This window comes from Tasmannia lanceolata, unplaced genomic scaffold (assembly GCF_043159265.1).
Source record: "Tasmannia lanceolata isolate RefF3 unplaced genomic scaffold, GAP_Taslan_0.1 ptg000023l, whole genome shotgun sequence".
NCBI lineage: Eukaryota > Viridiplantae > Streptophyta > Magnoliopsida > Canellales > Winteraceae > Tasmannia > Tasmannia lanceolata.
Genome location: NW_027518700.1, coordinates 32,924,949 through 32,997,037, shown reverse-complemented (window position 1 = coordinate 32,997,037; position 72,089 = coordinate 32,924,949). Strand labels below are relative to the sequence as shown.

The following is a 72,089-nucleotide window of genomic DNA, read 5'->3' as shown; positions in this document are numbered from 1 at the left end:
TCCATATATAGAATGTTGAATTTAGAAAGATTTTATTGATTTTTTACGGAAAAACCCAAAACCCGTGTGAAATGGCCCATTGGGCTAAAGCCCGCAAAGATGGAGCTCATGTGGGTTCACCCACATGGGTCAACCACCATGGTGGGCACCCCACATGGCTGACCCACATGAATTGAGCACCCAACCTTGATGACGTCACAATGGTGACATCATATTTGTTAAAAGAAATATAAAAAGATTAAAAAAAAAGAGAAAAGAAGGAAAAATAAAAAGATGAATGATTCCTTAAAAAGATTTTCTTCCAAAGAAGCAATGTGGAATGAGAATAGCATGTCTTGATTGACAAGAGATTAAGATTGGAATCAAATCAAATTTGGAAACAAGAAAGAAAGAAAGCAAGAGGGGAAATTGGAAACAAGCCAAAAAGGGAGCTCTCACATTGGAAACTACTATTTCTCTCTTAACCCTAGCTTTTTCGTATAAAAATCAAAGCAAACAATTCAAAAAAAAATCCAAATTCGTCATTTTTCTGTCTCCTCCCAAGAAAAAGAAAAGAGGAAAAAAAACCTCTTCTCTCTTGAACTATGTTGACCTCTCTCAAAGGTTCTTCACAAAATGGATTCTTCAATTCCCTTTTCTTCTTCAACAAATCACACATCAAGGATCTTTGAGGTGTTCTTTGGGTCTTCTTCATCATATAAAAGGGTGCGACAAAGCGTATACCTCAGATCTACGCACCCTAGAGACAAGGAGCGCGATCAACGGTAGGATCTTTATCTTTGTAATATCAAAAGTAGAAAAACATGCTAGGGTTTTACTTTTGATAGATCAAATCAATGAATTTTTCCTTAAAATTTCAGTATGTTATAATATAGATTATAAGTTTTCAAAATCCAAAATTTCACCTAAAAATTAATTTTCCTCCATTTAATAATGATTTTCTTTCGTTTTTTATTAAATATGGATTTAAATCGGATTATCAAAGTAAGTATTTGAAAACGTAGGTTTCTTTAAAAACTGGTATTTTTTAGGATTTCTATAAAATAAAATACTATTGGAAACTTAATTTCCAATCGCGGTTTGGCCGTTTTAATTTTCATTCCATTTTTCAAAAAATAACCCCGAAAGGGGTTATTTCTTGATTAACGAAGCCAAAAGTATATCACACAATATCCAAAATTTGTGAATCTTGTTTCCAAACCACATTTTTGATTTCCAGACCACCCAAAAAGTTTTAGATTTTATTGAATTTTTTTAATCCGGTTTTAAATTATTTTAAATTTCGGCTATTTTTAATAAATATCAAAAGATTTTAAAAATTGATGAAACTCTCCAGAATTAATTTTCAATAATAAATTGAATTTCTCATGAAATTCATTTTTCAAAAAAAGCTGTTTTTATTTATTTTCTAATCGCTTCTTCGTTTTACGTGTCGTAATTCTTTTTTATATTAAATTAATGAAATTTCGAATATTTTTCCTACAAACCAGTAGTTTAGACCATTAGAAGGTTAGTGAAAATTTTTTATAAGATTTTACAAAGGTTTAATATGTTTTCACAATTTTCTTTAAAAAAAACAGGTTTTAATTCCTAGGAAACGAAATTCCCTTTTTGTTCAAAAATCAATTTTATGGAGGAGCATTAATTATTAAGTCTTGAAATATTGACAGTAAATCATATAGCATATTTTATATCTACTAGAATTTGTACATGATTTTAGGATACCATTTAATCTACGTTTTAATTGATTCATTGATTTTATCCAAATTTTGTGTGAATTTTAATTGGCATCAAATCTTGATAAACACCTTTGAAATTTTTACAGTAGCCTAATACCATGATTCTATCTATACTGTAATAGGTTTACTTGATTTGAGATTCTTATGGTATGAGTTGATTTGTTAATTTGTAATCTAACCCAAATTTTGGAAATTCAGAAATTGATAGAAAACCTTATTCCAAATTCATGAAACTCTTCCACTAGTCTAACCTCATTCATATCTTGTTACTGCAAAAGTTACAATGAATTTAGAGTTCGATTGCTTAGGGTTAGTGTGTAATCTTAGCAATCTGGTCTTAATGTTAATAAATCACAACTTAATAGCAAATCAACACAAAAGTCAGTAAAAACTTCCAGAAAATCCTAATTTTCATCATATATTTAACCTTAAAATTTTTTGAAACAGAAACCATAGAGGTTATAGATTCCCTTTGTAAATTGACTATGCTGCGATAGTTTAATTGCGGAGATCGCATTCATAATCGTATACTAATTGTGATCGTTCCTGCATAATTTGAGCATGTAAATTATAGTATGTTGTTGGCTCCGAGGTCCACTGTCCACAAAAATCCTGAGAATCATGCCAGGCAATAATATACTATAATTTATGTGTTAAATTATGCAAGGATTGAAAGCACGATGCCCTTCCATGAATGCAACTAAAGGCTGAAATTTGCCAACCATAGAGCCTCTGGTATTCCTTAGATTTTAGGATTCGGAAACCTTTAAGGAACTGAAAATCATTAACTTCAACAAATTGAATCAATTTACCCCATGTCTTTCGGAACCGTTGGATTGCAGTCTCCATCGTAAGAACCTTTACAGCCCGCTTAGGAACACTTATGTCATGATGTGTTCTAGGTTTTAGGGTGTCCTAAAGTTAGAAGTCCAGCCTCATCACGGCCGTTTGCTATGGATAGCAACCGCACCATAGATCTAGTTACACCAGTAACCCAATCTTCCCATAAGACAGGCCTAGTTACCTAGGATATAGGTTAACCTGCATTAGTCTAAGGGACGTCTTGCACTTAGCTAGGACCATATAGTATCTTAGATGAAGTCCCAGGATAATAAAATCTTCAACTTGAACTAAATAACTTCTCTTAAAACTGTTGAAACAATCAATCTAGTCTAGATCGGTGTTCTAGATGAGTTAGGCATAAATAGCTTAGTTTAGGTGCACCGAACTACGATCGACTTTGATTCCAGTGAGGCTGGGATACGTAGGCAACTTGGATACTTGAGTGGCATACCAAGCCCGAGTCGGCTCCACACATAAATGGTGGGATTTTGTATATTAGTTTTTCTAAATTTCTAACTAAATTAATTAAAATATATAGGATTTTTCCCAAATTAGAATTTTAGGAGAACATTCACTTAGATCGAATCCAAATAAATCAAGATACACATTTAGGAATTACATTGAAATTAGATCTTAGGATGCATGTCACGTAGTTCGCACATTAATATAGAGTTAAATGAGCCATTTTAAAGAAATTCAAAAGAGTTAACTTTTGGAATTGAAGACTGATTATCGGGCAGGAATGGTGCATGTGGTGGTAACTCCCCATACCTTCCATTCTCGTAACCAGATAACGAGTCTAAATTTCTGGTCAATTATGGGTCCTAGATCCCTCATCTAGGTGGCGACTCTGTCACTCTCTTTTGCGTGGAATTCGGATTGCCTTAGTGATCCCAAGTTCACGGAAAAGATGAATTAAATCAGACCTTGCTAGGCTAAGCGGCTTACCCCGCCCATATGGGTACTAGGTTGCACGTTTGTTTGCACCCTATGGCTTGGTTGCTGCCTGCTTGGTTGGGTAATTAAAATCAATAATAAAAAGCACACGTCATTCGTGTGGGTACGAGAGACCCAGAGAGAGTGTAGCACCTCGCGCGCTCGCGACCCTCTCGCGAGATTGGGTCCCACAGTGTCCTGATAACAACATCACACAAAGTGAATCCACATACACCAATGTATCCACATACAAAGTAATTCCACACACAGCAATGTATCAAAGAACATTATACAGACTAATAGAAAGTGATTGCATTATACAAAGTGATTGCATTATGTGGACCCCGATCTTGAGGAGAGCGGTGAGGGATGGGCCCCCGTCGGTCCTTTGGATCTCCACATGAAGGAGAGCTCTCCCATTGAACTCTCGATACAGGTACCAACCTCATAGCATAGCACAAGTGGCGATATAAATGAGATACCTCTTGATCCGGAGCCAGGGCTCGAAACCAAGACGTACCTAAAAAATAACTCAGAGTTGCCATCCATGGATAGGCCATGGAACCCCAAAAATAAATCCTCTGTGCAATGGATAACCAGAAATATATATGGGTCCGTGCCTCATTACGAATGAGGAAGGTCCGAAGAGCACCCATCGGCCCAAGTGCAAGCACTCAGTCTCTTATGCCATTTATTTATTAACTTTGAAGAGTTTTGGGCGAAAATCATGTGAAATGGTAACAAATATCTCCGAGAAAAATGTTTACCTAAACATGCATGATCAGGGGATAATAAGCACATACAAAATAAATAAAAGAAGTGTCACCTAAGCAGAGCTAAGTTATGAGTGTCATGCCTAATGAGTGTCTAAGTTCTGGTGGGCAAACACATGCATGCTACAGCTAAAGGTATAAGGTATGTACAGGAAAGTAAGAAAACACAACAAAACATACAACACAACTCGATACCACACACAATACAACACAACAAACCCTACACTCTAAATGTTGTCGCCCGATTCTTTGGATGGTCTGATATTCATCCGAAGCTGCCTACGTATCCCCGCCTCCACGAGAATCAAGGCAACGTAGTTCTTCACACATATTCTAAACTATGATGTCTAAGACATCTAGACTACTAAACTAGACTCAATCCTAAAAGACCGGACTGTAGACTCAATCCCAAAAGACCGGACTAGTTTTTAAAGCTTCTTGATCTATATTCAAATTTAAGTGAATTGTGAATTTTAAGACCCCCTATATGCCCTACCTAAATGTAAGTTTTTTTTTTACCCTAAGCTAATGCAAGTAGTTCCTATATCCTATGTGTAACTAGGCTGTATGTCCTAAGAAAAATAATGGGCACACTAACGTATCCTGTTCTAGTTATCAATCGACGGCGTAGATCGCCAACTGACCGGACTGAGGCGTAACAAACTCCTAACTCTAACACAAACACAAAACACTCAAAACAATCAAACAACATATCAAGGACAAACTCCTGACTCTAAAACTCTCTATCTAGGACAAACTCTTAACTCTAGAGGAACCCAACAACTAATGAAACCCTTTGCTCTTTTGGAAAATTTCAGCCTTAAACTAGGAGTACCATGATTTAACTCCTGAAAGGGAGTCACGTAACAAGATTGAGCTAATACTTGATTTCCCACCTTGTCCATATCACATATGCATATCACACAGGTTACTTAAAAAAAAAACCTATGGTGACTAGAACATGATCAGTTGATAATGACATGAAACTGAAACCTTGTCATGTATTGGGGTTTAACAATTGAAAATTACACCATATTCTACAACTCCTGAACTAATGTGACTGCTCCCCTTTTTTTTTACGAACAAAGCTTAACACACACACACACACTCACAGACACATAGACTCACAAATACACATTTTCACACAACACATACACACCTTCCTGTAGACAACACACACACATGCACACAATACATATACAGACATACTCACTCATATTCACACATACACGCAAATTCTCACAGACACACATACATACAAACGCGCATGTACACACATACACAGTCAACTCACACTCATACACACACATATACTCTCTCTCTCTCTCTCTCCCTCTCTCTCTCTCTCTCTCTCACACACACACACACACAAACATACACTCCTTCACATACCTATATGTACTTAGACACACCCTCATCTATACACTTACAGCCACCTATAAGCTCACACACATATACATATCCTTACTCATATACATACATACACACACTCACACGCACCCATAAACACACACATATAGATGCACATATACTCACAGCTACACATACACAAACACATATATACATTTACCTACACATAGACACGTATACACAGACATAAACTCACTTATGCACACACGTGTAGAATGCACACACACACACACATACACATTCACACTCATACACATACACAATCACAAACACACACAGATATATATATATATATATATATATTCTCATACACATACAAACACACTCATAAACACACCCACACACTCTCACAGACACATACACTCACAGCCACTATAGTAATGATTTTAAGAAGACAAAACTATAAAATGAACAGATCAAGATATGATTCAAGTGTCAGTACGCGAACAAAAACAAACAAGGTCAGATAAGCAACCAAGCACATTTTCAACCTGAGCTTTATTCTAACATGTATATGACACCAGACTTATCTCAACTTATCATCACAAGACCAATTTTCGTTTCAAATCCTAGTTCAAAACTTTTTTTTTTACTTTTTTTTAACTTAAAGAAATAAAAGAAAAAAATCTTTAACAACTTTTTTTTCTTTTTTTTTAAATGAACATTAACAAAGGAACATGAAACTTAGAAGAATCATGAAGCAGAGACACATGAAAACATGTTTTTCAGTTCACAAATGAGTAAATCTCATGACTTTTTAAAGAAATCAATGAATAAAACTAAAAAAAAGAGAGATCATACAATGCAGAACCACAACACACTTATCAACTGATAAAACTAATGGTCTAAAAGAGTGCTCAAATGAAAATCCGTGAAAAATAGACAATTGACTTTACAAATGGATGAATCTTACAATTCTTAGAGATAATTGATGAGTAAAATAAACACTTACCTCTTATCAACTTCTATTCCCTCTCTAAGCCCTTGATTTTGCCAAAACACTGAGTGGACTGATTTTCTCCTCTTCTACAAACTCTTGTTATCTTTGATTTTATAACATATACCAATGATCACAGATCCGGTGCAAATTACAGATAGAAAATGTAGGTTATTTTGGATCTAAGATTAGAGTTAGGGTTTCAATGGGAATTGCTAGAGAAGACATAAATCTAGTGTATTCTCAATTAAATCCAAGATAAAAAGGTACAAATCTAAGGTTTTATGATCGAAGCTAGGGTTTAAAGGTTAGAGCTAAGGTTTAATGAAGAAGATGATCAACAAAGAAGAAAAGACAAGGTCAATGAGGCTAGCCTAACATGAGAGAAAGAATAAAACTAACCACTGGTGGGGATTGGTCGGAATCCGGCATGGATTTGATCAAAGAAAAAGAGGTAAAAAATGAAGAAACCCTAATCTCTCTCTATTCTCTCTCTCTTAATCTCTCTTTTCTCTCGCTCTGTTTTTTTGCAAAAAATGAGAATCCCCCTTCTTCTTTTTTCCTTCACTGGGTTTTTATATCAAATGAAGGCTATTGATATTGGCACCACCCATTGATGCACGCACCACCAAAATGATGGGCGCAGGAATTAGGATGGGACCTAGACGGGATAACTCACCCCCCCTTTCATGCCCTTTGATTCAATGGTACAAATGATATTTTTGACCCCCCATCTCTTTTACCTCGGGACACCCCCCTTTATGGTTTAAAACTACTAAATTTTTATATAGGCAACCCCAAGTTAGATGGCCCACTCCCCTTTTCAAAATGTTTTCCATTCTTTAATGGTTTAAATTAAAATTGATACAGGCACACCCCTGCTAGGATAATTCACTCCCCTTATTCCTACACTACACTATATTACGAACCTCACTTGATTAACTAAGCATCTTTTGTCTGATTCTTCTGAAATTTTAAAGGGACCTACCTGGGACCCTAAATGACCTTAGAGTGAAATTTTGGACTCTAAATCACTAATTTGATAGTGTTTCTATCATAACGATGCTATTAGGGTTCGGTCAAAATGAGGTGTCTACAGATGCCCCTCTTTGGCAGAGTGTGCTTGTCACACGAATGACAAAGCTGATAAGACAACACATTTTGATCGACCCGAAAATAAAGCATAGTAAATTTTTGGGTTTTGGGTTCTAAAAATAGTATTCACAAAGGCAAAACAACAAAGGACTTGACATAAGACTCAAAATTTAAAAGCAAATATGGAGATGGCCTCTCACTGACTCTTGACATGGCAACTATAACATCTCAAAGAGATAGCCTTTCTCTAATACTCATGATGCAACTATCCACATCAGTTAACAAGGATTTACAAGCAATCATAAAACACAAACACAATTTTTTTTAACCACACTCTTGTGGGACCCAATCCCAAGAGAGGGTCGTGAGCGCGCGAGGCGCTACACTCTCTTTTGGTCTCTCGTACCCACGCGAATGGCGTGTGTTTTTTATTATTGATTTTAATTATCCAACCAAGGAGGCAGCAACCAAGCCATAGGGTGCAAACAAACATGCAACCAAGTACCCATAAGGGCAGGGGTAAGCTGCCGAGCCTAGCAAGGTGTGATTTAATTCATCTTTTACGTGAACTTGGGATCACTAAGGCAATCCGAATTCCACGCAAAAGAGAGTGACAGAGTCGCCACCTAGATGAGGGATCTAGGACCCATAATTGACCAGAAATCTAGACTCGTTACCTGGTGACGAGAATGGAAGGTATGGGGAGTTACCACCACATGCACCATTCCTGCCCGATAATCGGTCTTCAATTCCAAAAATTAACTCTTTTGAATTTCTTTTAAATGGCTCATTTAAGTCTATATTAATGTGCGAACTAAGTGACATACATCCTAAGATCTAATTTTAATGTATTCCCTAATGTGTATCTTGGTTTTCTTAATTTGTTTGAATTCAATCTAAGTGAATATTCTCCTAAAATGCTAATTTGAGGGAAATCCTACATATTTTAATTAAGAATTTATAAAAAAACTAATATACAAAACCCCACCATTTGTGTGTGGGGCCGACTCGTGATTGGTATGCCATCAAGCATCCAAGCTGCCTATGTACCCAAGCCTCACTGGAATCAGAGTCGACGTAGTTCGGTGCACCTGAACTAAGCTACTTATGCCTAACTCATCTAGTCCTAGACTGGATTGACTGTTTTAACAGTTTAAGAGAAATTATTTAATTCAAGTAGAAGATTTTATTATCCTATGACTTCATCTAAGATGCTATATGGTCCTATCTAAGTGCAAGACGTCCCTTAGACTAATGCAGATTAACCTACACCTTAGGTAACTAGGTTTGTCCTATGGGAAAATTGGGTGACTAGTGTAACTAGATCTATAGCACGGTTGCTATCCATAGCAATCAGTTGTGATGAGGGTGAACTCTCTAACTCTAGGACACCTTAAAACCTAGGACACAACGAGAGGTAAGTGTTTCTAATTGGTTCTAAAGGTCCTTACGAAGAGATACCGTTATCCAACTGTTCCAAAAGCATTGATCAAATGATCTTAATTTATTAAGTAAATAATTTTTAATTTTTCAAAGATTTTCGATTCCTAACATCTAAGGAATTCCAAAGGCTCTATGGTTGGCAAATTTTAGCCTTTAGTTGCATCCATGGAAGGGCATCGTGCTCTCAATCCTTGTATAATTTAACACATAAATTATAGTATATTATTGCCTGGCATGATTCTCAGGATTTTCGTGGACAGTGGACCTCGGAGCCAACAACATACTATAATTTACATGTTGAAATTATGCAAGAACGATCACAATTAGTATAAGATTATGAATGCGATCTCGGCAAATAAACTATCGCAGCATAATCAATTTACAAAGGAAATATATAACCTCTAGGGTTTCTGTTTCAAACAATTTTACGGTTAAATATATGATGAAAATTAGGGTTTTCTAAAAGTTTTCACTAAATTTTGTGTTGATTTGCTATTAAGTTGTGATTTATTAACATTAAGACCAGATTGCTAGGATTATACAGTAACCCTAGGCAATCAAACTCCAAATTCAATGCAAAATTTTTAGTAACAAGATATGAATGAGTTTAGGCTACTGGAAGAGTTTTATGAATTTGGAATAAGTTTTGCTATCAATTCCTGAATTTCTAAAATTTAGGTCAGATTGCAAATTAACAAATCAACTCATAACATACGAATCTAAAATAAAGTAAAACGGTTACAGTATAGATAGAATCATAGTATTAGACTACTGTAAAAATTTCAAAGGTGTTTATCAAGATTTGATGCCAATTAAAATTCACACAAAATTCGGATAAAATCAATGAATCATTTAAAAGGTAGATTAAATGGTATCCTAAAATCATGTACAAATCCCAGTAGATATAAAATTGGTTATATGATTTACTGTCAATATTTTAAGACCTAATAATTAATGCTCCTTCACAAAATTAATTTTTGAATAAAAAGGGAATTTCTTAGGAATTAAAACCCGTTTTTTTAAAAGAAAATTGTGAAATCATATTAAACATTTGTAAAATCTTTTGAAAATTTTTCACTAACCTTCTAATGGCCTAAACTACTGGTTTGTAGAAAAAAGATTCGAAATTTCATTAATTTAATATAAAAAAGAATTACGACACGTAAAACGAAGAAGCGATTAGAAAACAAAATAAAAAAACCTTTTTTCGAAAAAACAATTTCATGAGAAATTCAATTTATTATTGGCCATTAATTCTTGAGATTTTCATCAATTTTTAAAACCTTTTGATATTTATTAAAAAATTTCAAAATTTAAAATAATTTAAAACTGGATTAACAAAATTCAAAAAAATACAAAAATTTTTGGGTGGTCTGGAAATCAAAACATTGGTTTGGAAACTAAATTTCATAAATTGTGGACTTGGTTTGATATACTTTTGGCTTTGTTCATCAAGAAATAACCCCTTTCGGGGTTATTTTTTGAAAAATAGAATGAAAATTAAAACGGCCAAACCGCGGTTGGAAATTAAGTTTCCAGTAGTATTTCATTTTATAGAAATCCCAAACAATATCATTTTTTAAAGAAACCAACATTTTCAAACACTTACTATGATAATTCGATTTAAATCCATATTGAATAAAAAACGAAAGAAAATCATTATTAAATGGAGAAAAAATATTTTTGTGGTGAAATTTTGGATTTTGAAAATTTATAATCTATATTATAACATATTGGAATTTTAAGGAAAATTCATTTATTTGATCTATCAAAAGTAAAACCCTAGCATAATTTTCTACTTTTGATATTACAAAGATAAATATCCTAACCATTGATCGTTCTCCTTGTCTCTTGGGTTGGTAATCCGAGATATTCACTTTGTCCAACCCTTTGGTATGATGAAGAAAACCCAAAGAACACCCCAAAGATACTTGATATGTGATTTGTTGAAGAAGAAAATGGAATTCAAGAATCCCTTTTGGGAAGAACCTTTGAGAGAGATGAACACAGTTCGAGAGAAGAGGTTCTTTTTTTCTTTTCTTTGGGGAGTTCAATGTAATATTGTCAACCAAATCAAGAATGGCATCTCAAACCCAAACAAAATCTTGATGGCTACTGATGGGGTGTAAAAACTCTGGCCTCTCACAGGCCGCCACCTGTCCTGGAGTAGGTGAACTCCAGCCTCTCACAGGCCGCCACCTGTCCTGGGGTAGGTGAACTCCAGCCTCTCACAGGCCGCCACCTATCCTGGAGTAGGTGAACTCCAGCCTCTCACAGGCCGCCACCTGTCCTGGAGTAGGTGAAATCCAGCCTCTCACAGGCCGCCACCTGTCCTGGACACCTCACCAGGTTTTCCCCTATAAATAGGGGTTCAAAGCTTAAACCAAGGGGTAATACGAAAAACCCTCTCCACCCAAAAACTCTTAAGACTAGCTCTGCACTCCTGCTCATACTGACTTGAGTGTCGAAGGGCTTGTCCGGAGTAAAACCCGGGTTGGTCTTCTGACCTCTCTTGCCTTGTGCAGGACTCAGCCACTTCGCTCCCCTTCACTTCGGTCCCTCAGGACTCAGCTCCTCTGGTCATCCAGCTCAGCTCTTACGTCACTGTCGTACCTGTTACCGATTTTCGGTCTAACAGATTGGCGCCATCCGTGGGACCCCAGAACTAAAAGCTGTTCAGATCTCTCACAAAAATGGCAGGGCGGAAGAATGCGCGGGTACCAGCTGCACGGATTGAAGCTGTGCTGCCTCGCAGGACCCGAAGTGAACGAATCGCCTCGCTGGTGGTGGCGGCCTCTGCTACAGCTGAGCGGAGCCCTGCTAGTTCAGAGCACCTGAATCCCCTGCCCACTCCGGAGCAAGTTCAAGCTCTATTTCAACAGATGACAGCTCTCGTTGGGCAGTAGCAGCAACTGCTCCAGATGCCTTCACAACCTCCTCCAGAGGCTCCGCGATCTGTCCAAGAAAGGCCAGACATCCACAGGGGAGAGTCATCGCGCCATGGTGAGGATCGAACTCACCGCTCCACCAGACAAGTCCATCACCCAATAGCGAGACATTCCCAAACAGAGCCTCACCGCCGCCAAAGGTCGCAGTCCCGCTCCGCACAAAGGCCCCGAGCTCATGAAGACCATGCACCACCAGTGAAGTCCCGGCCTCGTCGTAGGAGTCCGGAGAGTCAGTCCGGCTCCGCGGCGAGCCAATCTGTGGGTGGAATCAGGCCCTTGGAACATAGAACGGATCCGCTCCTACAAAGAATGAAGGAAATGGACCACCGAATAGAGGAACTGGCGAAGGATCAGAGCCGGCCCGCCTCCAAGGCGTTCTCAAGCCGAACGTCGTTCACTGATGATGTCCTAGGTGCCCCAGCGCCCAGAGGGTTTAAAATGCCTGCCGTCCCGCAGTACGACGGGACTACTGACCCCGTGGACCATTTGGAGACATTCAGAACAATGATGCTCCTCCACGGCGCTTCCGACGGCTTCATTTGCAGAGAGTTTCCAACGACGCTAACTGGTGCGACAAGAGACTGGTACTCCAGGATCAAACTGAGCTCTATCAGTAACTTCGATGAGTTCGGGGAGGATCTGGTCCGCCACTTCATGAGCAGCCGCAAGCCAAGTAAAACAACAGCATCCTTGATGGCCTTGCGGCAGGAGGATAATGAACCTCTGAAAGCCTTCGTCCGCCGCTTCAACAGGGAGGCACTTCAGGTGCCAAATCTAGATCCCTCAGCAGCTATGAATGCGCTCCTCGCGGGTGCCAGGTCTAATGATTTCCGTCGGGCTGTCGCTCGACAAAATCCGCTGTCACTGGCAGACCTCATGGTCGGGGCAGAGGAGTATATAACGGTGGAAGAAACTCTGGCAGCTCTTAATTCAAATTGGAGGATAACCTCTGAAGAGAAAAATCCCCCCAAGCAGCGTAGGGAGGATAAACCTCCGAGAAGAGAGAAGTCCCCACTGCCGCAAAGAAGAGGAGAGAACTTCACACCCCTCAACACCTCCAGAAAACATATATTGGCTGCGATTAGCGAAGAGGAATTCGTGAAGTGGCCTGCTAGAATGATCTCCAAAGGAAACAGGAGAGATCCGTCAAAATACTTTCGGTTCCATAAGGACCACGGTCACGACACTGATGAGTGTTGGCAGCTCAAAGAGGAAATTGAACAGCTGATAGGCCGGGGTTACTTGAAAAAGTATATCCGAACTGACGGCCGCAAGCAAGAGCGCAGGGAAAAGAGCCCCCGAGGCCGTAGCCCTCGAAGATCACAGCCGCCCCCTGCTCGGAACAAAACTCCTCATCCGCCCAGTACGCAGCCAGAGGCACCTCGATCTCAGCCAAGGGGGGTCATTGGCACAATCATGGGTGGACCTGCCGCTGGGGGCACGTCCTCCGCTGCCCGTAAAGCGTATGCACGACGGATCAACGCTGTGCACACCACCAGTAAGAAGACAAGAAAAGAGAATGAGATCTCCTTCTCAGATGCAGATTTGGACAACCTCATACTGCCTCACAACGATGCACTGGTGGTAACCATGCTCGTCGCCAACTGGGAAGTAAAGAAAATCCTCGTTGACAACAGGAGTTCGGCGGATATCTTGTACTATCACGCCTTTCAGAAGATGATGATAGGAGACGACCGCCTGAAGCCGGCAAGCTCAGACCTGTTTGGCTTCTCCGGAGAGGTTGTGAAAGTAGAGGGACAGATTGAGCTCCCAGTTCTTGTCGGAGAGCCACCTTGCCAAGCGTTCGCCATGGTGAACTTCCTGGTAGTAAGGGCCACTTCGGTCTATAATGCTATCCTGGGACGGCCTGGCCAGAACCTGATCCGTGCAGTGGCTTCAGCCTACCACCAAAAGATGAAGTTCATAACGCCCAATGGCGTGGGAGAAGTTCGAGGAGATCAACCTCAATCCAGGGAGTGCTATGCGATGGCACTGAAGGGCAAAAATGCAGTGGAATCACTACCAATCGAACTATTCGATGTAAGGGATGAACTCAGAGGGACTCAACCCACTGAAGACCTCACCTCCATTCCGCTGTGCCTAGAAGACAAGGAGAAAGTTGCTCTGATCGGCTCCTCTCTCAGTAGCAGCATTCAGCACCAGCTCACTGAGTTTCTCCAAGACAATGCAGATGTCTTTGCATGAGTTCCCGCTGATATGCCCGTCATTGATCCAGAGATCAGTATGCACAGGCTTTGTGTTGATTCAACCTGTAGACCGGTTAAGCAGAAGAAGAGGCATTTCGCTTTTGAAAGGCGACAGGCGATAAAAGAAGAAGTGGAGAGGCTTCTGAAGGCTGACTTCATTCGCGAGATTCGATATCCGGACTGGCTGGCAAATGTAGTCCTAGTCAAGAAGACAAACGGAAAATGGAGGACCTGCGTCGACTTCACCGATCTAAATAAGGCCTGTCCTAAGGACAGCTATCCGCTCCCAAAGATCGATCAACTTATCGACGCCACCGCGGGTCATGAATTATTGAGCTTCATGGATGCCTTCTCCGGATACAACCAGATCAGGATGTACGAATCAGATATACCAAAGACCTCCTTCGTCACAGATCAAGGGACTTATTGCTACCGTGTTATGCCCTTCGGCCTCAAAAACGCCAGAGCTACTTACCAAAGGCTGGTGAACCGACTCTTTCAGCACCAGATCGGCCGTAACATGGAAGTCTATGTGGACGATATGCTGGTCAAGAGTCGCAGTGCGCAGGATCATGTATCTGATCTCAGAGAAACATTTCAGGTCCTGAAAAAGCACAGCATGAAGCTTAACCCCACCAAGTGCACTTTCGGAGTCAGCTCGGGAAAATTTTTGGGGTTCATGGTAAGCCAACGAGGGATAGAAGCAAATCCAGAGAAGATTAAAGCTGTGATGGAGCTCACTGCTCCAAAAACTATCAGAGAAGTTCAGCGGCTCACGGTAATGATAGCTGCGCTGGGGCGCTTTATCTCCAAGTCCGCGGAAAGGTGCCTGCCTTTCTTCAGCGCAGTCAGGGGACTCAAGACTGCGCCCTGGACGGAGGAATGCCAGACCGCATTCGAGGAGTTGAAGAAATACCTGTCCTCCCCACCACTATTAACAAAGCCGGACCCGGGCGAGGAGCTATTTTTGTATCTCTCCATTAGCTCCACGGCTCTGGCAGCTGTCCTCGTCCGCGAAGAGCACCGCCAGCAAAAACCTATCTATTATGTCAGCAAGGTTCTTCACGACAGAGAAACAAGGTACCAGCGGGTCGAGAAATTGGCTTACACGCTGGTAATGGCAGCCAGGAAGTTAAGGCCTTACTTTCAAGCCCACACCATAAAAGTCTTGACTGGTCAGCCACTCCGGCAAGTACTCCATCGACCAGATATCTCCGGGCGACTCGTGAAATGGGCCGTGGAGCTAAGCGAGTTCGATATTCAGTACGCGCCTAGGCCAGCCATCAAGGCACAAGTACTAGCAGACTTCGTAGCTGAATGCACCATCCCCCAGCAGTTCGTCGATTCTGAAGCTGTGCAGCTCCCAGTCGCGGAGAAAACAACCCCTAAAGAATGTATAGCAGAGGGAACAGAAACATAAATCATTCATCCGCCAGCCGAGCAGGGCTCCACGACCAGCACACTAAACTGGGAAGTACATATCGACGGGTCTTCAAACAAAAGTAGTTGTGGAGCTAGCCTCGTCCTCACCGGACTTGATGACTTCACTGCGGATTATGCCTTAAGATTCGGATTCCGCGCATCCAATAGCGAGGCAGAGTATGAAGCTCTCCTTGCCGGAATGAGCCTCGCAATCCAAACCGGTGCCCGGAACTTAAAAGCATATTGTGACTCCCAGCTGGTTGCAAACCAGATTCAGGGGGTCTACGAAGCTCAGGACAGGCGTATGATCAAGTACCTCGCCAAGGTCCACCAACTCGCCAGCAAGTTCGAAAGTTTTGAGGTCATCAGAGTCCCCAGAACAGAAAACGCCAAGGCAGATGTGCTGTCAAAACTTGCTGCCTCCGGATATACCACCCTTGGGAGCATACACATGGAGTTCCTGCCAAGATCCAGCATCGAAAGTAAAGCCGCAGAAACAATGCAGGTAGAGAATGAGTCGTGCTGGATGGACGAGATCATCACTTATTTGCGCGACGGTAAACTCCCTGAGGATAAAAAGGAAGCCCGCAAGGTAATACAGAGAGCTGCCCGATTCTCCCTCAGCAGTGACGTCTTGTATAAGAGATCCTATACTCTCCCATACTTGAAGTGCCTTAGGCTGGGCGACGCCGCATATACACTCCAGGAGACGCATGAAGGAATTTCTGGAGAACATCTGGGGGGCAAAGCACTGGCAATAAAAGTATTGCTTAGAGGTCTGTATTGGCCCACCATAAGGCAGGATGCGCTGAGTCTGGTTAAAAGGTGTGAGAGGTGTCAGAAATTCTCTCCAACCATCCACCAGCCCGCCGTGGCAATGGCTCCAATTATTAGTCCACTCCCCTTCGCAGTATGGGGGATGGACATCCTGGGCCCCTTCCCACCGGCCTCCGGAAAGCGCATGTTCGTGGTAGTAGCGATCGACTATTTTACTAAGTGGGTGGAGGCGGAACCTCTAGCGCAGATCACAGAGCAAAATGTGCAGAACTTCTTCTGGAAATCAGTAGTTTGCAGATTTGGGATTCCTCGTGCGTTGATAACGGACAACGGCAAACAGTTCGATTGCCGGAACTTCCGTAAGTTCTGCTCCGATCTAAAGATTGAACAGAGGTTCACTTCAGTAGCTCACCCCCAGACCAATGGGCAAACGGAAGTGACTAATAGGATCCTGCTTCAGGGAATAAAGAAAAGACTGGATGAAAAAGCTGGCCGCTGGGCAGACGAGCTTTATCACGTCCTATGGGCGTACCGCACTACTCCCCGCACGCCAACCGGTGAATCGCCATTCAACCTCTCCTTTGGAACAGAGGCTGTGATACCAGTCGATATAGGCACTCCGTCTCCCAGGGTCACCAGCTTCAACGAGCAGCTTAACAGTGACGGGCTCCGCGCCAATCTTGACTTACTAGAGGAGATCCGGGAAGAATCTCAAATCCGAGTCGCCGCCTACAAGCAGAGGGTATCTAACTATCATGACTCCAAGATACGTCCCAGAGAATTCCGAACAGGAGATTTAGTCCTGAGGAGAGCAGCCGTCTCCCAACCATTGAAAGTCGGGAAACTCTCCCCGACCTGGGAGGGGCCATATCGAGTGAAAGAAGTTATCCGTCCAGGTAGCTAAAAACTAGAAACACTGGAGGAGCGTCTACTACCCCACGCATGGAACTCCAAAAATCTCAGGAAATATTATCAGTAGGCACATCGTATGGTGTAAGAGGTGATTTTGTAAATTATGTTTATGATAATATGAATAAATAATTCTTTTTGCAGATTCAAATTTTCCTCTTATAACTAGAAACCCGGTTCGCTAAAACTGGGTACTCGTTGCTGAGAAACCCTGGTTCATTAAAACTAGGGTACTTGCCGCTTGGTTCTCTGCGGCTTGTCTCCACAAAAACCAGGAGCCCACTCCTGGTTAGGAGCAAGCCGGACAGCAAAAACCAAAGCCGCCTGGAAATCCAGTTCATAAAACTTGGGTACTTTTTGGAAACCCAGTTCATAAAACTTGGGTACTTTCTGGAAACCCGGTTCGCTAAAACTGTGTACTCGTTGCTGAGAAACCCTGGTTCATTAAAACTAGGGTACTTGCCGCTTGGTTTGCTGCGGCTTGTCTCCACAAAAACCGGGAGCCCACTCCTGGTTGGGAGCAAGCCGGACAGCAAAAACCAAAGCCGCCTAGAAATCCAGTTCATAAAACTTGGGTACTTTCTGGAAACCCGGTTCGCTAAAACTGGGTACTCATTGCTGAGAAACCCTGGTTCATTAAAACTAGGGTACTTGCCGCTTGGTTCGCTGCGGCTTGTCTCCACAAAAACCAGGAGCCCACTCCTGGTTAGGAGCAAGCCGGACAGCAAAAACCAAAGCCGCCTGGAAACCCAGTTCATAAAACTTGGATACTCTCTGGAAACCCAGTTCATAAAACTTGGGTACTCTCTGGAAACCCAGCTTAGAAAACATGGGTGCTCTCAAACGCCTAAAATCCCAGGTTATTGAAACTAGGAGGCAAGTCGGATAAGTTACTCAGCTAAAGCTTATCAGAAAGAGGAGAATAGATACGGACAAGTATGATTTCATTAATCAAAATGTGAGGCCTCGAGGGCCATTACAGAATCAGCCTCAAAAGGCTGTCAAAAAGTGTAGGGTCTCAAGAACCATTACAAAAAGAAGCAGAAATAAATACTAAGAGGCATCTGGGACGGTGGCAGTATCAACGGCGGTATCAGCAGCAGTATCGGCAGGGGCCTCTGGCTCCTCGTCGACAATCGTCGGCCTGGAAGGAAGAGTCTAATTAGCCATCACCAAGTTCGGTTTGCACGCCTGGAGTTCCTGGAGGCAGTCATAGTACCCAAGACTATAAGCCTCACTTGACAGGTTGAAGAGTTCGGCCTCTTTCGCCTCTGCGGCCGCCTTTACTGCCACCTCCTGCCTCTCTTTGGCTCTCCTCCTCTGGGCGTCTATGGCCTCGGCAGCCTTGTCCAACTTCTGTCTCTTTAGGGCCAAATCCTCCGTCAGTAGCTGCTTCTCAGCTTGCACCCGTCCGATGCTCGTTTGGAGCTCCTGGACCTCGTGGGCCAGCTTTCCGTTCACCTCTTCAGATTTGGTGATGGCCTCGGAGAATTTCTTGCTCTTCTGGTTGAGATCGTTGTAGTATATCCCAATCTACAGACAGAAACAAGCATCAGTATAGGAAGAAAGCAAGAGACGGACAGAAAGTAAACAAATTCATTACCTGATAGAGTGAAGAGAACACCGCCTCTTCACCAGTAGCCGGCGGCTCGTGGACGACCTGTTGCTTGTCCTTCAAAAGGAGACACTTGCTCACGATCTCAGCCGCTACTTGGCTCTCGCCCAGGCCAGTGTCGTCCTTCTGAACGGCCCAATTGGGCCGAAAAATATTGTCACTCATCCTCACGGGAGGATGGGCCCCAGCTCCAGTTCCAGTGGATGTACCACCAGATTTAGAAGAACCACCTCCCTAAGCAAAGGGGCCCACTAGCCTCACTGTGGTCTTTGCCTTCTGAGCCAGGGGTGGCGCAGTGTCTCGTGACGGGGCCGGCCGGACTCGCCAGCTCGGTCGCCTTTCTCTTTTGGCGCTCTTGGAGTGCCTGTTGAGCCCCTTCCTGCGCCCTTGGCTGGGCTCCTTGCCTTATCTTCTCGACTGTTGATTGTTTCTTCATTTCTGCAAGTAAGGAAGCAGTCAGAAGCAGATAAAAGGAAAAATCAGCAGTTTTTAGAGTCTAGCTACATACGTGCCGGAGTCGCGGTACTTATACCAAGTCCGACCAGAATATCTTTTCCTGAAAATTCCGAACAGTGAATGAGACCTATTCGCTCCACTTCCTCCCGCATCAGGATTAATGTCCTCTTATCGTCGCCCTCAAGAAGAGGTTTGCAGCTCAGTCCGCTGGTATTCGGAGTATCCCACACCAGAGGAACCGGCCATGCTTCCCTGGACTCCGAGTCCTTGATGTAGAAGAACCTATTCTTCCACGAGTGTATCGACGAAGGGATACCAGTAATGATTTTCATATCAGGGCGCTGGCTGATATAAATCCAGCCCCCTTCTTTGTGCCTCTTCAGATGAGCACAAGCACGGAATAGAAGCACGGAATAGAGGCACGGACACGCCCCTCTCCAGCCGACCATGAACAAGATACAAAAACCCAGTCAGTAACCTCCATGAGTTCGGAGCCACCTGGGCAGGAGCCAGTCCATAATATTGGAGCACCGCGACATAGAAGGGATGCAAAGGTAAGCGAAACCCTGCTCTCAACGACTCTTCGTAAATGCAAAGATCAGAGCTTTCGTTGCACGCCCTATCTCCCTCTATTGCCGCTCTCAGCTCGAATGATGGGGGCACACAATATTTATCTCTAATATTCCTCAGCATGGACTCGGTGAGGTGATTTTCCTCAACTAGAGCTCGCATGTTGTACTTAGGGTTGGCCTCCATCCGTGCTCTAGCAATGACCTCCACGGCCCAGCCAGGAAGGAACGTTGTCGACGCTTCAGCAACATCACTACCCCCACTCCCCCTACTCGGTGGAGACTATTAGTCTGGAGTGAGGTGGCGTTCAGGTCTAATATCACTTCGACCTTGTCCCTGCCGTCATCGCTGTCTATAATATCTACTCTAGTGGCCGGACTAGCCATTACAGGCTTCAGAAGCGGCCTAAGTTCTGAGCTACTACTGGTGGAAGACTCAGAATCGGACTCGACACTCGAACTACTATCAGACATGTAGTAAAAAGAAAGGCTGAGAAAAATACCAGGGAGAGTAGAGAGCTCCTAAAGATCCACGCGCAAACTCCAAACACGAACTGCGAAGCCGAACTCACAGAGGAGGAGAAGGAGAGAAGATAAAAAGTGAAAAGTGAATAATGAGAGGTAAAAACCTCCTTTTATAACTTTTCAAAGGCGATGGGGCATTAAATGCGAAGCACGCATCTCGAGGGCACTCAAATGACGCCACGTGGCCCTTATTAATGACGGACACATTCTCCCAGACAAAGATGTGATTGAGCACGCGCGTATGAATACGCGCCTATACGCACCTATCCCCAAAGGACAGCCAGACTGGATTCCCGTACTCCGGACTGGACTTCTGTACTCCGGACTGGATATGACGCGTTTCTACAAAACGACAAAAACCACTCCGGCCCAAGCCGGACTGGACGCAAGACGACAAAAACCAGTCCGGCCCAAGCCGGACTGGATATGACGCGTTTCTACAAAACGACAAAAACCAGTCCGGCCCAAGCCGGACTGGACGCAAGACGACAAAAACCAGTCCGGTCCAAGCCGGACTGGATATGACGTGTTTCTACAAAATGACAGAAACCAGTCCGGCCCAAGCCGGACTGGACGCCAAGACGACAAAAAGCAGTTCGGCCCAAGCCGGACTGGATATGACGCGTTTCTACAAAACGACAAAAACCAGTCCGGCCCAAACCGGACTGGATGTGACGCGTTCGCTACACGACAAAAGCCAGTCCGGCCAAAGCCGCACTGACGAACTCCGGACTGGCTCAACTCCAGACTGACGAACTCCGAACTAACGAACTCCGAACTCAAATTCCAGCCGGACTCCGAACTGGATTTCCGAACTCAATTCCAGCCGGACTCCGGACTGGACCTCCGAACTCAATTCCAGCCGGACTCCGGACTGGATTTAGTCACGACTGGACCTCCGGACTCTCAATTCCAGCCGGACTCCGGACTAGACCTCCGGACTCCGGACTGGATTTAGTCCGGACTGGACCTCCGGACTCCCAATTCCAGCCGGACTCCGGACTGGACCTCCGGACTCCCAACTCCAGCTGGACTCCGGACTGGATTTCCGGACTCAATTCCCCCGCGTGCCCATCGAGATAATCGATCAACCACACTTTCCCAAGTCACTCAATGACTTGGAAAACTAGGGGGCAACTGATGGGGTGTAAAAACTCTTGCCTCTCACAGGCCGCCACCTCTCCTGGAGTAGGTGAACTCCAGCCTCTCACAGGCCGCCACCTGTCCTGGGGTAGGTGAACTCCAGCCTCTCACAGGCCGCCACCTGTCCTGGAGTAGGTGAACTCCAGCCTCTCACAGGCCGCCACCTGTCCTGGACACCTCACCAGGTTTTCCCCTATAAATAGGGGTTCAAAGCTTAAACCAAGGGGTAATACGAAAAACCCTCTCTACCCAAAAACTCTTAAGACTAGCTCTGCACTCCTGCTCATACTGACTTGAGTGTCGAAGGGCCTGTCCGGAGTAAAACCCGGGTTGGTCTTCTGACCTCTCTTGCCTTGTGCAGGACTCAGCCCTCATAGCAGGACTCAGCCACTTCACTCTCCTTCACTCCGGTTCCTCAGGACTCAGCTCCTCTGGTCATCCAGCTCAGCTCTTACGTCACTGTCGTACCTGTTACCGATTTTCGGTCTAACAGCTACCATTATTTTGTGCAACCAAACACAACATGTGATTACCGTTTCCATTCCGCTTTAATGATTTTGAGAATGGTTACTGAACACAATCTCAAATTCCATGGAAATTCTTTACGAATAAAAGAAAATCCCGAGACATTTTAAACACTACTTGCGCCTTTGACTTTTATCAATGAAAAAAAACCCTCTATATTTTTTACCTAGATTACAATGACCACTGATTTCCTCTCCTATACAATAAAATCAAGTGTTGTTTGAATGTATTTTAAAATGACCTTGCACAGCATGAATGAACCCACCACCAGGTCTCCCGATCTTGTCTCCTAGTCCCGCCCAGTCAGATGATGCGGTATTCCCAAGGAAGGAACAAAAAAGGAAGTAATTCTCTGGGACCAAATCACCCCTATTGAACAAAGCTTCCAATCCATGGCATTCCACAAAAAAATCAATGCCCTTGAGAGAAGCCAAATAAGAAAAATTAAGAAGTGTAGCCATTACTGTTCCTATAAGAAGCGGCGAGGGCTGAACATCTGATCTAGCACAATCACCAGTGACATGGCAACCGTGGTGCCTAATTCCGGTTGAGCCACCAACCGGAATATATCGGACCCAAAGACGGCCCCATGGACGGCCTCTTTCCTCTTGATCTCCGCCACTTGGCGCCTCTTATCATCGTATGTTGTAAATGACCTGCTTTTTAGAATTGGAGCCTGAGTTGCAAGGGGTCACGTGAGCCAGGGAGTTGGAATTCATGAAGTTCACGTGCCTCTTCATCGAAAAACGGGGGTTAACTGTTGTTTCTCGCTTCGAATACCATCCAGTGGTCACCAAAGCTCAGTTTCTGCCCCAACAAAATCCCAACGTCGGCCAACGGAAAATGACAAATATACATTTTTTAATTAAAACATTATTGAAAAAATCCCCAATTTTGTAAGCTACATTCTAAAAAGAAAAAATTGGGGCAATCAAAGAATTCTCTCAACGTTCTGAATTAAAGGTGAAACTCTGCAAATAAACACAAATTTAACGAATATTCTAACAATTTCTCATATTGAAAATCTTATAAGAAATCCAACATTAATGAAAAACTTGAGTAAAATACAGCTTAGTTTTCTAACTCGTTACTCAGTTAATGACATGGTCGAGTCAACACGAACGAGTCTCTAGTCAACCGGCGAGGATTTTAGAATATAATAGCGGCCTATCCAAAAAGAGTTCATTTCCGGTTGATTTAAAGATGGAGAAATTATCTTTCCGTGTTTGTACGCCCTTTCATAGCATAATTTTATAAATTGTAGGGCAGTGATAAATGGACCCTCTAATATCTTAAAGTCGACCCCATATCTCTCTCTCTCTCTCTAAGCACTGACCTAGATGGGGTCAATTTATCACTGCCTTAAATTGTATTGTAAATTGGTAGAATCTGTGATTATACTGAGGGCATATGGGTCATTCTGCATAAAATCAAGGTGTGATTATCGAAGCAGGACCGGGAAAAAAAATTAGGAAAAATTTCAAATGACGTCGGAAAAATAGGAAAATGTCCAATTGAAGTCACCGAATTTGCACATGTCCATTTGGTGTTGACACCCATTTCCTGCCTGAAAAATAGACCAAAATGCCCCTTGTCAAATCAAAAAGCTTTTTACTTACTTCCATTGCAAGTAAACCATGTTTTCATCTTCTTCTTCACTCCAAGCTATTTTTACTAGAAGAAAGAAGAAAACCTCAATTGTATAATCACCATGTTTTCATCTTCTTCTTCACTCCAAGCCATTTTTACAAGAAGAAAGAAGAAAACCTCAATTGTATAATCACCATGTTTTGATCTTCTTCACTCCAAGCCATTTTTACAAGAAGAAAGAGAAAACCTAAATAGGTAAGTGGAAGTTTTTTTTTCCAGTTTTTTCTTATGTCACTGGTCTTTCCGGCTTACTTTCGGGGGAAGATGGTGTGTTACATTGATAATCCGTCGTTTAGTTCTGATACCCCCTGTCAATATTGGATAACCCCATTTATATTTGGAAACGTTGTTTTTCTTATGATCTGAAACCTATTTTAAAACTAATAACTGATATTTGGATGTTTTAGTTTCATTTTCATTTTGTTGGTATGTTCTGAAGAAGTTGGATAAACTCAGTATAAATTGAAAACCTTTGTATAATGGGATAACCCTTGTTTATACTTAATAACCAGTTTATAGGCCCTACTTAAAGTTAATAAGCAGATGATAGGCTCTCTTTGAACTTGACATCCCATATGTATAACTTGGCATCCCATATGTTTAACTTGGCATCCCTTATGTATATTTGGATAAGCCTTGTCTATAATAGAATAACCCTTCTGTATGATAGGATAATCCTTGTTTATACTTAATACAAGATGATAGGCTCTCTTTGAACTTGCCATACCATATGTATAACTTAGCATCTCAGGTAAGCTGTATTTGTCCCTTATAACCCCTCCTTATAATTGACAACCTTCTTGAATTTTTGATCTTTACACATGATTGAAATTATGTTCATTTCGTGTCGTTGCAGGTATTCGTAAATGCCTGAGTTTCTTTTACACTATGATGGTTATTTGAATGATGAAGTTTCTTGAGAATATGTCGGAGGGAGGAAGTCATTGATTTCGGTGAGCCGTCGGATTAGCTTGCTAGATTTTAAAGATCTTATCCGCTAAACAATGGGGAGTATATGTAAGGAGGTGTTACTATCGATAAATTGTCGATACATTGTTGATCCGTACATAACCACTTTAGTTGATGTTGGTAATGACGATATGCTCCAGTCTCTGATGAAGATCTTTGATAAAGATGCGGTCAATTCTGTGATGCTGTACATAACCCAAAGCAGAAGCCCCGAGGGTATTAATTCAATGAATACGTCTATGTTTCCACCGAACAATGTTTGTATGCTCCCGTCTATGCTTTCCCCAAACAATGTGTGTATTTCTGAACCTTCTCATCATCCACCTATACCTTCTGTTTCGATTCCACCTCAAAGGGATAGAGAACACCGAAATGTGAAACGACCATACTTGGAAGTGGATTTGGAAAAAGACTTCGAAGATGAATTTGTTAGTGTTACAGGAGGTGATTCAGCCCAACCTAATGACAGTCAATGGTATTGTACTTCTTCAGGAATGTTTCAAGACCTCTTCAACAAAGGAGTCGTGAGTATGCAATCCGACAAAGATTCGTGAGTATGCAATTCGGCAAAGATTTACATTTGTGGCAGTAAATTCCACCCCCAGAAAGTATGGAGTTCGATGTAAAGTAAGCGATTGCATATGGCGTATAATGGGCAGTAATCATTTTAGTTATGTGGTGGTTAAGACTTTTGTACCCGACCATACGTGTACATCCACGATAAGTGGCAATGATCACCCTCATGCTACATCTTCTTGGGTCGCAGGGGAATGCCTACGCTTATTCGCTTGTCCGGAAGACACGGCGACAACGGTCATAATAGAATATATCAAGATGCAGTGGGGTGTGACTATAACCTATCGGAAAGCGTACCACGCAATGAACATCATCAATGAAATTAAGTGTGGGAATGCAGAAGACTCTTACCGCATATTGCCTGCACTCTCAGTTGAGCTGGAGAGAACAAATCCAGGCAGCTTTGTTCGTGTGTTTCGAGCGAGAGATTTTGTAGACACCTTCATTTTGCTACACTTTAACCAACAATAACCTAATATATTGATCCGTGGAATTTCATTGGTAAAGTATGCATCCTCAAATTTTCTGAAAACCGAAATGATAAAGAGATGTACCTGGTGAGATGATTAGATCCGAAAAATTGAAAAATACCCTGATTGGTGAATTTAGTGTGTTAAATCCATGTGAGAGCCCCTCTATCATGAATTTACATGTTTTAGGTCATTAATATCTCGATCTGACATTACGGATCATCAATCGGGACAAAATAAGCTATGGTCACTTCACAGCCCGGGACCTGATTCCATTCCGAGACCCGATTTCCGTAAATCGTTAGATCAATGGCAGATCTTAACCCGGGTGTCTTTCCTTACTAAGAATTTGTGATCATTTAGTCAAAATAGGATCGATCAAGGTTAATCTCAAATTCAGATTAAACATTGTGTCACTTAATTGAGCAAAAACCCAGTGAAAAATCACGGATCAATGTGGGTGAACGAGAGCCGTCGAAATAATTTAACCAAATTATCAACAACAGTGCTTTCAGTACTTTAATTGTTGTCAAAATTCATATTTCAAAGGTTAGGATCATTCATCAAAAATTGATTAAGTTGGTTGGATCAATCGAATCTTCAATTTGATCAACGGTTGGAAAAACGATTCGCTGTTAAAAACCGACGGCTCGCATTGGTCAAAAATTCTGAAAATAATATTTCTATGGCAACATTGGGCTTAAATGAAAGAGGAAAAATCAACGATTTTAATGGCGAAAGAATTATCGAAATCGGACTTCAAAATCTCCTGAAAACCGCATTTTTCGATTTTTACATTCAAAATATTTGAAAAATCTTTTACAAGATTCTAGGAGATTTGGAGGCATCATCTCGTCAATTCTTTCGATCGAAATTGATCTCAACCACCCAATCTTATTCCATATCATTGCAAAGATTTCAGGATATTTGGAGACCCGATCTCGCCCGTTCTTTCGATCACATGGAGATTGCAGTTAATCGCAACCACCCAAATCGTTGCCATTCTCTACAAAGGCAACCAAATTGGACATTTCCCTTACCTTGAAATTTGCTTTCAAAATCTACAAAGATTCCAAGGACAAATGGCATCATCTTGGACCTTGAATTGTTCCTAAATCTTTAGTACTTGATCTTGGCCGCATAAGTGCCTGTCATTTTTAACATAGCCATGGCTTAAATGGAAGATGCCAAAGAAGAGGGAGAATATTCTAGAAAAATCCGATCTTGGCCATTCTTTCCCCTTCCTTTTTTCATCACTCAATCTCCACCCTACACCTCTAGGCCCTAAAGATGGCAACCTGGCTCATCCCTCACCTATAAATAACCATGCTCTCTTCTTTCAAAAGGGGGAGAAAAAAGAGAGGAAGAAGACTCAAAGAAAACTACTAGAGAAATCCTCTATATCCCCGCCTTGAAATCTTGTCCTATTCAAAGGATACCCAAAATCTCCATCACAGGTAGGTGCACTATTCTCAGATTTTTCCAGGATTATTTGATATTTTTTTATGTATTTTTGCACGATTTTTAGCATTTAATTGAATTTAATTCAATATTATATGTGTGTGCTCAAAATCACGATCTACATGAGTATTTCAATTCCGATTCGTCCCAAAATTTAATACAATGATCTATCTAAATAGAGTAAAATAACTATCGGATCGGATCGGACATTGGATCAAAGGTTTTTTAGAATTTGAGTGAAGAGTAGAATTTTATTTAAAATAATGGTTGAGAAATTACGAAATTCGAAAAAATAGCCATCTCAGGATGATCTATTTTTTGGAATTTTAAATTTTTCTTGTGTTCATCACATCAGAATAAGGTTGGAGGACATTTTCCGGAGTCGTAATTTTCTCGAAAATCGTGTTTTAAAAATAGAAAACTCTTTAAAAATATCTTTTCGACGAAGAAAAATAAAAGATATACTAAACAGATTCCAAAAATAATGAAATTTCGTGGAAGAATAATATGATATTCTTACATTCTACCATGAATTTGTAAGCACTGTTGGAGTTTTTTTGGTATATTATTTTATGCTTTCTTTGAAAATTATCAGATTTTGGGAGAATTTTTACTGACATCAAATCGCAGATAAAATTCTCAAAATTTTTACAATAGTCTTATATTTCATATTTCTTGCTGCTGTAAAAGTTTAAAGTGATTTAGATCTTGTTTCGTATGGGGTGTAGTGTTAATTCATAATCTGGTCTGAAAATTGAAAAATCCGAAATTGATAGTAAATTATTTCGAAAATTCATGAAAATCTCACAGCATGCTACTTTTACTTATATCTTACTACTGTAGAAATTGCATTGAATTTAGATTACTATTTCTAGTAGTTTCTGTGTTAGTTTTACAATCTGGTCAATTAGTTGTTAAATCAAAATTAAATATAAGCTTAATGTAAAAATCTGTAAAACTCTTCCAGTAAGGTACATCTCATCCTATCTTGTTGCTGTAGAAGTTTCAACTCATTTCGAATTCGTTTACAATAATTTCACTTGTAAAATCACTCATATGGTTTAAAATTGATAAAATTCATTGAAAATCCGAAATTAATTAAAAATCATCACAAAAGTTTCTAAAGAACCTTAAAATTCTGTCACGTATTAATTCCTTAATCCATTGAAGCAGAAATTTTAGGATTTTTAGATTTTCCTGAAAAAATGGCCAGTGCATCCATAATCGTATCCTAATTTCAACCAATCTTTGACAATTTGAATATTTAAGCTATAGCATGTTGTTGGCTCCGAGGTTACTGTCCACGAAAATTCTGAGATATGCCAGGCAATAAGATGCTATAACCTAAATATTAAATTGCACAAGGAAAGAGCGCACGATTCCCTTCCTTGGATGTCATTCGATGCCGAAATTGGTGAACCCTAAGCCATTGGTAATCCTTAAATTCCCAGAAACTGAAAATCCTTGAAATCTGAAATTCATTAACTTCAAGAACTTGAATCGATTTGTCTCGAGTCTCTCGGAACCATTGAATTATTTTGTCTTATTTTATTTTCTCATCACATCATACTCAAAGTTAATCTAACAAAACCTGAAGGCATCATAGATTGCGCAAACTTATTGCACACACTTACATCACTTGCATCTAAACCCTTGCATCTCACGTGCACACACGTCCTATTTTAGGAACCCAGAGTGTTATTTAGCATGGTTGACTGGGATTTCATCACCTGGTGCCTCTGTCCTAGAGAAGCATTCCACCCTTAGCCTAGCACCTTATGGTGCGTAAACGGATCTCTTGTTCACGTACTGATACGCCGGACACTGGTACAGTATATCGAACACGGATTCGCGCTAAGGGAACTCTTGGCCTTACCCCTAGATTAACCCACACATGCATGTAGTATACGAACACATGTGCATCACGTGTGTGAGCCTAGCTTAGGACATCCTACCCATTTGTGTCTAGATTAGGCCATGGTCCATCTTCCAATGGCCACGATCGGTCCTTAGGTACACAAACAAAGTCATGAGTCGAGATCCTCTCTCCACTCCGCTAGATTAGGATTAGGGTTGATGCCTTCAGGTAACACTGTTAAAATATGCGAAGCTTAAAAACTTTCCCTTTGGGGTTAGGATATAAATCCCATCATTTCCAAAGATCTCATAGGATTAGTCATTCATGATCTATCCGTTGAAAGCAATCCTATGCTATCTCATCCCATCTCTTGATCGTACGTCTTTCAATCCTCTATCATGTGATTCGATCATGTATTCATACTTTCTTTGTACTGGCAGGAACTTATCCCAATCTCGTGTTCATGTAATCTTGATCATTCTTATATCTCTTCTCTTGGCTTACAGGCACCATGTCTACTCGTACAATTCTTGATTGGATCCGTGGTACATTAAGAGAATCCCATATCTATGCCATAAGTGAGCAAGAGAAAAATCTCTTCGGCTATGTGGCAACCATTAAGCTCGATTGGGGATTACTTTATGCCGCATCAGAGTGTTGGGATCCCGATCATGTCTTCCGTTTTGGCAACCAAGAAATGTGTCCCACCTTTGAAGAATGGTGTGCCTTATTGGAATATCCTATGGATGGCCCTCTGGTGAAGCCATCCTGTGTTCCAGATTACCGTCCTTTGTTCCTTCGCGTAATGAATAATCCAGATGAATCCATGAACTCTTTCATGAAAGGCCAAGAAGTGTCCATGCAACATCTGATTGACATTTACCCTCCTATTGGACACATTGGTGCTGTTGATATTAAAAAAGCCCGACGACGCGCTTTGAGATTCTGCTCCTTTGCTAGGTTCCTCACTGTCCAGCCTTCTCGCTTTGCGTCAGCTGTTCTTCTGGACCTCGTTGATCAAATGGATCGTGACGCCAATCCAATTCCTACTATGCTTGCAGAAACCTTCAATGGATTGGATGATATGGCTCGTCTTCGTGCCAGCTTAGGTCCAGGCTCTTATGTTCGCTCTTTCGTTGGTTCTTTCTCAGGATGTCCTGCATTACTCCAGGTGTGGTTGTGCCACAAGCTAAAAATTGCAGCTCCTGTCCATTTTGATCATACGTTGTACACCTTCAGCGAATGGTGTCATGATGTTTCTTTCGATCATAAAAGCGATTGGGTTGAATGGTTAAATTCTCACCGACAAGATCAGATTTATTGGCAAATTCCTGGAATCCAAGAAGCTGTCTTCAACACCGGAGAAGCTAACTACGTTCGCTTTCTTGGTCTAAAAAAGACTTCATTTCATGTTCCTGCCAGGATCCTGCGTCAGTATGGAAGGGAGCAATCTATTGTGCCTCCCCTTCGTCATTTTTATCCGCCTGAAGATCTCAAGCCCAAGATTGTCAAAGCCGTTTCATCTGCTTGGGATGTCAGAATCATCAAACCCTTAAAAGAGTCAGCTGAGGAAGATTGTCGTCCGAAGAAGAAGTCTAAAAAGAATGCTTAGTTCCATGTTTAATTTTATCCGTTTATCTTTGAAAGAATGAATCATGTACTCAAGCTTTAATAATTGATCAATAAAGTTCATCTTTCTCTCTCATTATCTTGGTCTATGCGTGCATCATTGTCTACTTCTTTCTGAGTTTAAAATATGTCTTTCAAATATTTCAGGGCAGTAAACACCATAGCTAACCCCACTACTCCTTGGGTTCGGATATCTTCACGATTGGAGAGAAATTATGTATCCCCGCCACCTTCTCTGAGAACCCCAGCATCTCCTTCTTTCTCATCCTCATCCTCGTCAATGGCAGACAACCAAGTTGGTCTTCCACCCGCTGCTATTACCGATACCCTCACCTTGATTCTCCAGCAACTTCAAGAGCTCAAAGAAGAGAACCGAGTTATCAAGGCTCAGCTTTCTGAGAAGTTGGGGCCGTCGTTGTCCAAAGATAAATGGCCTATGCACCATGCAGCTACTTCAGCCGCACCTGCCCAGCCAGCATTCATCACTATTCCCGATAAAGCCGAAGATGATTTGGAAAAAGAGCAGTACAGCGAGGATCGCAATAGGCCTTCTTGGTCCGTGGTTGATAAGACAGTTATGGAAAAATTAGAAACTCTTACCAGGAAGATTCAGGACATCCAGTTTCAGGACCAGTGCGGTTTCAATCCCAGTGACCTCACACTGTTTCCCGAAATCTGTCTCCCTGCTAATTTTCAAATGCCAGATTTTGACAAATATGATGGTGTGGGTTGTCCAATCACACATTTGCAAATGTCCACCATCATGTGTCAGCCTCAAGGCCTATCTCCTGAACAGATGGCTCAGCTGTTCCCTGTTTCACTTACTAAAGTTGCTAGGAGATGGTTCATGGTTCTAGACAAGACTCGTTACAGGACATGGAAGGATCTCGGTGAGCAATTCATCAGGCAGTTCAAATATGATGATGGGACAGAAATCACTAGAAAGGATTTAGAGAGAACTAAGCAAGACTCGAGAGAATCCTTTCTGATTTTTGTGAAAAGATGGAGGAGACTAGCAGCTCAGATGATGGAGCGCCCTTCTGAGGAAGAGCAGGTCCAGATAATCATGACAAATATTTCCCCCCAGCTCTAGTATCACATGTCGTTGCAGTATTATCCGGACTTCAAACACTTTATCGTGGCAGGCACCCAAATAGAGGAGGCTATGGCTCAAGGGGTATTCAACCGAAGTAACCCGAATACCAGAGAATTCAGGAAGTCTCCATCAGCTGAAATTAATAACCTTTCCCGCTCCAAGCCTCAGCCTTCAAAACCTCAGAACCCCATGGTGATCGATTATACCCAACCTGCTGTCGCACCTCGACCACAGGCCCAGACAGAATTTACCCCTCTCCCTCTTCCACCATCTGGGATACTCAAGGAGTGTCTAGCCTCAGGTCGCATAATTCTGCCCGACATTAGGGCTCTTCCTAATCCTTTACCAGCAAATTGGCGAACAGATCAACACTGCGAATACCATAGAAATTTCGGCCATCTCACTGATAATTGCATTGCCCTGAAATTCAGAATCCAGAGGTTGCTTGACAATAAAGGCCTTGTGTTCGAGCCAAGACCCGATGCTACCAATAACCTATTACTTGGTCATGCAAACCCCGCTGCTGTTGTCAGTGCTATAACCATAGGGGACCCAAAATTTGATCCTCTCACTCTTATCTGCGCCTTAGAACCTACCTTTGAGACGTCTGGGTCAGAACCTTTTGAAGAAGAAGAAGATGCAGACAGTGAAGATGTTATAGTAGCTGCTATCCTGATATGAACCAGCCTTCGCCGAGCCTACGAAGCTAGACAGTTGCGGCAGTTAAAGTTTTAGTCGTTTACTATTTTATGTTGAAGTCAGTCATCATGGTCAGTACAATTGTTGAGTCCGATTTTACAGTTCAAGGTTAATGCCTAGTCCAGGCAAGTTATCTTTTGCTTTTCTCTTTATTCAAAGTTGTGAATCCTGAGCATGTTCAGGATAGGTCGTCAGATGTAATAGCTTTTTCTTTAAATAAAAATTTCAGTTCCAATAGTTCACTTGTGTCTGTTTCTTAAGTATGCTTCTGATCTTAAAGTAAGACTCCCTCCTCAAATGAGGACAAAAGTGACGAAACTCCACTTGAGTCACAGCAATTACTTGAACAAGAGGAGGAGCGTCAATCCCAGCCTTTCAAAGATGAAATTGAAGTGGTAAACATTGGCACTGAAACTTTGATACAGTGAATGCCGATTAAAAGTACATTACCCTCTGAAGAGTGTGAAGAATTGATAAACTTATTTCAAGAATAAGAAGATTGTCTAGAAAAGCTACAACCGATACCAGGGGCAAGACATAGATAGAAAGCTCAAGAGAATGAAGAAAGTGAAAGACATAGAGCGGAAACCACTTTCATATTTTCAATCAATGACCTCGGTTCTCAAATTCATAACATGAAGCCAACAAATTCAAGATAAGAAGTTCAAGAGCAAGTATTGAAAAGTGATCATCAAATATCAAGAGTTACAAATCCATAGATGGAGAATGTCAAAAAACACGTTTTGCTCTATAAAAGTCGAAAGCACATATTAGAATCTTGAAAGAAGAAGATCCATTATCTCTTACCTGGAAATGCCGTCAAACTCCGAAAAAAGAAGAAATAAATAATCAGTACCAGAGGGACTCTAGTAACCTAGATCGATTCCCAATCTGAACATCGGAAGGCCTCCTTTGGCCGATTAAATCCCAAAATCAGAACCCAATGTCAAAAGAATACCGGTTTGCAAACCCTTCGAGCTTGAATCAAATTTTCTTGAAAACCCATCAAACTCGGGGCATTCGCCCCGAACTACTCGAGACCTGATCCCTACACTGGGGTACGTAGGCAGCTCGGTTAAACCGAGTTCGGTCGATTCAAAAAAAAAGAGAGGAAATTCAATCCTTTCAGAAAAAAAGGGGACAAGTTCGAAAAGAAGAGAAGTCAATTATTCCAGAAAGACAAAAAAAGAAAAAAGAAAAATCAATTAACCTTCAAACAATCTATCTTCAAACTAGGGGCATTCGCCCTGAACTACACACGACCTGATTCCTACCTTGGGATATGTAGGCAACCTGTTCACAGGTTCGGTCGAAATCTTTATTGAACCTTAAGCCATTCTTTGAAAAGCCCTATCCTACCTATAAAGTCCTTCTGGTGTTCAGAACTAATGATACAGGTCCCGAAACACAAAAAGTGAAAAAAGAAAAGAAAAAAAGAACGGAGTTTGAAGATCTGCTAGACTGAAAACCTGAAAGGGCAGTCTAGGCAAAATTTAAGATCATTCCCCTGCTAAGTTGAAAACCCGAAAGGGCGGCTTAGGCAAAAGCTAAGGGGATAGCCTGCTGAATCGAAAACCTAGAAAGGCGGTTCAAGCAAAAGTTAAGGCTAGCACGGTCCGCCAAGTTAAAAACCCCGAAGAGGTGACTTGGTCACGGTAAGAGAACCATTATAAGAAGGCTACAGCCGGTATCAAGACTGAAGATCAACTAAAGTTCAAGCAAATTCAAGTGACATCCTCAAAACTGGGGGCATTGAAGCTAAGCAATCTTAGGGGTCGTAATTAAATCTTTGAGGCATTACTGTTTTAAGGAAAAAGTCTAGTGTTTACCAATTGAAAAAATATTCCTCGAAAGGATAGACTTACCAAATAAAACGTTAACTAAGTCCGAAGCATTACTGTGTCTGTCAGTGTAGTTAGTCAATCTTTGTCATTATATATTCACTCCTTCAGAGTTGCTCAATCCGTTGAGTAGTGCCTTTTATCTAAGTTTTCTCTTTAGAAAGAGTCAATCGTCGTTCTTATGTCCAAATGATGCATCTGTCTTGGTGAAGGAGGCCCGACCTCGGCAGCTCCCTGCGATTGTATGAAAGAGCTCGGTAATCTAGTCAAACAGCTTCATTTCAAAGAAGATCAGTTTAGAAGAATTCAGAAGTAGAAACATCAGAAAGCCCAGCTTCCGTAAAAAAATCATACCCCAAGAAGGCACCTTAAGCTTGGAAGAGCCTCAGATGCAATGGTGGTTGAGCCAACTTCTTAGAAAGATGAACCATCAAAATTCAGAATCTCCTTCCAGTTAGTTAAATACTATCCTGGTCAAGAAATGTTTATCTAAACACCTGTCAACAGGCAAATCCCGCTTTTCCATGTTAATATCCAAGAGAGCCGTTGTTCTAGATTACCAATTTCAAGTATCTTGTTCAAGGTTTCACTTATCAAAATCCCCAGAAGACAAGACTAGTAGTCTCTCTGAGAAAAATCTTGTTGAAGTTTCATAAAAGTGTTCCTAATCCATTCTTGTTAGTAATGGTTCTTCGTTCCTAAGGTTTGCCGTTTCATCATTCGTCAAAATCGTAGTTTCCAACATCTTTGTTGGGCACGATCCATAATATCCCCGATTTCATTGAGTTCAAAAAATCAAAAATTCATCAAATCCAATCCCCTATTCAAAAAAATCCAATCCTGCTTCAAATTCAAATTCATGAAAAATCTCTAAATTCTTCATTGTTGAATTCATCAATCGAAGCTATCTCGTTTCTTTGAACCCGTTTGTGAACGGTGTCTCATCTTCCGGGTTCATTTGGGAATAGCCTGTTATCTTCTTCTAACCCGTTTGGGAGCGGTGCATCATTTTTTAAAATCCATTTGGGAATAGTTTCTTATATTCTTCGAGCGCGTTTGTGAATGGTGTCTCATTTTCTGAGTCCATTTGTGAATGGTCTCGTGGTCTCTTTGAACCCGTTTGTGAATGGTGTCTCATTTTCTGAGTCCATTTGTGAATGGTCTCGTGGTCTCTTTGAACCCGTTTGTGAACGGTGTCTCATTTTCTGAGTCCATTCGTGAATGGTCTCATGTCCTCCTTGAGCCCGTTTGTGAACGGTGCCTCATTTCTCAAAAATAAAAAATTCATCAAATCCAATCCCCGATTCAAAAAAATCCAATCCTACGTCAAATTCAAGTTTATGAAAAATCTCTAAATTCTTCGAGCCCGTTTGTGAACGGTGCCTCTTTTCTCGAGGCCATTTGTGAATAGTCTCGTCTTCTCCTTGAGCTCGTTTGTGGACAGTGCCTCATTTCCCAAAAAAAAAAAAATTCATCAAATCCAATCCCCGATTCAAAAGAATCCAATCCTACGTCAAATTCAAGTTCATGAAAAAACTCTAAATTCTTTAAGCCCGTTTGTGAACGGTGCCTCATTTGTCGAGTCCATTTGTGAATGATTTCGTCTTCTCCTTGAGCCCGTTTGTGAACGGTGCCTCATTTTCTGAGTCCATTTGTGAATGGTCTCAGGTCCTCCTTGCGCCCGTTTGTGAACGGTGCCTCATTTCTCGAGTCCATTTGTGAATGGTCTCATCTTCTCCTCGAACCCGTTTGTGAACGGTGTCTCATTCTCTGAGTCCATTTGTGAATTGTCTCATGTCCTCTTTGAGCCCTTTTGTGAAAGGTGCCTCATTTCTCGAGTCCATTTGTGAATGGTTTCGTCTTCTCCTTGAACCCGTTTGTGAACGGTGTCTCATTTTCTGAGTCCATTTGTGAATGGTCTCAGGTCCTCCTTGCGCCCGTTTGTGAACGGTGCCTTATTTCTCGAGTCCATTTGTGAATGGTCTCGTCTTCTCCTTGAACCCGTTTGTGAACGGTGCCTCATTTTCTGAGTCCATTTGTGAATGGTCTCGTGTCCTCCTTGAGCCCGTTTGTGAACGGTGCCTCATTTCTCGAGTCCATTTGTGAATGGTCTTGTCTTCTCCTTGAGCCCGTTTGTGAACGGTGCCTCTTTTTTCGAATCCATTTGTGAATGGTATCGTCCTCTTTGAGCCCGTTTGTAAACGGTGCCTCATTTCTCGAGTCCATTTGTAAATGGTCTTGTCTTCTCCTTGAGCCCGTTTGTGAACGGTGCCTCTTTTCTCGAGTCCATTTGTGAATGGTTTTCTATCCTCCTTGAGGCCGTTTGTGAACGGTGCCTCATTGTCCAAGTCCATTTGGGAATGCTTCTTATCCTCGTTGAACCCGCTTGTGAGCGGCGTCTCATCTCCTTCTTAAAACCGTTTGAGAACGATCTTTGTCCTTTCCCTTCAGAATCCATTCGAAAATGATATCTCATTCTCTAATTGCCCGTTTGTGAACGGCGCCGCATCGAGTTTTGTTTTATTATTATTCAAATTCTAGGATTTCATCTAGGGTCTTGCATTATAGTAGGCTGCATTGTGTCTAGGGAGTCCTTTGTCGATTAAAGCTACGCAAAATGGCTCTGTCACTTTTACTTTGGTATTCGATGACTACGTCATCTCTACCAAAGAGGGGCATCTGTAGACACCCTTATTTTGCTACACTTTAACCAACAATAACCTAATATATTGATCCGTGGAATTTCATTGGTAAAGTATGCATCCTCAAATTTTCTGAAAACCGAAATGATAAAGAGATGTACCTGGTGAGATGATTAGATCCGAAAAATTGAAAAATACCCTGATTGATGAATTTAGTGTGTTAAATCCATGTGAGAGCCCCTCTATCATGGATTTATATGTTTTAGGTCATTAATATCTCGACCTGACTTTACGGATCATCAATCGGGACAAAATAAGCTATGGTCACTTCACAGCCCGGGACCTGATTCCATTCCGAGACCCGATTTCCGTAAATCGTTAGATCAAGGGCAGATCTTAACCCGGGTGTCTTTCCTTACTAAGAATTTGTGATCATTTAGTCAAAATAGGATCGATCAAGGTTAATCTCAAATTCAGATTAAACATTGTGTCACTTAATTGAGCAAAAACCAGTGAAAAATCACAGATCAATGTGGGTGAACGAGAGCCGTCGAAATAATTTAACCAAATTATCAACAACAGTGCTTTCAGTACTTTAATTGTTGTCAAAATTCATATTTCAAAGGTTAGGATCATTCATCAAAAATTGATTAAGTTGGTTGGATCAATCGAATCGTCAATTTGATCAACGGTTGGAAAAACGATTCGCTGTTAAAAACCGACGGCTCGCATTGGTCAAAAATTCTGAAAATAATATTTCTATGGCAACATTGGGCTTAAATGAAAAAGGAAAAATCAACGATTTTAATGGCGAAAGAATTATCGAAATCGGACTTCAAAATCTCCTGAAAACCGCGTTTTTCGATTTTTACATTCAAAATATTTGAAAAATCTTTTACAAGATTCTAGGAGATTTGGAGGCATCATCTCGTCCATTCTTTCGATCGAAATTGATCTCAACCACCCAATCTTATTCCATATCATTGCAAAGATTTCAGGATATTTGGAGACCCGATCTCGCCCGTTCTTTCGATCACATGGAGATTGCAGTTAATCGCAACCATCCAAATCGTTGCCATTCTCTACAAAGGCAACCAAATTGGACATTTTCCTTACCTTGAAATTTGCTTCCAAAATCTACAAAGATTCCAAGGACAAATGGCATCATCTTGGACCTTGAATTGTTCCTAAATCTTTAGTACTTGATCTTGGCCGCATAAGTGCCTGTCATTTTTAACATAGCCATGGCTTAAATGGAAGATGCCAAAGAAGAGGGAGAATATTCTAGAAAAATCCGATCTTGGCCATTCTTTCCCCTTCCTTTTTCCATCACTCAATTTCCACCCTACACCTCTAGGCCCTAAAGATGGCAACCTGGCTCATCCCTCTCCTATAAATACCCATGCTCTCTTCTTTCAAAAGGGGGAGAAAAAAGAGAGAAAGAAGACTCAAAGAAAACTACTAGAGAAATCCTCCATATCTCCGCCTTCAAATCTTGTTCTATTCAAAGGATACCCAAAATCTCCATCACAGGTAGGTGCACTATTCTCAGATTTTTCCAGGATTATTTGATATTTTTTTATGTATTTTTGCACGATTTTTAGCATTTAATTGAATTTAATTCAATATTATATGTGTGTGCTCAAAATCACGATCTACATGAGTGTTTCAATTCCGGTTCGTCCCAAAATTTAATACAATGATCTATCTAAATAGAGTAAAATAACTATCGGATCGGATCGGACATTGGATCAAAGGTTTTTTAGAATTTGAGTGAAGAGTAGAATTTTATTTAAAATAATGGTTGAGAAATTACGAAATTTGAAAAAATAGCCATCTCAGGATGATCTATTTTTTGAAATTTTAAAATTTTCTTGTGTTCATCACATCAGAATAAGTTTGGAGGATGTTTTCCGGAGTCGTAATTTTTTCGAAAATCGTGTTTTAAAAATAGAAAACTCTTTAAAAATATCTTTTCGACGAAGAAAAATAAAAGATATACTAAACAGATTCCAAAAATAATGAAATTTGGTGGAAAAATAATATGATATTGTTACATTCTACCATGAATTTGTAAGAATTGTTGGGATTTTTTTGGTATATTATTTTATGCTTTTTTTTTAAAATTATCAGATTTTGGGAGAATTTTTACTGACATCAGATCGCAGATAAAATTCTCAAAATTTTTACAGTAGTCTTATATTTCATATTTCTTGCTGCTGTAAAAGTTTCAAGTGATTTAGATCTTGTTTCGTATGGGGTGTAGTGTTAATTCATAATCTGGTCTGAAAATTGAAAAATCCGAAATTGATAGTAAATAGTTTCGACAATTCATGAAAATTTCACAGCATGCTACCTTTACTTATATCTTACTACTGTAGAAATTTCATTGAATTTAGAGTTCTATTTCTTGTAGTTTCTGTGTTAGTTTTACAATCTGGTCAATTAATTGTTAAATCAAAATTAAATATGAGCTTAATGTAAAAATCTGTAAAAATCTTCCAGTAAGCTACATCTCATCATATCTTGCTGCTGTAGAAGTATCAACTCATTTGAAATTCGTTTACAATAATTTCACTTGTAAAATCACTCATATGGTTTAAAATTGATAAAATTCATTGAAAATCCGAAATTAATTAAAAATCATCACAAAAGTTTCTAAAGAACCTTAAAATTCTGTTACGTATTAATTCCTTAATCATTTGAAGCCGAAATTTTAGGATCTTTAGATTTTCCTGGAAAAATGGCCAGTGCATCCATAATCGTATCCTAATTGCAACCAATCTTTGACAATTTGAATATTTAAGCTATAGCATGTTGTTGGCTCCGAGGTTACTGTCCACGGAAATTCTGAGATATGCCAGGCAATAAGATGCTATAACCTAAGTATTAAATTGCACAAGAAAAGAGCGCACGATTCCCTTCCTTGGATGTCATTCGAGGCCGAAATTGGTGAACCCTAGAGCCATTGGTAATCCTTAAATGTCCAGAAACTGAAAATCCTTGAAATCTGAAATTCATTAACTTCAAGAACTTGAATCGATTTGTCTCGAGTCTCTCGGAACCATTGGATTATGGTTTTCGATATAAGAACCATTAGAGCCCAATTTAGTAACACTGGTGTCAGGTCGTGTCCTAGGTTTTAGGGAGTCCTAGAGTTAGGAGTCCAGCCTCATCACGGATGCTTGCTATGGATAGCAACCGTACCATAGGTCTAGTTACACTAGTCACCCAATCTTTCCCTAGGACAAGCCTAGTAAACTAGGATGTAGGCTAACCTGCATTAGTCTAAGGAATAACTTGCACTTAGATAAGAATCATATAGCATCTTAGATGAAATCCTAGGATAATAAAATCCTCAACTTGAATGAAATAACTTCTCCTAAAACTGTTGAAACAGTCAATCCCGTCTAGGTCGGTGTCTTAGTCGAGTTAGGCATAAGTAGCTTAGCTTAGGTGCACCGAACTACGTCGACTCTGATCCCAGTGAGGCTTGGGTACGTAGGCAGCTTGGATGTCTGATGGCATACCAACCGTGAGTCGGCACTACAACAAATTGTGGTGTTTTGTATATTAATTTTTTTGTAAATACTTAATCAAATCACTTAGGATTTTCCATGAAATTAGAATTTTAGGAGAACTTTCACTTAGATTGAATTCAAACAAATAAAGTAATCAAAATGCACACTTAGGATCTACATTGAAATTAGATCATAGGATGCATGTCACATAGTTCGCACACTAACATAGAGTTAAATGAGCCATTTAAAATAAATTTAAAAGAGTTAGCTTTTGGAATCGAAGACCGATTATCGGGCAGGAATGGTGCATGTGGTGGATAAGTCCCCATACCTTCCATTCTCGTAACCAGGTAGCGAGTCTAGATTTCTGGTTAATAATGGGTCCTAGATCCCACATCTAGGTGGCGACTCTGTCAGTCTCTTTTGTGTGGAATTCAGATTGCCTCAGTGATCCCAAGTTCACATAAAAGATGAATTAAAATCAATATTAAAAATGTACACGCCAATCGTGTGGGTAGGAGAGACCAAGAGAGAGCGTGGCGGCTCGCGCCCCACCCCTCTCGTGGGATCGGGTCCCACAGATTTGCATCCAAAGGGAGACGATACGTTCGTTCGCATGTTTTGGACATTTGGCCCCTGTATACGTTCTTTCAATCGAACTCTCAGACCTTCAGTTTTCGTTGATGGAACTCATCTGCATGGAAAGTATCATGGAATCTTACTGATTGCGTGTGGCATTGGTGGCAACAACGGATTATATCCCTTAGCATTTGCAATTGTCGAGAACGAAAACGAATCAAAAATTAAAAATCAGTAATTTTAACAAATCGAATTAACTCGATCCGCGTCTTAGGAGCCGTTGGATTACGGTCTCCTATCGTAGGAACCTTTAGGGCCCCTTAGGAACACTTACGTCTCGTTGTGTCCTAGGTTTTAGGGAGTCCTAGAGTTAGGAGTTCAGCCTCATCACGGTCGTTTGCTATGGATAGCAACCTTGCCAATAGATCTAGTTAGACTAGTCACCCCTTTTTCCCATAGGACAAGCCTAGTTACCTAGGATTTAGGTTCACCTGCATTAGTCAAAGGGATGTCTTTCACTTAGATAGGACCATATAGCATCTTAGATGAAGTCTTAGGATAATAAAATCTACTCAACTTGAACTAAATAATTTCTCTTAAACTGTAAAACAGTCTAGATCGGTGTCTTAGATGAGTTAGGCATAAGTAGCTTAGTTCAGGTGCACCGAACTACGATCGACTCTGATTCCAGTGAGGGTGGGATATGTAGGCAACTTGGATACTTGAGTGGCATACCAAGCCCGAGTCGGCTCCACACATAAGTGGTGGGATTTTGTACATTAATCCTTAAATTAAAAATAATTAAATCACTTAGGACTTTCCATGAAATTGGAATTTTAGGAGGACTTTCACTTAAATTGAATTCAAACAAATTAAGAAAATCAAGATACATATTTAGGAATTACACTGAAATTAGATCTTATGATGCATGTCACGTAGTTCGCACATTAATATAAAGTTAAATGAGCCATTTAAAAGAAATTCAAAAGAGTTAACTTTTGGAATTGAAGACCGATTATCGGGCAGGAATGGTGCATGTGGTGGTAACTCCCCATACCTTCCATTTTCGTAACCATGTAACGAGTCTAGATTTCTGGTCAATTATGGGTCCTAGATCCCTCAACTAGGTGGCGACTCTGTCACTCTCTTTTGCGTGGAATTCGGATTGCCTTAGTGATCCCAAGTTCACGGAAAAGATGAATTAAATCACACATTGGTAGGCTCGGCGGCTTACCCCTGCCCTTATGGGTACTGTGTTGCACGTTTGTTTCCACCCTATGGCTTGGTTGCTGCCTGCTTGGTTGGGTAATTAAAATCAATAATAAAAAGCACACGCCAATCGCGTGGGTACGAGAGACCAAGAGAGAGCATGGCGGCTCGCGCCCCACCCCTCTCGCGGGATCGGGTCCCACACATACGTAATCACGATATGCTCTGATCGCCAGAACGGGTTGATGCAGGGGGTACCTGAAGTCTTACCACAAGCTCATCATAGTTACTGCATGCGTCACCTCGCCGCCAATTTCTATTACGAGTTCAAAGATGTCCTACTTAAGAGGTTATTCTGGAGAGCTGCTCGGACTCTGAGGGAGAGTGTTTTTAAAGATACCATGGAACAAATTAAGGTAAGAAATAAAAATGCTCACAAGTGGATAAGCGCAATTCAGAAAGAAAGCTAGGCTAGTTTATATTTTACGGGAGATAGATATGATGTCATTACAATCAAAAGATCGGAGTGTTTCAATGCAGTGCTGAAGAATATGAGGAAATTGTCGATTGCATCATTGGTAGAGCACACTAGATGGAAGATGTAAGCCCAAGGGTTCCCCATGGGATCATTCAATCATCTTGTTTTGATGATTAACAAACGCAAATTGATTAGTTGTTTATGGACTGATCATTTGCCTTGAGTATTGTGCTTTAGACAGGTCCTACACAAGTCAAATCATACTAGCACACACCTTATTGGTCTATTCTTGAAGATGAACCAAACACAATGGAAAATGAGCTTCGAACATAATTGGACAAACCATACCTTGGAGGATCAACCAAGGAGAAGTTCCACACAACCATCTCAAAGCATTGAACAAACAAAAGAAGATAAATGAAGGCCAAAGCTGGAGGATCAAGAACCTAATGCAAAGGACCAAGGAGCTTGTACCACAACTTGAAGATGTCAAGCATGGAAGCTCAACCATAGAAGATCCCAGCTCAAGAGAAGAGTTCAAGAGAGTGATAGAAAGGGTAGAATGTATTCCTATCTCTCTTGCATTTCCTCTTGTCAAGGCACATTGTTTTAAATCCCTAAAACTAGTGTAAAATCATGTTTTCCAAAGAGACTACAACACACCCTTAGAGCCTAATTGGATTAGTGAACGACCACGTGGTGTTCCATCATTGTGGAACCCTCATGACATTCCATTTAACATGATAAATTTGAGTCCCAAAAGCCTAAAACAGCTCTAAAAATAGGAATATCTTGCTGTTCATAGGCTTCTCGAAACTCCGAGAAATGGTCCAGGAGCATAATGTCATGCTCTGTCCATTTTCTCGGAACTCCGAGAAATGGTCCAGGGGCGTAATATCATGCTCTGTCCATTTTCTCGGAACTCCGAGAAATGGTCCAGGGGCATAATATCATGCTCTGTCCATTTTCTCGGAACTCCGAGGATATTTCTCGGAACTCCGAGAAATGTTCTCGGAACTCCGAGAACACTATGAACTCAAAAAATTATAGCCGTTGGAGGCCCAACGGCTAGTTGACTGTTTGACCTGAAAATTGTTGTTTTGCCCTTAAAACAGTAATATTGTGTTGGGAACTTATATATGCCCATTGTATGGGTTCAAAAGACAAGATGAACATGTTCCAACCTTAACAAACCCTAGAAACTTATTTGCAACCATTTTTGGGTTAATTGTTCTCACCCTTGTGCCTTGATTTGAGAAAATCATTTGAGATTGGTTTAGGCTTAAACTTGTTTATTCTTGAGAGCATCCTTGGAGCTTCAAATTGCATTGTAGCCTACATAGAGGCAAAGCTTTTATCTTCTTCTTTATTCGATCGGTGGCAAGGGCATCCGTTGTTTTTAATTCCCTTGGGTGAAGTGCTTAGAACTCGGCGGAGAAGGAGAGTCATTGTAAAGGTGGAAGGGCATCCTCATTTAATTCCCTTGGAGTGTAAAAGCCTTGGAGCCGGGCGTCGTGGAGGTCTCAATAGTGGAAATCCTCAAGTGCGACCTTGAGAAGAGTGGAGTAGGCCGTTTGCCGAACCACTATAAATCTCTGTGTCACTTGTGTGATTGGTATTTTCTGTCACTCCCTCTCACTCTCTTATTTGATTATTTGTACATAGAATTGAGTGAGTAGTTAGCATTGATAATCAACCTAAATATCTTAACCTTGCTAACTAGGCTATTAAAATTACCTAATTAAGTTTGCTAATAAACAAGTGTTTTGAACTTATATTAATTTGTAATATTGTTTAAGTTCAACTATTTCAAACTTAATTAAACAAGGGATAAGTCTTGGGTGAAATCTTAGGAAAAGTTTTTAAAAGGTAAAGGTTTTATAAACATCCTATTCACCCCCCCTCTAGGTTGCCAAACCAAGTCACTACTTGGATTTCAATTGGTATAAGAGCTTGGGCTCTTGATTAAGACCCTAACCGGTTAAGAGTTAAAAGACCAAATTTTTTGGCAACTTAAAAGATGGGATCTAGACTACCTATTTTGGATGGTTCGGATTATGGATCATGGTTGATCCATATGAAGACATACTTAAAAGGTCTAGATAAAGATATTGTAAAAATAATTAAAAATGGATTTATTTTAAATGCTAAATCTAAAGGATTAAATGAATATAATAAAAAATTATCTTTACTAAATAAAAAAGCCCTAATTGCAACATGTTGTGCATTACCACCACACATTTATGAGAAGGTATCCTCATGTACTAATGCTAAAGAGATTTTAAACAAACTTGAAAAATCTTGTCAAAGTGAAACCCTATGCTTAAGTGGAATAATTGAGAAATCTAATGAAAATGCTTTGAAAAATATTGATTTCACATTTGAAGAATTATATTGTGCTTTTCAAGATTTGAATAAGAAACTTGAGGATCAACTAGCTAAGAATTCAAACTTGAAAAATAATTTAGCTAGTATTCACAAGGAGTTTAGGTCACTAGAAATAGATCATGCACATCTTAGTGAAGAAAATGAAATTTTTAAAAAAGATTTTATTGAACTAAGTGATACTATTGCTTCACTAAGAGAGGAAAATCAACTCCTTAAGAAGAAGAAGAGAAAATCAAAATGCTTTAATCTCTTGAATTAATAAATTTTAAAATGGAAATCAATGACTTAAACATCAAGAACGAAGCATTAATGTTGGAAAATCATTATTTACAAGAAAGTGCAAAACATAGTTTTCATCATAGTCATTCTTGTAAATCATCTTGTTCATCCCGTCCATCTACCTACTCATATATGTCTTGCGATTTTTGTGGTAGATTTGGACATTACAAATCTAAATGTATGTTTAGATTTGTAAAAAGTAATAAGTTTGTTTGGGTTAAACAAGACTTATCACCTAGGACAAACTTGCTTGGAACCAACATGGTTTGGGTTCCAAAATCCCCTACTTAAATCACATCATATGATTAGTAGATTAGGTGATGTGCTTAAATGTTAGATCATTTTAAAATGTTCTTTGGATACCATATGCTATTCTTGTTTGATTCACATGTATCCATGTTTGTGCTTTAATGAGAAATTATTTTTCTATAATTCAAAGTCTTTATGCTTGAAACTTAGTTTTTCCAAGGCTTTGATATCATGCACTAAAATGTTATATCTAATGGAAAAGGTTCCCTAGATATTTTATTTTTGATATCTAGTTGATATGTGCTTCATGATCACATCATTTGTGATGAAACAACCTATAGATACAATATACTTATATTGTTTGACTTGTATGTATCTATATGTATTCTTGCTAAGTGCACACACTATGACTTAAATCTTATCGCACTTAGAATATGTCATTCATCCACATGACAACCACAATAGAGCATTCAATGTGAAAACCATAAATTGATCCTTATAGAATATACAACAACATCTCTTGCCCATGTGTTCAAATTAAAGCTTCAAGTACATCTTTAAAATTTGAACCTGTTTTGGTAGTTGCTAGGTGTTAGGTTAATTGATCACATCATTCTAGAAAAACCAAAAAAAAAAGAAACCCATAGGTTTAAAGACTTGAACTTAAATGAAATTTTTTTTTGCAATCAAATAGTATTTGAATGAAAGTTGTGAATATGCCAAAATATCATTCTTTAAACTCTATTTTGGACAAATACGGCACTTGCTAGATAATTATGTACTTGAATTGTTCAAATATATCATTTCTAGCAAAACTAAGGTATTAAATGTCATGTCTAAGAAAACAACTCAAATCCCTTCTTAGACATCTTTTTGTGCCCTAGGTGAACAAACATGTTTATTGCTTTACACCTTGTTGTCCTATCAAACCCATTCTATTACATGCTTAATGATTTTCATCAAATACTAGAAGAATCATAGATGGGTCAAATCTTGTGTATTTCCAAAAGAGCTTTGATTGAATATCTTTTCATGACTTAGATGAACCTTGAAATGTATAAGTAATGTTATATGTATTTTGTTCAAATAGTCATGAAAGTTCATTTTGGAATGAGTGTATCCAAGATGGATTTTATCGTGTGATATATATATTTATATACTCTAAAATCCTTGGATTTTTTCCTAGAAACACAAAAGGATATAATATGTAGGGAAGTTGAAACATGAATTTAGATTCAATGTATGACTTGAAATAAAAATATCACAGAAATCTAGAATCATATTTGGGCATTTACTCACTTGAGTAAAATTAAAATTTACTAAGGTGGTTTTATACATTAGATTGTGATGGGAACATGTGCTTCCCACACATTTTTGGTTTTCAATGGGCTTATGCACTTTGTGCTTAATGCCTTGTCATTTTACATGTGGTTGTGGATGTAGATGCAATGTTTGGACCATGCGCATTATGTGTCATGCCCTTTGTGTCCAAACATGGTAGATTATCCATGAAAATCTTGATGATCATATCTTCTCATAAGGTATAATCTCACCTTCATGAATCATGGATGTCTCTCTAAGATATGGTATTTTATTGACCATTCTCACTATGTCTTAGTCCTATAGAATTGAACTCAAATTGGTATATACATATTCTATAGTTATCACCCCTTGTTTGATAATATCTACACATATGAGATGTTAAACCTTAATCTTAAAAGTCACTCAATTGGTGCCCTTAGCCTTCTTAGATTCTAAGAGGGAGATGATACATTCACATTAATTAAAATATCTAACAAATTGGCCTTGTGCCAACATCTCAAACATGAATAAGTATACATTTATATGTGATCTTCCTAGCTAGTTATGTATATTACATACTTAGGGAAGTAAAGCGTGAATTTGAAAATATGATATCACATTTAGGGGGAGCATGAGCCAAAGATTGAAAATCTTTTGTGCTATGCATGTTTATCATGATGAGCTAAACTATGGCTATTATTTTATCATGATAAACTGACACTTGGAGAGTAAGTGTCATTGTAGCCCAAGGGTTGAGTTTGACTTGGTATCTTTTGAAAAATATATCCAAAAACCTTTGGAGTCTATGCAAGGACATCCCTTTGGATTCATGCATTGCATGATTCATTTTCAAAGGGGGAGCCTTAAAGGCCAATCTTGTCCTTTATTTCTTATCATATGATTCTAAATGTGTATATTATTCCTTATATGATAAGTACACTCATTTGGAGCATGATTGCCCCATGTGTGTAGTTTTGGGCTTGTCTTGTGTTCTTTTTTTTGTATCATTTCCTTTTTGTATAGACAAAAAGCCCAGAGCCTAGGTTTTAGAGTCATATCCTTCTAGGCTTGTGACTTATCTTGGATGATCAAGTATGATATCATCTATTCCAAGAATAAGTTTTGGTGGCCAAGTATTCCATTGTCATATCTTTGGCCATTCTGTCATGTCATGCCCTAAATCTTAGGTTTATCTAAGGCCAATGACAAATACTAAGGGGGAGAGCTAATTGTTGCTATCTTTATGTTTATATGGATCATTGTAAGATGCTAACACTATCCATTCAAATATTTCCTCACTAATTATGCTAAAAATTGCATATCATTAGATTTTTTTTTTAAAAAAGGGAGGGGCTTATCATGCTAAACTTTAAACTTGCTTGTTTTCTTTCATAATAAGTAAAATATAAGCTTTAACTGCTAATATATTATTATATAACGGGTCATAGGGTAGAATTATATTGGATTTATATATATACTAAGATATACCCTAAGAATTTGTGCTAAAATTGGAATGTCTCTTTGTTTTTCCAACATAGGCATGATTTATATTAGTTTATTCATTTCTTATGTTGATATGCTCTTATCATGCAACTATACTTTGGATTATACTTTAATTTTAATTGGTATCTCATGATAAGAAGCTAGGGGGAGCATCATATTCTCATTGAATATCTTTGATGCTTTATGTAATTGTGCTTCACTGCTTAATCCTTCCTTTTTCCTAATGCCAAAAGGGGGAGAATTTGTGTAATTGATTAGATCCATAATCATATGCATTCTTGTACAATAATTTGTTAAATATAACTCATGCATATATTGAGGGGGAGTAGTAATGATTAAATTGTCTATCTAATCCTCATAAGAGGTTCCTCCCACTTATCTAATCAATTTGGTTTGTCATCATCAAACAGGGGGAGATTGTAAGCCCAAGGGTTCCCCATGGGATCATTCAATCATCTTGTTTTGATGATTAACAAACACAAATTGATTAGTTGTTTATGGACTGATCATTTGCCTTGAGTGTTGTGCTTTAGACAGGTCCTACACAAGTCAAATCATACTAGCATGCACCTTATTGGCCTATGCTTGAAGATGAACCAAACACAATGGCAAAGGAGCTTGGAACATAATTGGACAAACCATACCTTGGAGGATCAACCAAGGAGAAGTTCCACACAACCATCTCAAAGCATTGAACAAACAAAGGAAGATAAATGAAGGCCAAAGCTGGAGGATCAAGAACCTAATGCAAAGGACCAAGGAGCTTGTACCACAACTTGAAGATGTCAAGCCTGGAAGCTCAACCATAGAAGATCCCAGCTCAAGAGAAGAGTTCAAGAGAGTGATAGAAAGGGTAGAATGTATTCCTATCTCTCTTGCATTTCCTCTTGTCAAGGCACATTGTTTTAAACCTCTAAAACTAGTAAAAAATCATGTTTTCCAAAGAGACTACAACACACCCTTAGAGCCTAATTGGATTAGTGAAGGACCACGTGGTGTTCCATCATTGTGGAACCCTCATGACATTCCATTTAACATGATAAATTTGAGTTCCAAAAGCCTAAAACAGCTCTAAAAATAAGAATATCTTGCTGTTCATAGGCTTCTCGGAACTTCGAGATTTTTCTCGGAGCTCCGAGCTCGGAACTCTGAAGGTTCTCTCGAAACTTCGAGAAATGGTCCAGGAGCATAATGTCATGCTCTGTCATTTTTCTCGGAACTCCGAGAAATGGTCCAGGGGCATAATATCATGCTCTGTCCATTTTCTCGGAACTCCGAGGATATTTCTCCGAACTCCGAGAACACTATGAACTTAAAAAATTATAGCCGTTGGAGGCCCAACGGCTAGTTGACTGTTTGACCTGAAAATTGTTGTTTTGCCCCTAAAACAGTAATATTGTGTTGGGAACTTATATATACCCATTGTATGGGTTCAAAAGACAAGATGAACATGTTCCAACCTTAACAAACCCTAGAAACTTATTTGCAACCATTTTTGGGTTAATTGTTCTCATCAATCCCTTGTGCCTTGATTTGAGAAAATCATTTGAGATTAGTTTAGGCTTAAACTTGTTTATTCTTGAGAGCATCCTTGGAGCTTCAAATTGCATTGTAGCCTACATAGAGGCAAAGCTTTTATCTTCTTCTTTATTCGATCGGTGGCAAGGGCATCCGTTGTTTTTAATTCCCTTGGGTGAAGCGCTTAGAACTCGGCGGAGAAGGAGAGTCATTGTAAAGGTGGAAGGGCATCCTCATTTAATTCCCTTGGAGTGTAAAAGCCTTGGAGCCGGGCGTCGTGGAGGTCTTAATAGTGGAAATCCTCAAGTGCGACCTTGAGAAGAGTGGAGTAGGCCGTTTGCCGAACCACTATAAATCTCTGTGTCACTTGTGTGATTGGTATTTTCTGTCACTCCCTCTCACTCTCTTATTTGATTATTTGTGCATAGAATTGAGTGAGTAGTTAGCATTGATAATCAACCTAAATATCTTAACCTTGCTAACTAGGCTATTAAAATTACCTAATTAAGTTTGCTAATCAACAAGTGTTTTGAACTTATATTAATTTGTAATATTGTTTAAGTTCAACTATTTCAAATTTAATTAAACAAGGGATAAGTCTTGGGTGAAATCTTAGGAAAAGTTTTTAAAAGGTAAAGGTTTTATAAACATCCTATTCACCCCTCCTCGAGGTTGCCAAACCAAGTCACTACTTGGATTTCAGAAGACTTCTGACTTCTTTTAGAAATGTCGGGTACATGGTGATGAGTGGCAGACACAGTTAACCAATTATGCAGAAAAACATATTAGACTGGCAAAGGAAGAAAGCGTGCAGTAAGTGGCATATCAAGCTGGTTTACATGTTTTTGAAGTACGGTCCGTTCAAACTCAAGATTCTGTAAACTTGCATCTTCGAACGTGCAGTTGTCGTGTGTTCCAAACGATCGGACTACCGTGCGGACATGCCATGGCAGCGATTTCCATCACAAAAGAAAAAAATCCGTATTCCTTTTATAAGCCTTGCTACAAAGTGGACCGATATCGGCAGACGTATGATGAGGTGCTGTACCCTACATTAGATTGCACCCAATGGCAGGTCCCTCCTGAACCTTTGATGCAAGTATTACCGCCACGTCCAAGACGACCACCTCGAAGGCCACGAACGAGAAGAACTGATCGTGAATTGCAGAGTGGATTACATTACAAGTACACCAAATGTGGACAGCTTGGTCACAACAGAAGAACTTGCAAAGCAGCTTCCTGACCAGAGTGCTATTGGGGCTTCTGCAGCTATATTCAATAGGTTGGGTGTATCTTGTCAAGCTCCGTTCTTTTTGTAGGGGCTTGATGTAATCATTTTATGTGTGGATGAATTGAATATTAGTATACTCATTTTTTGACGTAATCATGTGGATGAATTGAATATTTGTATAGTCATTTTTTAATGTAATCATGTGGATGAAATGAATATATGTAGTCACCTTTTGATGTAATCATGTGGATGAAATGAGTATAGGTATTCACTTTTGGATGTAATCATGTGGATGAATTGTCTTCATTTTTTGTACGGGCATGATGTAATGATACAAAAAAAGGTTTCAAGATCTGTAGTAAGTAATTAGTGATAGAACAGACATTACACAAGTGCTGCTCCAGCTCACACACTAAAATGCAGATTTAAGGTCTTGTCTTGATCTCTAAGAATTACATATTTCAACAACCAATTATGCTTGTGAAGCTGTCAGATTTCCACACCCAATTGTACTTGTGCAGCTGTCAGATTTCAGCACCCAATGGTGCTTGTTCAACACTTCACTTACACACCAAAAAATACAGATTTCAGCACCCAATAGAGTACACATCCATCACCTATTCTCTGTCACACAAATTCAGATTTGAGATCTTGTTTTGCTCAGACATCCAGTGCATTTTAATTGTTGTTTTGATTTTGCCCTTCAGAACTTAGTTTTCTTAGTTGGTTTGTGATGTCATGTGACTCATCCATAGAAGCTCAAGAGCATAGGCAATGCACATGTCATTTAAGGAGAAAGGCTATACATAAAATCAACACATAATAAGGTGCTTGGCCATACATGCTCATAACAAAAAGAGGAGCCATGGCTCACAGTACAAACATACTTCCATAATCATCAAAACATAGCTGAGTCTACTCATAACCATGTACACCATACATACAAAGATAACCTAAGTAGCCTATACAGATCAACCATCAGATCAAAAGCAGAGATAAGTCCAAAATGAGTGAACATCGGCTAGCGCTGGATGAAAGGAGCATAGTCCGACTACTGCTCTAGAGGAGGTGGAGGGTGTGATGAACTGCCTGGATACTGTCCCTACTGACCGCTGGAGAGGTACTCTCGAAATGATGTAAACTGATCATCTATATGAGACAGAGCTGCTGGAAGTGAGAGGTCATAGAGTGCTCAAGTGTCTGCTGTAGGGCTATTAAATCCTGATGGGTACATGCCCGAGTCAGATCCTGTGAAGTGTCAAAGTCCGCGGGTGCCTGATCGTCCTTCTCCTCAATGTGCTGAGCTGCTCGTCCTTCTCCTCAATGTGCTGAGCTGCCTCGTCCTCATCGTCGAGCTCCTCGTCCTGAATCTCTGGGCAACAGCCAGCTGCATCCTGTTGATGGATCGTCCATCAAATGGAGCAGTAGGAGTGCAGGTCATCTCATCAGAAAGAGGAACACGAAAGGCCTTGAAGATTCGGGTCAAAAGCATACCATAGGGCATGGACGAACGGGCCCATCTAGGGGCTTCGCTCATAAAACAGAAGATAATGTTGGCCATATTCAAGGGGCCGCAAGGCATCAGTCTACCCACCGCGACGGGTAATGTTGCTGAAAATGAGATTATGAAGCATTTTTACAGCAGGTTTGAGATGAGTAGATCGAACACGGATGTTCGGGTCATAATCATTGGCGATAGTGCTATAAACGGTGTCTCTAGTAACGTTAGTTGTATCAATTTTATCACCAGGCCAAAAGTAGTCGTCGCTGCCTGCCGATGAAATGCCTAGGAGAGTACTAAACTGTCGTTGGTCCATCTTGGTGGTAGTTTTCTTCACGCGGGTTTCAGTTACATAATTTGAAGGTGAGATGTGAAGATTCGCATAGAACAACTTAACTAAACGGGGGTTCACAAGTTCATTAATTTGAAGGATGGGTGTCCAACCAAAGGTATCGAAGCAATAAAGGAGATTGAATCGTTCACTGATGAGAGGTTCGACGTACCTACTTGTTAGGATGCCCCGATTACGAATCTTGTTCCATGTGTCGCGTGCGGATGGACTGTTGACGAGGGAGGGGTTTTCTAGGTCAGATTCCTTAGCCCTTTTTCGAGAAGGATTGTCGTTGCGACGACCACGTGAACGCTCATCTTGTGCCATCCGCACGCGAGGGAAAAATGAAAAATGGGAAGATTTGGGGAAGAAAGAAGGGTTTGGATGGAAGAAAAAAGGGTTTGGATGGAAGATAATGAGTGGATTTTGGGTTTGGATGGAAGAAAAAGGGTATTTGGAGAAGAGAGTTGGGGAAGGGAGAAGGGTATTTGGAAAAGGGAGAGAGAGAGGGAAAAAAAGGGTTTGAGGGTAGTTGAAGTTGAAAGGGCATCAGTGGGGCCCGATTTTTAAAAAAGTGCCAGAAGCTCGCACAGAGCTCCGTATGAACTTCTTTTTTTTTTTAAAAGCCAGAATCTCGCACGGAGCTCCGTACATTTACACGGAGCTCTGTGTGAACTTCTGTTTTTTTTAGAAAAAAACAGTCTCGGAAGGAGCTCCTTGTAACTAGACGGAGCTCCGTGTGCGGAGTTCTGTGGAAAATCATGGAGCTCCGTGCGAGGTACTGTTTTGTTAAAAAAATAATAGTAGCTCCCACGGAGATCCTTGCATTTACACGGAGCTCCGTATGAGCTACTATTTTTTTTTTTAAAACCAGTATCTCACACGGAGCTCCGTATTAATGCATGGAGCTCTGTGTGAGTTTCTATTTCTTTAAAAACACAGTACTAATGGGGGACCTGTTTTAAAGCATTTCAAAGCTCCGTGGTAGCTTCTGTTACACGGAGCACCGTCATTTTATTACAAAAAATCCAGTAATAATAGGGGACCCTACTTAGTCTTAAGGGTTAAGATTTGAAAAAATAATAACATTCCCTACTTCAGCACCCAATTGTGCTTGTGCAGTTGTCAGATTTCAGCACCCAATGGTGCTTGTTCAGCAACATCCCAAACATGTATACATGGGTTTCAAACAACTCATTTCAAAGAACTCAGTGAATGTTTACAACAACTCAATCAATTGAAACTCAATTCAACTTCCGTAGATCAATGTTTACAATTGTGCAAGGAAAATGTGTACAACTCAAAACACATTTTCTTAAAATTACAGATTTCAGCACCCAATTGTGCCTATGCACCTGTCAGATTTCAGCACTTCACTCATACACCAAAAAATACAGATTTCAGCACTTCACTCATACACCAAAAAATACAGATTTCAGCACCCAACAGAGTACACATCCATCACCTATTCTCTGTCACACAATGTCTCAATCCTTTACACCAAAAAAAATGTTTACAACAACTCAAAACTCAACCTACAACATCTTACATATCACGATCATCTTTGCTAACTTTACACTCTTCAAACTCCCCCTATAGAAATCTTTGACAAAGAGCCTGACGCATGTCGAGGATGTCGGTCGGGCCAAATTTCCAAGGGGCACCGCGATAAAGATGGTCGATGAATTGTAGAACAAACAATCCACAGTCAAACCTACATAATAAATAATGGAAAAAGCAGTGAGAAAACTTTTACTAAATTTACAATTAAACAACTTTACAACAAACTTTCTATTCTGACTAACCCATTGTCTTGCTGTGGGCAATCACTCATCTATTCATATGGAAACTCATCTATATTCATAGAACGATCCTTGAAATACTGCTTTATGCAGTCTATCCGAAAAAGAAATTAAGGTGTGATACGGTGTTATACAAATAACTAAGGGTGTCAATCAAACGGTGTTATACAAAAGGTGTTTTACTTATGGTCGGTGCTGCTAGTTACTCAAATTTCACGCCTGTTTCTGAATTGAACTCGACAAAGGCTTTTTTCACCATGTCAACCACGAGAAGAGCCCAATGCATGTTTTGACATAACGGGAATAAGATCATATCCAACTGGGTCAGATCTTCATCCCCAAGAGCATCGGCCAACACCTTCTTCCCGTCCGCCCAGACCTCCAGCTTTCTTTTTATATCCATCCACTCGCGGCCAACAGTTAAATACCACTGAACAACCGTGTATGCAGATATTAAGTTGGAAAGAAATGAACAGTAATAAATAAAGGTATTATGTAACATGCATATGTAGAGAAACCCTCTTATATGGAGTGACGAACTGACTAATGCAATTCGATTCTAACCGGTTAAACAGTAGTTGGTGTGTATGTCTACTATCTGTTAAAAAAAAGGATTCGAATTTAATGCAAAACTACTATTGGTGCTAATGCGAACCAAATTTGAAGAGAGGAGTACAATGCCACTTACACAGGTTGAGAGGTACCCTCTAAGGATCCAGAGTTCGTACAAGTCATCCGCAATAACCCTAGTGCCATCGTCACAGGTAATGACTTCCGAGTTGCATAATCATAGAGCCGTTAAAATTGCAACACACTCGTATTACCGTGAGAAATAAATCTATGTGCTACAACCTCACATTTCTGTCCTTTTTATTATACTTTATGAGCTTCTGAATAGCTGTGCTTCGCCTGCCCCCTCCCTTCTTCGCCCTGGGGGCTCGCTTCCCCTTCTTGGGGGCTGCCTTCGTCTCCTGCTCATCGGTTGAGGTTCCACATCAAAGGGTGATTGTTTGAACCTGCTCGTAGCCTTGGTCCTTCTCCGTTTTACTTCCTTTTCAATACTACCCATAGGAGGAGCTTCGGCCTGCTTCCTCTTCAGAGGGTTGTCCTTAATGTTAATAATAAATGGTGTGCTCTCAACCTCTAGAGGACTGTCACTAATGGTGAGAGCCGCCATTTCCAAGACATCTCGAACCTGTAGAGGACTGTCAGTAATGGTGAGAGCTACATTTTACAACACACCTTTGACCTCCATCCCCACTACATCTACACCCTCCTCCAACACACCTCAAACCTCCTTCTCCACTACATCAACTCCCTCCTTCTCTAATTCACCAATTCTCCCCTCCTCCAATACATCACCATCCTTCTCCTCCAAAACACTGCCACCCTCCTTCCCCATTACAGCAGCTGTCTCCTCGTCCAATGCTTCTTCACTGTCCTCCCTCTCTTTTAGGAAAGCTTCCTTCAGTTTTCAAAATTATTTAGTCTCCTTCCTAAAGGAAGCTTTCTCTTGTTCAAAATCCCCCCTCTCTTTTCTCAGCTCCTCTTTTCTCTTTTCTATTTGTTCTCTCTCTTTTCCTACCTCCTCCCTCTTCTTCCCTATTTCCTCCCTCGCCTTCCTTATGTCCTCCCTCTCCTTCCTTATCTCCTCTCTCTCCTCTCTTAGGTCATCTCTTTCCTTTTCTATTTCGTCCTCTCTTTCAAAAGGATCGTTAAAGTCACCACCACCAGTTGGGTCGTCTTCTCTCTCATTTTCTGGTTTGCTGGGTGGGTTGGGAAATGCAGAGGTCGTAGGGGAACGCGTCAGCGATAGAAGCCCCTCTATCGAACCCGACTCATCATCCTCCTGTCATACAAAAAGAGTAAATAATAAAAGGACAGTAAGGAGAGAAATAAGCGATGAAAGACCGTGATTACAATATAAAGTGCATTACCTGGTAGCTTGAGGGCAGGTACCGTAATTCCTCCCCATCTGGAGTTAATGAGACGACCACCTGATAATTTCAATAAACTATTATCATTGTTTAACCTCATTTAAAAACAACAATTAAGGAACAATCTATGTTGGTTATGTCTCACCTCATGTCCACCGATGCGTCTTTTTTTGATCGATTGATACTTTGGCCACTCCTCCTCCGACCCAGACTTAGTATTCCAGTCCAACTTCAGGAGACGTGGTTGGGCTTCTGGATTCTTTGGAACCCATAATTTGGTATGCTCATAGAGCCACACCTGCATAATACACCTAATCGTCATATAACTAGCGAACATATAATAAACTACATATAATGACTTAATGAAGCTGAAATGACACCAAACATGAATTACCAAAGAGCAGCCGCCGAGGTATTTTCTAGATGACAGGTACTCAACTAACCAGTCATATATTGCGTAGCCCCAGGCGTAGTCGCCTATCTTCTGCAGGTCCTCTATGTAGGTCCAGAACATCTGGTCTGCCCGATGTGCGGTCTGCGTGAAGAGGACCGTCGTAAATAGGTGAAGGGGAACATACTTCACCGTTGCGTCGATCGACACTTGGTCCTCCCTGTTCACTACCTTCATAATCTTCTTCTCAATCTCAGGTGGCATCCCAGATGCTTTAGGAAATGCCCAACCCGGCACAAGAGGAGGGGGATTCCTCTTGCCAGTAGGGATTACCCTAGCTATGTTTAGTCTTTGTCCTCTCAGTGAGAGGCCTAGCTCCATTGCAACATCGGTTGCTTCAAAGGGAACTGCGATGCTCCCTATAATAAAGGACTTCATATGTGCATTCCAATTAGAATGCAATGCTCTGATTAGGGGCTTGTGTATCACCACATCTTCTAAATTCATCAAATCCTTGAAGGGAGTAATCTTCAGAGCATTCTTATGCCATTCCTTCTGCTTCATCTTCCCCATAACAGCTGTAAAACATGCAGGAGAACATTGTGCCGGCACGTTTTTAACCTGCATGACAGGTTAAGTCATTAATGAACATAAAAGAACTACTAATACAGCAAATAATAAACTACAATAGAGTACACTTACAGGTTTCTTCCCTCCCTTTTTTGTCCCCTCCCTTCTTTCTCCCTTAGCCATATAACAAGTCAACAAATATATCGGGGTCTGTACAAACATCATCAAAAAGTTATAAACAGTCCATATTAAATAAACAAATGAATTCATTCATTCAAGATATAAAATAAATGAATTCATTCAAATTATGTTCCCTTCTAACTGACTGAATTCATTCATGATACAAAGAAATGAAAAAAAAGCCCACATTAGAGATTAAAAGAACTGAACTGAATTCATTGCCAACATAATCAATAAACAGAACCAACATTAGAAATCAGCACATCTAAACAAACATATGAAAATGACAAATAGAAGAACAAGAAGAAGAAAGATGGGTTTTTTTCGTTTCATACCAAAGGTATAAACAAATAATCTATTAGTTTGCCTGTTCGTATTGTGATATAATTTCAGGAAACTCACAAGTAATTCAAATGGATAATCTAACAGCAAGTGCAATCAAAGGACAACTCTACAATGTAAGTCAAGCCTCTTAGGGTTATAACTGTGTCCAAGGCTCATATAAGATCATGCGCATGCATAACACACCCTATTAGTAACTTTAAGTATGGCCTATCATTTGGTATTCAGTATAAGCAAGGGTTATCCTATTATATAGAGGGGTTATCCTATTATAGACAGAGGTTATCCAATTATACATAAGGGATGCCAAGTTATACATATGGAATGGCTACTTATACATATGGTATGCCAAGTTCAAAGAGGACCTATCATCTTCTATTAAGTATAAACAAGGGTTATCCTAACATACAAAGGGGTTATCCTATTATAGACAAGGCTTATCCAATTATACATAAGGGATGCCAAGTTATACATATGGGATGCCAAGTTATACTGAGGTTATCCAATTCTACACTGATGTTTATTCTATAATGAGGTTATCTATACAAAGGTTATCAAATTCTATACAGAGGTTATCCAATTTATACTGAGGTTACAAATTTATATACAAGGGTTAACGATTTCTATACTGAGGTTTATTCTATACTAAACTTATCTAGACTGAGGTTATCCAAATATACATAAGTTATCCAATTCTATACAGAGGTTATCCAATTTCTACTGAGGTTATCAATTTATATACAAGGGTTATCCAATTCTATACTGAGGTTTATTCTATACTGAGCTTATCTAGACTGAGGTTATCCAAAAATACAGAGGATATCCAATTTATACTCAGGTCATCAATTTCTAAACGAGGGTTATCCAATTCTATACTGAGGTTATCAATTTATACCATACCAACTTCTGCAGAACACACCAACAAAATGAAACTAATAAATCCAAATATAACTTATCAGTTTTAAAATAGGTTTCAGATCACAAGAGAAACAACTTTTCCAAATATAAATGGGGGTTATCCAAAATTAACAGGGGGTATCAAGTCTAAATGATGGATTATCAATATAACCCACCGAAAAAAACTAGTGAGAAAAACAAGTGAGAAAAAAAATTGAAAACAAAAATTCCACTTACCTATTTACGCCGACAAACTCAAGGCCGGAAGGAAGAGGATGGTGACGGTCACAGCGGCGGCGAAGGCAAGGGTTTTGGAGGAAGAACAAACTGATATTTTTTGCGACGACCACCACCATGATTCTCGACCGAGTTGATTTCGAAGGAAGAAGAAAACGAGTGCTTGGAGGAAGAAGAAAACGACAGCGAGACTAGGGCTTTCGAGGAAGAAGAAAACGAGGGCTTCAAAACAATATGTAAATGTCGCCCCTTTTCATTTCGACCACTAGGGTTTTGAGGAAGAAGAAAACGAAAGGTTTTCAGTAGTGAAAATAAAAAAAGGGAAGCAAAAAAATGAAATGTAAAGTAAATTTCGCCCCTTTTGTTTTTCAAACTGAGAAGGGCATTTCGGTCTTTTTTCCGAGCGGGAATTTCATTTCGACACCAAATGGACATGTGAAAATTCGATGACTTCAATGGGACATTTTCCTATTTTTTCGACGTCACTTGGAAATTTTTCCAAAAAACTAGAACATGTCGAGATCCTTTAGGGAAAATGACTAATATACCCTTCACCAGATACGGATCATGCACAAATCTGAATTTTTTTCAAGTTGCTAAAAATTGATAAGAAGAAATCATTGACCATTAGGGGGTTATTTATGACTTTTACCCCTGATCTCTACTTAACATTCGTAAAAGCAGATAGTCTATATGCCCCAGATGATTATCGAAAAAAAAAATCCCTATTTTTATTAAAAGAAAAAAAAATCATTTCGAGAACTTAAATTTGTAATTTGTGAAAAAAATAGGCAATAAGAATAATTAAAAAATAACCCCTGAAAATCAAAATTAAAAAATAACCCAAAATAGAAAAACAAAACCCAATAATCGATCCCACTTAATTACCTTTCTTCGGATTGTGAGAAGCGGTTTTCCAGCTGCGTCCATGAGCACGATCTCCCCCGTATTACTGGCCACGTAATTATCAACGAGGAAAAGGAGGACCCCCTTGGCATCAAAGACAGTGAAACCGTGGCAATTGAAGAGGAGGGACTTCCTCCAGACAGTCAAGACCTCTACGTGTCGGTCAGGAACCGGTTTCAGCAACTCTGAGGTGGTATTCGGGTACACCTTGGTCATGGTTTGCTGGTTCTGATTGATCGTTTTTACTTTTCTTTTCTCTCACTTTCAGCCCTAATTCACTACTAGGAGCAAGACCCAATATTTATATATGAGATGTGGACGAAAGTGCCCTTCGGTATACTTTTAAGCGGTGTTGGAAATGATGTCATGGGCGGGACTAAAATACATTAAATTAGGCACTTCCACTCGTGTCTATTGTCGTATTTGGTAATGAGAAATGATATCTGCACAACCAATAACTCATCATGTCTTTTATTATATAAAAAGCTGTCAATTGTCAAAGGTTATATTAAACCTTGAGGAATGATAGAATGAAGAGTGCCCTTTCAAAAATCAGCTTGGGCACCCCTCTTGGTTGATTTCAGCAAAGCCAACAGGGTTTCCACTTTTTTAGGTTCCTCCATAAATTCATGTTGCAGAAAATCAATCAATTGGGCATCCTTGAAGCTGATTTTTGCAAGGGCGCCCTTTATTCTATCATTCCTAATTAAACATCTGACAAGGCAAGTTAAAAAGAAAAGACAAGCTGAGTTTGTGCAATTATTAAAAGATGGTTTTGCAAACGACGACATCATGGGAAGGAAGAAAAATACATTAAAATTAGGCAGTTCCACCCATTAATTTGTGGCATTTGATAAATTATTTTTGTGCTTATTTCAATAAAAAATATTACTATGTAGTCAGGAAAATGAGTCTTCATGTTTGCTGTGAAGACCTAATTGGATTGAAAAACATTTCTTATGGAAAATTTTTCTTAGGAATGTTTTTTTTTTCTTTCCATTATTTATTGCTATTGGGAAATAATATGATTATGGTTAATTTAGAAGGATATTATCATAAATGGAAGGCTCCTCTAAGTAAAATTGGATAGGGTTTTTTAAAGTTATATTTTTCCGTATGTAAAACAATAGGAAATTTTATGAATATTTTGCCTTTCCAAACTTTCCTAGGAAAATCTTGCAATCCAAACAAAGGAAAAACTGATTTATTAAACAATCCAAATTATTTTTAGGGAAAATGACCTAAAAAAAGCTCTTTTTTGGACTATTGACGCTAAAGCAGTGGAGAGTTGAAAACGACCAAAGTGAAGTGCTTTTCACTGTTCACAGTTTTTTGAAGACCCTTTTGCCCTTCCCCTTTTCGAATAAAACAAACGAGTAAATTTTGATTTTTTCACTTTTTTACTTTAAAAAAACTTACGGTTCTCTCTCCTTCTCCTCCCTCCCTCCGACGGATAGCAAAAGCCCCATCGCCGTTCGTTTTCCCTCCCTCCGACGGAGACCAAAATCACTCCCTAGTGAACCCCCTTCGTCCGGCCGTTTTTGCACTCCGGTGAAGCCCCATCACGTCTTCTCATAGTTGAAGGAAGTTGAAGTAGGTATTCTCATCTTCTCACAGTTAATTTTTTCTATAAGTATTTAAGAAATGCAAAACACCTTTCTTCAATGGGTTTTACCTATGTGAGAGATTGAAAACCCATTGCTTCTTTTATTTTGTCATCTTCCATTGCATTTTAGTTTTACAATTTATTAGGGTTTTGGCAAACCAATTTCAGCCATTATTTAGGGTTTTCAAAGGGTTTTTTGTAAACCAATTTCAACCCCTATTCTTTTAGGGTTTTGTTAAACCAATTTTCACAACTTTTTTTAGCATTTTCTTTGGGTTTTGCAAAAGCAATTTGGAGTCATTAGGGTTTTGAAATCCAAGTTTGAGCACTATTCCTTTAGGGGTTTTGTATATGGAGATTGAGTTTAATTAGTGGTTTGTGGTGAGGAATTACTGGCTGAAATCTCTTGTAGAAGCTGAAATGTGTTGAAATAGTTGTTGAATTTTGTTTTATTGCTTGATATAGTGGTTGCATTCTGATTCGTTGGTTGACATTTGTTGAAATAGTGGTTTTGTTAGGGTTTGGTTGAATTGTGGTTGAATTTGGTTGAAATCTGTTGTAGAAGTTGAAATTTGTTGAAATAGTAGTTCAATTTTGTTTAATTGGTTGAAATACTGGTTGAATTCTGATTTAGTGGTTGACAGTTGTTGAAATAGTGGTTTTTTAGGGTTTGGTTGAATTGTTGTTGAATTTGGTTGGAATCTGTTGTACAAGTTGAAATTTGTTGAAATAGTGGTTGAATTTTGTTTTATTGGTTGAAATAGTGGATGAATTCTGATTTAGTGGTTGACATTTGTTGAAATAGTGGTTTTGTTAGGGTTTCGTTAAATTGTTGTTGAATTTGGATGAAATCTGTTTTGGTTGTTGATAGTGTCTTTTTAGTTATTGAAAGTGTCCATTGTTCAAATGGGTTGAGATATTGGGTTGAATAAATGTCTTTTAGTAGTTGAAATGGGTTGAATAAGTGGTTGAAACATGTTGTAGTGGTTGGAATGTGTTGAAATAGTGGTTGAATTCTGTTTTAGGTGTTGAAATAGGTTGAATTAGTGGTTGAAGTGTATTGTAGTACTTGAAATTTGTTGAGATATTGGTGGAAATGTATTTAGGTGCTTCATATAGTGGTTGATATAGTTGTTGAAATTGGTTGATATAGTGCTTGAAATTTGTTGAGATATTGGTTGAAATATGTTTAGGTGTTGAAAGTTGTTTTAGTTGTTGAAATTGGTGTGGAATCTATTTTACTGGTTCAAATGGGATGAAATAGTGTTTGAAATTAGTTATTGTTTGAGAAGTGTTTGAAATTTTGGTTGAATTTTTGTTGAACTTGGTTGAAATCTGTTTTAGCAGTGGTTGAAATTTGTTGTAGTGGTTGGAATGTGTTCAAATAGTGGTTGAATTTTATTTTAGTTGTTGAAATGGGTTGAATTAGTGGTTGAAGTGTATTGTAGTGGTTGAAATAAGTTGAGATATTGGTTCAAATATGTTTAAGTGCTTCATATAGTGGTTGAAAGCTGTTTTAGTTTTTGAAATGGGTTGAAATAGTGGTTGAACTCTGTACCTATTATTTCATAGTGGTTCATATAGTGGTTGAAATGTGTTTAAGTACTTCATATAGTGGTTGATATAGTTGTTGAAATGGGTTGAATTAGTGGTTGAAGTGTATTGTAGTGGTTGAAATGAGTTGAGATATTCGTTCAAATATGTTTAAGTGCTTCATATAGTGGTTGATATAGTGGTTGAAAGCTGTTTTAGTTTTTGAAATGGGTTGAAATAGTGGTTGAACTCTGTACCTTTTGTTTCATAATGGTTTAATTTCAGTAGTGGTTTCAAAATATATGTGGTTGAAATCTAATATCTGTTCACATACTGCAATGGTTTTGTTCTTGCAGAGAAGGGCAGAGTAAGTAAGGCTAGGCTCACATCATGGTGAGTGATTGTGACTTCTACCCGTATATTTATTCACTAATTACAAATGTCTTTTAAGTGTGTACGCTTTTACGATAATGTATTTATATGTGCAGGCACCCTATATTTGGTCTAGATGTTGTCCTTCCTGTTTCCACGATTGCATGCAGTCCTTAATTTGTAGGGAAGAGCACAAAGATTTATAAAGATAAGCCCATTTGGACATCTGATCAATCTAGAAGGGGTCAAACTACACAAAAAAGTTATAACAATTTTGGTAGGTTATTGGCAAAAAGAACGTAGGGCCTTTACAATAGATGGTGTGATAGTGCCGTTCGAAGTAAGGGATGTAGCACAGATTTTAGGGTTAAGTATGGTAGGGGAAAGAATCCAAATTGATTGGGGTAGCAAGGATCCTGTGCAAGGTTGGAGGTTTAGTGGCCATTCAGCTTCATTGGATGAGATTTTGGACGTAATCAATGCGGAGTTAGATAGGGAGGAGAAAGAATCGGTGGATGCGACTATCAAGCATGTCTTCTTGCTACTGTTTAGCACTTTCTTGTTCCCCCAGATGACGCATAAGACCTCTTCTTGCCTCTTCCCCTTCATAGATATGGATACCATAGGAAATGTTGCGTGGGCATATGTCGTGTATGACTACTTGGTAAAGTCTTTAGATGCATATAGTGAGAAGGGAAAGGGGAGCATACTCGGATGCTCGATTCTATTACAGGTGAATTTGACAAACTCTGCAAATTTCAAATATTTTGTAACTGATTTTGTATCTAATAAATATGTCATCGTTTCAGGTATGGTTATTTGAGCATACGGATTTGTGGGAACTTGCGCATCCCGATGCGAGTCCCTGTCTATTCAAGTGGAGCGGTGACATGGGTATGAGGAGGAAGGAACATAGTAATTTGATTGACATTATCAGTGGTGGAGAGCTGGAAAAGAAGCAAGTGAGTTGGAAGTAATTTGTTTACGTATTCGCATATTGTGGTCATTCTGGTAAATGTAAAAACTAAATGGATTTCAGGTGGTGAGGAGGCTAAAGCCTCTTGCAACAGAATTGCGTCTACTACAAGGCAGGGAAGCAGTATCCAGAGGCAAGGAAGCAGTATCTGGAGGCAAGAAAGTAGTGGCTAGCTCCCTTGATGTGCTGGTTGATGTCTCCATTGCAAAGACGGAGACGATGGGCAAATCTGAGCTTGTATTTGTAATGAATTATCCTTTTTAGTAAATTTTCAGTTTATATACTCCATCATAATCTAATGCTACAGATTGAGAGGAAAGTTTGAAAGAAAGGCACGTGGGAAAGAGAGGCAAGATGAGGGAGAGATACACATTTCCCTTACAGAATTCAATTTGATGAAGAAGTTAAGCATTCTTGAAGAAGAGGTGAAGGAACTAAAGAGGAGGAATACTCCTCAGATACATGAGGAGGAAGAAGAGGAGGACCAGGTCCCAAATGTAGAGAAGATTGTGGAGAGATCAGTGAACGAGATTGTAGAGAAACCTGTAGGGACAGTGGAGGAGAGGCAGGGTGGAGACGAAGGAGGGGATGTGAACGAGATTGTGACTCCTCGTATACATGAGGAGGAAGATGAAAAGGAGGATGAGGTCCCAACTGTAGAGAAGACTGTAGAGAGAGAGAGTGTGGAGAGAGGCAGAGTGGAGAGATGCAAGATGTTAGGGAGGAGGAAGTAAAGGAAGATGTTAGGGAGGAGGAAGTGAAGGCTGTAGAGGGAGAGAGAAGAGAGAAAGAGGAGATGGTGACAGGTTGGGAGGTGATTGAGTTTTTAGAGAAACCTGTAGGGAGAGTGGAGGAGAGGCAGGGTGGAGAGAAATGAGTGGATGTCAGTGAGATTTTCAATGTACTTGACAGTCAAGAAACTGAACAGAAATAAAAGGGGGCTCCTTGCAGCATAATTAGAGGCGTGAAGGAAGGCATGAGGCCAAATAAACCAGGGCCCACTAAGAAGTCACCATTCACTTCACCTGGTTCGAAGAAGAAGAAGAACATCGATGCAGATGTCAAGAAACGAAGATCCGATAAGCTTAAAGCTATTTGGGCGCTTTCTAGCTGGTATGCTATCTTACCTTACAATTTTATGCCATGGACCAACAATTTCATCTAATGCATTAACATCGTCTAACAGTACTCATTATTTTGTGTTGTAGTGACAAGGTCATCGAAAGTGAATGCTATTACATATGTAAGGAGGACATCGAGACAGTCTCGAAACCTCGAAGGTGGTTAAGTTCTTCCGTAAGTGTTGAAACCTTTGAGCTAATTGTTTGATTGTGTTAAATTGTTTTTTTTTTGTTTCGTTTTGTGGTTTTCAGTGTATGTGGGTTTTGGGGATGGGTGTGAGGGATGAGGGAAATGGGGATTGGGTCTGTTGGGTGATGCAGATGTGATTTGGTGAGATGAAAAGGATGGATAATGGTGGTGTTGGTATGGGTGGAACCGAGATGGAAAAGGGGAGAGATGGGGTATGGTGGGGTGTGTTAAGTCAGTCATTTCATTAACTTAATTGCCCTCACACTGACCGTTGATTTTAATTTGAATCTACTGACATACGTCTTAATATGTAGGTTATCAACATTTACACAGATTACATAAACAAGAGGAATGAAGAAACAAAAGAAAGGAAGGAAGACGGGCATGCGTTGCCATTTGTACACATTTATACGTAAGACAAGATCAATATAAATATCCCTTGAATGAGTAGATATGAAATTAGTTGCTGTCTCATTGTTCCTTTTTGTTCTATAGCAATGTATGACTGACAGTAGCTATACTGGTCCCGAGATGCTTGCTAAATACGTTCAACGTCTACAGGGAATCCCACCTTCAGAACTAAGAAGAGTCCTCATTCCTTTGAATGTCCCAGATCATCAGTTCTAGAATTGGATATCATCAAGGAATGTTTCGTAGTGTACAACTCTCTTGAAAATGGTACATATTATCCGGATGTGTTGCCTGTGGTAAGTACCCCCACAGGCCTGTTTGACTGTAATTTCATATTTATTTAAAAACCCTTACGTACTTGTCGATGTTTCGCAGATAAGTTACCTTCAGAAGTTCTTCGAGCACACGCTTAATGTGAAGTTAACTGCATTTCAAGTGGTTGAACCTACTAAATGACCCATTCAGAAAAACGGCTGATGTATCCTATTTTGAACTTTTCCCTATAGCTATGAAATATGATCAGTTCTAACTTCGTCTTATCTGACCTTCTTGCAGGTTTGACTGTGGGTTATTCGTTACTAAGGAAATGGATTGCCTGAGCAAAGATGAAGATTTGGACTTCTGGCAGGCTGATATTACTGCCATGAGAAGAACTATACTTGATGAATTCTTAGAGGGTGTGTATGGGCGTGTCAATGTATAAGACTTTGCGAACGTCAAGCAATTTGTTATGTCTTTAACCGGTCTTGCTCATTGTTTGATGTAATTAAACTACTTAGCTACGCAATAAAAATCCTAGAAGGGACGATTGAATTTATGGGTATATATTGGTATAATGTGTAGACACCTCATTTTGACCGAACCCTAATAGCATCGTTAGGATAAAAACCCTATCAAATTAGTGTTTTAGAGTCCCAAATTTTACTCTAAGGTAATTTAAGGTCCCAGGTAGGTCCCTTTAAAATTTCAGAAGACTCAGACAAAAGATGCTAAGTTAATCGAGTGACGTTCGTAATATAGTGTACTGTAGGAATAAGAGGAGTGAATTATCCTAGCAGGGGTGTGGCTGTATAAATTTTAATTTAAACCATTAAAGAATGGAAAACATTTTGAAAAGGGGAGTGGGCCATCTAACTTGGGGTTGCCTATACAAAAATGTAGCTGTTTTAAACCATAAAGGCGGGTGTCCCGAGGTAAAAGAGGGCTGTCCAGGTGAGATGGGGGGTCAAAAATAGCATTTGTACCATTGAATCAAAGGGCATGAAAGGGGCGGTGAGTTATCCCATCTAGGTCCCATCCTAATTTGTGTGCCCATCATTTTGGTGGTGCGTCCATCAATGGGTGGTGCCAATATCAATAGCCTTCATTTGATATTAAAAACCAGTGAAGGAAAAATTAGAAGGGGGATTCTTATTTTTTGCAAAAAACAGAGCGAGAGAAAAGAGAGATTAAGAGAGAGAGAGAGAATAGAGAGAGAATAGGGTTTCTTCATCTTTTACCTATTTTTCTTTGATCAAATCCATGCCGGATTCCGGCCAATCCCCACCGGCGGTTAGTTTTATTCTTTCTCTCATGCTAGGCTAGCCTCATTGACCTTGTCGTTTTTTCTTTGTTGATCATCTTCTTCATTAAACCATAGTTCTAACCTTCAAATCCTAGCTTCGGTCATAAAACCTTAGATCTGTACCTTTTTATCTTGGATTTAAATGAGAATACACTAGGTTTATGTCTTCTCTAGCAATTCCCATTGAAACCCTAACTCTAATCCTAGATCCAAAATAACCTACATTTTCTATCTGTAATTTGCACCGGATATGTGATCATTGGTATTGTAGACACCCCATTTTGACCGTGCCCTAAACCCTCCATGTTTGTGCACAACCCAACCAAATCAGAGTTTTAAAGCCCCAAATTCCACCCTAGGCTAGCTTAGGATCCCATCGAGGTCCCTCCGAAATTTCGTCGAAATCCGAGCGCGTTTGCCTAATGAACGAGCCGAGAGAGGAAAGTAGTGTAAACCAGAAAGGGGGGTGAATTTATCCGGATAGGGGGGGCGAGTTTATCCTGGAAAGGACGTGCACGGATTGAATAAGACACGATTCATAGCACGCCTTATCAAAACTTTCCGCGCAACCGCGCGCCTATCAAAGTGATAGTGCCGATATAAATCTCCTTCTCTTCCTATAAATATCACTTATTCTCTCATTTTTAAAAAAAAATATAAAAGAGAGAGAGAGAGAGAGAGAGAGAGAGAGAGAGACCCAAACCTTAATCGTCTTTTCTTTTCCTTCTCCGGCATACTTCGGTCGGATTCCGGCTATCCTCCAGCCATTCCACCACCATTATTGCTTTCTTCTCATTTTCTTCATTTCACTCTTTGCGATCCCAAACCTTAACAGAACTCTTTTGGAGAAAGAAGAGAAGCTCAAATCTTGAAACCCTAACTCCAAAATTCATCTTTTCCGATCCATTTCTCACCGGATGCTGGTGGATTTCTTGCTGGAGTTGATCACATTTACCTTGTCTTCTCTTCGTCGATCTTCTATCATTCTTTTTCCTGTGTTAAAATTCTAGACCTAAAGATCCAAAAACCCTAGCAACAGATCCGCATAGAGGTTCATTTGTACATCAAAGTCAAAAGTAGAAGAGGAAGGAGGAGAACTCATTGTCTGCCATTGTTTCCTAAAGAGATGCTGAGAAGAAGAAGATGATATGGATGTCCCTGAAATCATCAAGGAAATAATTGAGCTTCTCTTGTCCGGATTGAGAGATACAACATGTACGGATTGGCTAAGTTTTAAAGATGGAAGGAGAATTAAGTGAGGAGAGAGAGAGGGCAAGCAAAGAGGGAACCTGCTTCAAGGCTTTGGGAAGGGATGCTGATTCTCTTCTTCAATTGAAATCAGGTAATCTCATTCCATCCTTGTTAATCTGTGAATTGATTTTCTACACTATATTTTCTTCCACTCACAAGATTTTGTGTGATATGATTAAGTTGTGGTTTTTCAAGCAACTCATTATATTTCATTGGAAATGTGCCTCGGTAAAAATAATTTGGGACTCAATCAACTTGCACTATATTGACTAAATTAATAGAGATGGATCTCTGTTTCTGAACGTTGGTATCAATTGGCTTCATTTTCTTGAGATTTGTGAGTATATTCCCCATTTGTCATCTATATTTTCTCAGATTTCTACAGAGACAACATGTATTGCATGGTCAAATTTTCATATAAGCACATGGTAACAACTTGTTTTATTTCAATCCTTGGGTCTGGCCCTAGTTTCGACATGTCAATTCATTTCTTCAGCTAAGTAAGTATTTCAGTGGGAAATGTGATACAGAGCTAAATATGAGTTTTGGTCTAATCTCTATTTTGTCAGTAGTTTAGGTTCAGTTGCATACTGTCGTTGCTATTGTATGTCCTTGGATTTTTTTAGCTAATTTATCTACTTTGACATGTATTTGTCAAAATTTTCAAAGACTCAATTATTGATGTATGAGTTCCAATCACCTCTTCGATCATCACTGCTATTACTCTCTTACAACACAGGTTTACCAAAAATGCAAATGTTTCATAGCTTCATTTTACACAAGTAAACAAAGTTGATTAGGTGTATGATTCCATCTAGAAGGAGTCATGTATTTAAAGTTGGGATTAGTTGGTTGAAGTCATTCGTCACTAATATGACAGTCAGGTTCAGTAGAATTACATGTATGATTTATTGATTGTGTCTGTAAAAGTGATACATATATAAAGGCATTGTTAGTATCTTTTGCATTCAGCAATGAGTTCTCTACTAGGAGTCTGTCACCTTCCTTAATGCCTTTGAGAAAATTATATTGACCTTTAAGTGAGAATTTTCTGAAATTTGTTACAGTGAACTGAGAATGATTACAGTAGGGTAAAAATATTAATGTTCCTTAGGGTTATTCTACATTGTTGCCTAGTTGACATTCTTCATGGATAGTAAGATATGGTAGAGATATGTTATCATTTATAAGGAGAATTTAAATACCTTTGTCCTGAAGAATATGAAAGAATATGACTAGTATTTTATTCCATTGAAAGAATATGAAAGAGATCCTTTATCTTTAAAATTCAAAAATGGCTTTTATTCATTGCTAGGGCGATGAAGGTGTTAGCCCAAGCCCTTCATTAGGGGATTTGCACAGTCTAAGTAGCTCTCCCCTCTTTTATTTAGAAGACTTGCCCAGTCTTTTAGACATGAACCCTTGAAACAATTAGATTCCTTTTCTCATTGCAAGGGCAATGAAAGAGTCATCAAGAGCCCCTTTAGAAGACAAACTATGTCTCAGTAGAAAATTCATATTATTTGGAGACAGACATTGTCTCATTAGTGAGTCAATCTCATAGGAGACTATCCAAGTCTCATTATTAGCTCACCCTAATTAGAAGACCGACTTGGTCTGTTACTTGCTTATACCCCTATTCTTTTTATCATTGCTTGCACGGGCAATGATAAGGATTGCTTGCACGGGCAATGATAAGGTTAGTTGGAGCCCGCCTCTGTGTATGGGAGACTTGTTCAGTCTCATTAGCATCCTTCCTTATCTCATCTTCTTTTAGAAGGCATGCCTTGTCTCAATAATATCCTCCTCTTAGAGTCACTAGTATAAGATTCTGTCTTTAGTTAGAGAGTCAATCTTTAGCATAAGAGTCAGTCCTTCAGTTTCAGGAGTCAGTCCTATCATCATAGGGGTTAGGAGTCTGTCCAAACCTCTCATCAAGTCATGTAATTTTTATTCGCTTCTGCAAGGTATAGGATGCTGTCCAAGCCTTGCAGAGTTGTGATTCTGTCCAATTCTCCTGCAAAGCATAGGATGTTGTCCAACCTTTGCGGGATATCAGGAGTCTATCCTACCCTTATGATGATAGGATTCTGTCCTCTTATGTCAAAAATTTCAAAAACATCAAAAACATCTGAAAATTTCAAATAATCTCAAAAGTCTTGAGTCATTAGGAGTGTAGTTAGGAAATTCTATTCCAAACTACGTTAGCTTGATCTTCTTCCATGAGGTACGTAGTGCAGCTTTGGGATCCACATCCTAAGTCCAGCCAAACCTTTAAAACTAAACATTTCAAACTTTCTAAAAATACAAAAATTCTTTAAAATCTTTTCAAAAAGATCTTCCCTTAGAGTTAGGAGTCTGTCTTAGATATTTGGGGTGTTTTAGAGTTAGGAGTCTGTCCTGATTGTGTTGATATGCTGTGTCTTGTCGTGTGAGTGTCCCTAGAGTTAGGAGGCCTCAAGTGGTGGTCGGTTAGACATTTAGTTTAACCGATGGCTAGACTAGGAAACATTTAGTTAGCCCATGGTTTTCCTTAAGATACATAGCCTAG

General features: G+C 39.8%; 1 protein-coding gene and 1 pseudogene across 1 annotated transcript; one reads left to right on the top strand and one right to left on the bottom strand.

The window, feature by feature from the left end:
* Positions 1 to 22,741: 22,741 nt before the first annotated feature.
* LOC143855716 (protein LURP-one-related 8-like) lies at positions 22,742 to 60,730 on the bottom strand (annotated as a pseudogene).
* Positions 60,731 to 65,652: 4,922 nt separating this feature from the next.
* Positions 65,653 to 67,546, top strand: LOC143856778 (uncharacterized). Its single transcript, XM_077367046.1, has 5 exons — positions 65,653 to 66,114; positions 66,210 to 66,297; positions 66,627 to 66,724; positions 66,874 to 67,019; positions 67,279 to 67,546. Exons 1-4 carry the CDS (start codon positions 65,978 to 65,980, stop codon positions 66,893 to 66,895), a joined length of 345 nt encoding a protein of 114 aa, XP_077223161.1. The 5' UTR covers positions 65,653 to 65,977; the 3' UTR covers positions 66,896 to 67,019; positions 67,279 to 67,546.
* Positions 67,547 to 72,089: the final 4,543 nt, after the last annotated feature.

Excerpts from the sequence above, each read along its gene's own strand:
- LOC143856778 (XM_077367046.1), top strand. The coding sequence starts at position 65,978 with ATGAGGCCAAATAAACCAGGGCCCACTAAGAAGTCACCATTCACTTCA. Across the intron at positions 66,298-66,626 it reads GAAGGTGGTTAAGTTCTTCC|GTTATCAACATTTACACAGA; the intron begins GTAAGTGTTGAA and ends CTTAATATGTAG. Across the intron at positions 66,725-66,873 it reads CCATTTGTACACATTTATAC|GGAATCCCACCTTCAGAACT; the intron begins GTAAGACAAGAT and ends CAACGTCTACAG.